Below are 72,089 nucleotides of genomic sequence, written 5' to 3'. Positions count from 1 at the left end.
TTTTTAAATATGTTTTTTTTATGGATTATAGACATAAGTAGAGAGTGTTGTCCATAAACAACGTCAACAAACAATAAAACAAACATAAACATGTTTTAATTGAGTAAATTAAATAATTAAGCATCATTATATTGCCATTTCATATTCGTAATCATCAAAGATTTAAACTTGTAATACAAGGACCTTGGGTAACTGTGGATGATTTGGAATGTGTATCCTTCGTAAGGGGAGACAACTCCTCATGGAAATTATTTTTTTTATTACAAAACAACTTGTATAAGAAATCTGAACATTTTGTCTCTCTCTTTTGTAAGTTGAATGATGTAACTGTTTATATCCCTATTAAAATCTTACTAAAATATTTCCATGGAAATCAAGTGATACAAAACAATGTAATTACAAATTGTGTTTATTTTTTTTATATCAAATTAATCAAATGACCAGTTAACAAAACAAATGAGGCAACATTTTTAAAAAGTGAAAACTATAGTAAAATTCATTAGACTAGCAAAAAAAGACTGAAATTTTCTTTCTAAAAAGCAACATATTTAATAATGATATATAAATTAAATATTTTGATGTCTTTCTATGGATCTGGTGCTAAAACTTTAAGAAACATCATCTGTACTTTTGAAAATAATTAATATGATATAATTAAAAAAAATCATTAGAAAATAAAATCAAATTCATAAAAAACCCAACTTATCTTTGATAAAAAACTATACTATCAACTCATTTAGATGATGTTAATATGTGCTTGAATTTAAACTCTATTCCAAAACTAAGTTGACCGAAGAAATTTAAGTACGAGTTTCCAAACAGCTAGTTTATCAAAATATATTATGATATGTTTTTGAAAAAGGAACCATTTTCACTAATGTTAAAACGAAGATAGTTTTCTTTTTAATGAGACATTTTTCATATATATAATACCTACATAAATATGTGTTTATCTTTGATCCAAAGACATGGCTACTCTCAGGAATGGTAAATCGCAAGTCAATTTGACTCAGCTGGTTGTTCAAACACATGTTTTTTTTTTTATAAAAATAATTTTCTGTCTAGTGATGGGTGATATTAACTCTGATAGTTCTAATTCTAAAGTATTTTCACAAGCATCATTTTGTATAATCCTAATAGTTCAACAATATTTAATTCACTTTTATCTGACCGACCAATGGTTTACCGTATCTTTTACAAAAATCTGGAACACAGCTTGAACATTTGCTCCTTCATATTTCTGAACATGATGAAAATATATAAATCATTTATACCATATAACAGGTTTCTTTCCACATGTAATTTTTGCTGAATTTGCTGGAAAGATATAATATTAGGCACAACTGTACACTGCACAGATTTTAAAGTATCACATCTCAGGCAATTGATTTCTAATGAGAAAAAAAACTTACAAGAAATCACCAGAGAAATGAGGACATTTGTAACCTTTTTAAATGGGTTTTTACATGTGGAGATAGACTCTGGTCCATATGTCACTATTAGGATACATTTTGGTTTCTTAAAGAAAAAAAACCAAAGGATTACTGAGTTACTCTCAGTATTATAGTAAAAGCTGAATGACTTCAGGACATTTCGTTATTATCATTACAAAAATGGCACATTAAAGGGTTTGTGAAAATCATATAGCTTTATAAGATCAAATCAAATTATTTAGGTGTCGCAAAAATAACCTGCTGTACGGTATAAATTCAAAATATTACTTTGTGAAGCAAAATGAAACATAGCAATGCATGAGAATATTTTAATAACACTTAACTATACCTAAGTGTCACATGCCTTGGTGAGGGTAGTTAGGATGCCACCAAGGAAATACTCGAACGTCCACTACAGGGTCAAGAATGACCACTTTTTCCAGGCTTTGTCTGTCCCTATCACTGGCCCCCATTCCTTGCTTGAGTGTAGTGTCAAACATAAGCCGTATAGTAAAATATCTCATGCTAGCTGACAGTCGAAGCAACACATTTGTCAGCACCAGGCCCATGACTGGAGGGATCGCTGTGAAGTTTTTACAAGTCACACGAAGAACGTATGAATCGTTCTCCAAATTATGATGTAGGTCTTTGTAACCTGAGTGAAGACTCTGAGGCTCACCATTGAGACGTAATAAACTATTAATTTCTCCCATACGCTCTTTTCTAAATTTAAAATTAAAGTTCCACATATTTTTGTTCGGTTCATGCCATGACACAAGACAGAGGTGTCCCTTGAGATTGTAGCATAAATGTTGCTCCTGGAATGGTGCTGCGGTCATGGTCCGACTAATGAACACGGGATACACAAAAAACAGGGCCCTGATGACTCGCTGCCGCAAGCCGTGGATCCGCTCTAGACAGACAGGCTGTAGGAAATCTGGAAGCTTGGATAGGTCTTTAACATGTCTATGAAAAAATACAAAAAGAACCATTCAAGATCTTCAGAAGCAATCAGATTTTGTTTAAATGGATTTTTCATACATATACACATAAATATACCCGATGTACACAATACAAAAATATTTTACTAAGTTGAAAAAGATATTTGATTGTTTATTTGTAGAGAGACAAAGACAAACTTTGGCAATTCAGTTCTTCTGTTACTTAGTACTTTTGATAAATACTTCTAAATTTTTTGTTACAATAAGCCTAAAAGGTCAACAAGTTATACATCACTCCAAATAAGGGGATTGGCTTATTACAGGACAAAGAGCAGTTCACTGCACTAAACTGAGATAGACATCGGTGGGCTTATTATCAGAGATGGGCTTATTGCTAGATAACATTAGTAAAAAAACACATAAAAATACATCTAACTGCAGTGATTAATCTTTCTGAACAAATGACTTATACCTTTCTAAACTGTCCCTCTAATATTAGGAAATTCAACATGCTATATATCTAGGGAATATCTCATGGTATGCTCTCTATGTTTTGTAGAAAATGTCATGATATTTTAAAATTTAAGTAAACCACTGACCTTTTGTAAATGCCTTTCCAGAACTGGATAGTGTTGGTCACAACGTAGGTACTGCGACACAGCCTGCAGAATACTGAAAGGTCCTCGGGATGAACATATTGACTTAAGACATACCACAAGTCCATTGGGTATGAGATACCTGTGTCCTGACTCTCACTTCCCTTCAGTCTCCTCTTTCTTTGATTTAGTTTCTTTTCTGTGAGCAAGATGGATGTTTTATACTTATCAAATCACAAACTGAACACTACATTCCAATAGGTAGAAAGACAAACCAATTTTTGTAACAATATGTAAACACTTTCATACCTAAATCTTTCATTTTTATTCATGAATACAAATTGAAGAATTCACAATTTGCCTTGAATGTTCAGTAGTATTCATAAAACAAGTTTATAAAATTAAAATGAGGTACATGTACTATGAAGGTTGTTATAAGTACCAGGCTATCACACAAAGACTGTTCATGGACACATTGGATAAACCTAGCAAACTAAATTGAAACAAACAAATAAAAAAAGGTACGCCTATTTTATACCTGGAACATCTGATTCTATTCCTTCCTCTGATGTTTGGTCTATAGTGTCTATGTCAATGTTAAATTCGTCCAAATCTTTGTCAAACCAATTTGAATCTGATCCATCTCCACCTACGGCACCGACCAGTTCCAGAACCTGTTTTGTATCCTTCATACTTTGCACTGTAAACAAGCACAACAAAATCTCCATTATAACAGTCTACAATAGTGTGGTAATTTTGTACATGCTGTAGAATTTTCCTGTCTGTTTTGTATATAGGGAATCTGTGTTTTGAAATTTGTGGTAGTATATAGTGATCACATAGTCACAAATATAATTTTACTGGCAATGTGTATCTTCAACAGATTTTCGACAGTATAATCGTGACATACTGCTACAAATTTCAAAACACAGAAGGATTATCCTCATTCTAACTCACAAATTTAAACAAGCAAAAACATGATAACTCCGTGATATGTAATTCTGGGTTTCCTTGCTCAGCACACAATTAACATTTAAAATCACGGTCTTGCTATTGTGGTTGACCTCAACTTCATGACATGTTTGGGTTAATTGGGGGCTTTGACATCATTCACAATAGTCATTCAGGCTAGATATGCAAATGAGAAATTTGCTGTTACTTTATCATTGCTATGCTTTAATTACCGGGGTATCTTGACCAATAACTTGTTATATCTCCATGGAAACAGAGATATATATAATAATGGGACTCTGACCAACACTGTTCTGTATAAAAGATTACGATCATTCTCACCACAATTGACATCAACATTTCACAAAAATATTTCTTACTTCATAACATTTAACTTTGATATGAAATTAATTGTCAGTGACTCTGACCTAAAGGTCACACCAGAAAAAGTTCGCAAAGATCAAACTTGTTTGTTTGTCAATCAGTTACTTTCCCCACAAACGGCTACAGCTGCTTCAATATTGTAAGTTTTATTTCAAGCATGATATATACCACTATCCAAACTAAAAGAGCAATTAAAAAAAGAAAATGGATATCTAATACTTAAGAAATGTTATGACATTGGAGTCCCATGAAAGAAATATCATGACACTGGAGTCCCACTAAAGAGATGTCATGACACTGTGGTCCCACCAAAGAGATGTCATGACACTGTGGTCCCACTAAAGAGATGTCATGACATTGGAGTCCTACTAGAATGAGGATATGACATTGGAGTCCCATGAAAGAAATATTATGACATTGGAGCCCCACTAAGGAGAGGTTATGACACTGGAGTCCCGCTAAGGAAATATCATGACATTGGAGTCCTTCTAAAGAGATGAGATATGACATTGGAGCCTCAATAAAGAAATATCATGACATTCGAGTCCAACTTAAGAGATGTCATGACATTTCGAATCACACTAAAGATATGTCATAATATTGAAATTCCACTAATGAGAAACAGAAATGTTATAACATACAAACTTTTTATTGCTAATAATGAAGATGTTCTGTATTAGTGTTCAATACATGTAATGTCAATATTTTCTCAAACCAGTTTCAGTTCTAGATAATTCTTATTTCACACAGTCATAAGATCAACTAGACATAGATCTAGATTCAGATAATCTCAAATTGATGGCTGACCCCCAGCAAAAGTATTTTATTCTTTTCACTACTTCCTTTATATCATCTTTCGATTCTTTGTTTTAGTGCAGAATCATGAAACAAAGCCATTACAAGCATTACCACCATTAACCATCTTATCTTCACCGTAACTTTAATCCAACAGTAAATAATCCTGCATATCAAGTCATAACAAAAATTGATCATACATACAATCGTTACTTTATAAAGTCCATTAAAAAATTAATACCTTCAGAAGTCATTGTTTTAGCTGCTGCTTTTTTCATCCGCCCTGGAGGTGCTTTCCCTTCAAATTCGGCATTTGCATAATGTTGTATAGTAAAATCTGTAAGGAATATGGATTTCAAAAGAGTCGCAGAATTAATAATGTGATATTTTTTATATGAACAGTTTTCCTCTGAAGCAGTGAAAATTGTAATAAGACAGTGTCTATAAAATGAAAAAAATATTTTAATTCTTTTCATACATTGGAAATTAAAGTGAGCTCTTTGCAGGACTTTTCTTTTGATTTAAACTTTATTTGTTATATATTGCAGTGGTACATACATATACAAAAGTGATAGGATTCAGAAACAAGTACTCATGCAATTCTGTCTCCTTATATTCCTGGCTCAGCAATGAAACAGTACTAACAATGTTAGTTATGGATTACTTGTGCAGAAAAAGGGAAGAGAGAAAATGCTGCAAAGGGTCAAAATTTTTCTAGACTTTGCTCTTAACTGAACTTCAAAAAACATGATCTTTGCTTGGATTTGGGTTACATTTCATATGGCAATATATGCTATTATCAAATCAAAAGTTAAAATTTTATGAAAAAATGCAAAAAAGATTAAAATAGTTTTTTTTATCTTAACACATCAACATATTCATCAGCAAGTCACAAATCTGAAGTGTCAAAACATATGTGAAAGAGACATTTCCTTTCAAAGCTAAGAGTTAAATCTTTTTTGGGTTTTTTAAGAGGTTATGAAGGGTGGTAGTAAAAACAAACAAACAAAAAACTTCTAATGGTATATTGAATGCCTGGAGCATAGTATGCTTTCATTCTATATCTTACATAAAGTATTGTTAGATGACTGATAACCATCACAGAATAAATCAGGCATTTAATATGTGAAATATATGTAATAATATTCAAATATGACGAATAAAATGCATAATAGCATAATAAAATTATAAATCTATAAATTTTACAACAGTGTATCTAATTTATATATGATGATTACTACCACCGATTATCACTGCTGCTCTCTTATTTTACATTTATATAAAGCGTCCTATTTGGATCATCATTCCTATGTCTGATCAAACGTCATATTTTACATATAATTACAACTACATAAATATCTATATGAAGTATTCTAAATCCGGAGAGGACCAGAGATCAGCGAATCCTTGAATAATGTATTCGTTCGAATGAACTGGTACTACCCAGTAGTTAGGTACAGAGGTTTTGGAAATGTTAGAAATGTAAAACATTATTTGAAAAGGGTTAAATTGGTGTAAAAAGAGTATATACATTGGTACCCTCGACTTCTTAAACATTTCATTTTTTTTCACATTCGAAATTGATCCTCTATTCCAGAGACCGGTAGTACACTTGATGAAATTAAGCTTGTTTACAAAAAAAGTAAAACATCGACAACAATTTACACTTATGTGAGTGAACGTAAACTCCATACATACCACTCTGTGTCGAAAATTGAACTACCGAACCTGCTGATTTCGTAATTCTATTGGGACGGTCTTTCCTTGGCTTTGGCATTTCACAATATTATTGTCAAGCGTAGAAATAACGTTGAGCGATACCGTCGACTAAAATGTTTGTTAAGTGCATAGTAAACACCGATAAGGAACCAGATCATTTTCATTTTCCGGATTGATGATTATCATTTGTTTCTGTAAATGCTGCAGTAATAAGTTATACTGATCAGAATCAATATTAACAAATGGTAGAGTAAGTTATCATAACGGTGCCGACGAATGATGAATTAATTTTTAGCTGCTATAGGATCAAAGATTTTTTTGTTTACGAATTTTGTCTTAACTGTCACACGTGTACAACAGTATCCTTTATAATGCAAAAAAAAATCTTTATATAACAAAATAAAGAACATGTCAACGAGTGGTCCAGGGTCTTTTTCCCTCTAATTATTTTAGTAACAATGACTGAAAAAGGCTGACTTGTGTTGGTTAATATGAAGCATCAGCAGTATGACATGTTAAATGTTAAGCTGAGCACTGTTAACATTCTCAACAGCTTAGTAACATTAAAATAATAAATTTTCGAACGATTCTTGTACATTTTTTTGAACTTACAAGATATTGCTCAATTGAAAAGGCGTTTAAAAGTTGGAGAAAGGAAATAATTAAGAAAAAAAAAACACACACACACACACCCTCACACACACACACACATTCGTGTGTGAAATTCTCACTCTTATTTCATGTCTTACTTCAAATAGAACAGAAATAGGTCAAGAAAATAGAAATATATGCAAAAGAGGTTAAAGAGTGACTAAAGTAGATAGAGAGAAGAAGAGAGAGATGACCCTTCATTACATAACCTTGTCGTTTTTTATAATCGTTCCACATAATGTCACTGTTTCCCAGTTATACATCCCTAAATGGAGAACATGTGCCAATGTTTTGTAACATTGAAGGCGTAAAATGGTGCCGTGACCAAGACAACGACTCGTGGATAGAGACATACTCACTTAAACTTGATTTGACTAAAAGGGACATTAAAATGATTTATGCCTCTAAGAAACAACAAATTAAGTCTTCAAGAATCAGCAAAAGAAAATAATCAAGAGGCACATAGGGCATGTATAGCTCACAAAATTGTTTCCCCTTCATCCAAGAATACTTCAGACCAAATTTGGTTATAATCCAATCATTAGGAGGAGGATTTTGGAAAATTTGCTCAATTTCTCCCGACGCCTCAAGGGGTCGGGAAAGTTTAAACAAAATTGATTCCCGTCACCTAATAATTCTTCAGACCAAATAAGGACAATATTTATTCATTCCTACAGGAGGAGTAATGTTTTAATGAATTAAGTCTATTTTCCCTATTGGGCCTCGCCCCTTCCTCTCCACCTAAGAATGCTTCAGATCATATTTTGGCAATATTAATTATTTAATACAGCAGGTGTAGGATTTTAAAGAACTTGCAAAATTTCACATTTCGGGTCATGGCCTTATGCCCCTGGGACTCGATAACCAATGCTTACACAAACTTAGTTATCCTGTCCCAAAGGATGCTTCAGACCAAATTTGGTAAAATTCTGTCTTTCAGAGCTACTACGTTACTAGGGAGTAATTCTCTAATATATATGTTTCAAACAGCGCTGGCATTTTGGTCAGCTCAGTATACAACTTCGTTTGAGGGCACCAATGGGAAAAAAGTTTTTAAAAAAGATAAAAGAAATTGATAGACATCCTTGGGGGAATCCACACTTTCATAGAGAACACTTGTCGTCTGTTGCAGAGGCAACAACTAAGAGCAGTAGCTGCTTTCATTAAGGAACAACTGAAATGTATTAGTGTACAGCTGTTTGGGTATATTCGGGGAAATAAATGACGAAGGGCATGCACTTTTCTTTTTACAACATATCAAAACAAAATTCACAAGAGAACGTAAAGATTCTTGGAGGAATGCTTAAGGAAATGGCACAAGAAGCGAATATTGATATTGAACGGTCTGGCATTATTGTAATTATCCATTTTATGGTGTATTTTACTCACGGATCGTGGACTTTGGAATAAAAATGACGAGAGAAAAACAGACACAACAATAGAAAGGACTATTGACATCCTGAGGGACGAACGAAATCTCAGGAAGGGGGTTGGTCATACGGAGACTGACATTTCCTAACCACTAACTTGTACCTTACGCATCAGTACTTTAAAATGATAAATTTCTCATGCTCCACGAATTCATATGTCGACTTACTGTTAAAATATACAATTTTACATTATGATCATTCTACTCGTGTACATTCTCAGAATGACCGAGATATGATTCCTGATATCACGGGTTATATGGATATAAGCATGGTGACCAGAAACTCTGACATGGTTAAAAAAATGCACAAATGCATATTGAAGAAGATGCTTATGGGAATATGTTACAGTCATCATAATAATCACAATGGGATACATTCTATTTTCTTGTGCAATAAGAGGTTGGACGTGTTTGTTTCAATAGTTCTGTTGCATAATGAATAATCTTTACTTTTTGAATTGATCATGGTTCCATATTTTGATGTTTTTGATATATTTTAAACTCACAAATGCATATTGAAAAAGATGCTTATGGGAATATGTTACAGTCATCATAATAATCACAATGGGATACATTCTATTTTCTTGTGCAATAAGAGGTTGGACGTGTTTGTTTCACGCTTGAGTGGCTGATATAGTTCTGTTGCAATTTACATGTACCTTGGTCTCATTTGGGAACGCGATATTACTTATTTGAATTGATCAAATTTATATGAACCGGAATAAATCGGAATGGAGCATAGATGAATAACACTGAAATTAAGAACGAGTCATTGACAACGGACAATGAAGATACTTAAGGATACGGACAATATTTCTAATTATCATGTGAGTCTGTCATTATGAAGTTGTTTTTTTCTTATTAGGTGATGGGCACTTTAATGAAGACTCAGGCCAGTGTTTCTGTTTGTAATTTTCTCCCGATAATAAGTTACACTTACGGATATATAGTGATAGGCACGATGAGTTCATTTTACCAGCGGTTAACACTTTTAAAAATATTTCATCTTTCACGAGATATTTTAATACAGTACTTATATTAATATGGATCGTTGAAACATATGCAACACTAAAATTGAAAATGCTTGTCTGTTGCTCAGTTTACGGACGTTGGGTCGTTTGAGGAAGATATTGTAGACAAGACTCCCAGGGATGTTGGCGATAAGTCCAGGTGAGCTACTGTTTAGACAAGACACCAGGGATGTTGAAGAAAAGTCCAGGTGAGCTACTATTCAGACAAGACCCCAGGGGTGTTGAAGACAAGTACAGGTGAGCTACTGTTCAGACAAGACTCCCAGGGATGTTGAAGACAAGTCCAGGTGAGCTACTATTCAGACAAGACTCCCAGGGATGTTGAAGACAAGTCCAGGTGAGCTACTGTTTAGACAAGACACCAAGGATGTTGGCGATAAGTCCAGGTGAGCTACTGTTTAGACAAGACTCCAGGGATGTTGAAGACAAGTCCAGGTGAGCTACTGTTTAGACAAGACTCCAGGGATGTTGAAGACAAGTCCAGGTGAGCTACTATTCAGACAAGACTCCCAGGGATGTTGAAGACAAGTCCAGGTGAGCTACTATTTAGACAAGACCCCAGGGATGTTGAAGACAAGTCCAGGTGAGCTACTATTTAGACAAGACCCCAGGGATGTTGAAGACAAGCCCAGGTGAGCTACTGTTTAGACAAGACTCCAGGGATGTTGAAGACAAGCCCAGGTGAGCTACTGTTTAGACAAGACCCCAGGGATGTTGAAGACAAGCCCAGGTGAGCTACTGTTTAGACAAGACTCCAGGGATGTTGAAGACAAGCCCAGGTGAGCTACTGTTTAGACAAGACCCCAGGGATGTTGAAGACAAGTCCAGGTGAGCTACTGTTTAGACAAGACCCCAGGGATGTTGAAGACAAGTCCAGGTGAGCTACTGTTTAGACAAGACCCCAGGGATGTTGAAGACAAGTCCAGGTGAGCTACTCCAGGTGAGCTACTGTTTAGACAAGACCCCAGGGATGTTGAAGACAAGTCCAGGTGAGCTACTGTTTAGACAAGACCCCAGGGATGTTGAAGACAAGCCCAGGTGAGCTACTATTTAGACAAGACTCCCAGGGATGTTGAAGACAAGTCCAGGTGAGCTACTATTTAGACAAGACCCCAGGGATGTTGAAGACAAGTCCAGGTGAGCTACTGTTTAGACAAGACCCCAAGGATGTTGAAGACAAGTCCAGGTGAGCTACTATTTAGACAAGACTCCCAGGGATGTTGAAGACAAGTCCAGGTGAGCTACTATTTAGACAAGACTCCCAGGGATGTTGAAGACAAGTCCAGGTGAGCTACTATTTAGACAAGACCCCAGGGATGTTGAAGACAAGTCCAGGTGAGCTACTATTTAGACAAGACTCCCAGGGATGTTGAAGACAAGTCCAGGTGAGCTACTATTTAGACAAGACTCCCAGGGATGTTAAAAAATCTAAGTATGACAAATAATTTCTGAATTTCCTTATTTGGACCCACCCCATGGTCAAACAGATGTCACATTTACTTTTCATAAAAAATGTTTCACACCAAACTTGGACAACATCCTTGTATGGAAGAAGAATTTTTCAGAACTTGCATTTCCCCAAACAGGCCCGTTTCATCCCACGGGCCTCAAAACCCACCGATTACACAAAATTATTTCTACAGGGGCTGTGAACCAATATTTATGAAAACTTTATAGTAGCAATTTTTAGTAAAAAGTTGATGGTTTCGGGATGCTAAAGATGACGGATTTTGCACAATGGCATAAGCTCACTGGTCCTTTGAAATGAATGAGTTAAAAATGACAATGTATATCACATGATTAAAAGCTTTTATTATATACATAGTGCTGCATAACATTGATCACAAATGTTCACCAACAAGTTAACATTAATTACAATGGTAGTTACAGTACCAGTTATACAATCGAACATGCATTCACATCACATCTCTGCTTCACACCATGTATTTACACACTCATACCCACACATACGCTCAGGTACTCCACTTTTGAAGTATACACTCGTACCCACACATAAGCTCAGGTACTCAACTTTTGAAGTACACACTCGTACCCACACATAAGCTCAGGTACTCCACTTTTGAAGAACACACTCATACCCACATATTAGCTCAGGTACTCCACTTTCGAAGTACACATTCATACCCACACAGCAGCACAGGTACTTCACTTTTGCAGTCAGCATACTAACAAATACAGCACACTTTCTCCCAAATAATGAACAAATATTCAAGACAAGAAAATTATTTTTGGGGAGGGAGAGAGGGTGGGGGCGATAAGAGCACTAGAATCCTCTAATTCAGAAACATGATTTCAAAAGAAAAAGCACAAATAGCCATCTTAATTCAAAGTAGAAAACCACATATATTTTCAGCTAGTGATAATAGAACGATGACCAGCAAATCATTGACAAATAATGTTATGTGACGTACGTAAAGCAGGGATAATTCTGCCTCATTAATGTTATAGAAGAATTTAATTGGTTTTGTGGATTGTCCTATTTTTGAAAAAAACAGGGGAAAAAAAGGTTAAAATTCCTAAATCATTCCCCAGACTAATCCCTGCAGACTCTTAAAAGGATCTATGTATGGTATGATTAACAGTCCCTGCCTCTCTATATGAAGCATTAAAATCTCATTTGGTCCTGTTAGAAATCTTAACAATAAATAAGAGAATATTATGATTGCTTTTAGACTGTGTATTTCAAAACAACAAATTTAGGAACATTTTTGAGTGTATCATGTTATAGCACTCTCAGATCTTCCTATAAAATCATAGAGATGATGTCCTAGCATTGTTATATACTATTGAAACAGAGGTAAAAAGGCAGATATTTAAAACTACAATTTGAAGAACACAGCTTTTAAGAGAATATTTGCAAAAAATTGGGAAATTTCACAAAAATTAACATTTCATAATATGCTCGTTATTTAGGATTTTCAATGTAGGCCTTCTTAAAATGAAACTTAATATGCTGGCCCCTATGCTGATGTCACAGAAGGTATGTCCAAAAGAACGAACCAATGCCATCTTTCCAAAATCTACATCATTTAATAAAACTTCTTTAGATTCTTAAATCTTCGCGGGGCTCAATTTTTGAATAGAAAATTCCTATTACGTTAACATAAAACCAAAGACAGAAATATGAAGATGAATGACCAGCAACATGTTAGTTAATACAGAAATCAATAGGAAGTGGTCCCATGTAGATCTCGGATCCATACAACATCCCCACTGTATATAATTTCAATACAACCAAAATTTTTCACATAACTTCAGACATACCACAATGAATTTTGATTGAACAATGAAAAAGAATTTTCCAAAAATTTGATCTAAGGTGTACATATTTTTTTTCTATCTTTCTGAAAGTATTAACTTAAACCACTTGACAAAAAAAAACCCTGATTGAATAATGGAAAAGGTACTTGTAGTCATCAAGCTGTTAGTAAAACATACTGATGTTTCAACAGGAGATAAATAGCCTTACAAATTGATTGTGGTAAAATGATGGAAAGACCTCTGAGGAAAACCTTCACATGTAATAACTGTCACAATTAGGCCATAGATGTATAATGACATAGAAACACTTTACAGAAATCCATATCACAAGTGACTCATTTAACATGGCAAGGTTAACAACACATAGACAAAATTGCAAAGATATGGAGATTAAATGCTCTGTACAATTTTTTTGGGGAAAATTTGTTCACTATGTACAAACATGATATAGAGATGCAGGCTGCTGTTTTTGTGTCACTGTCCTCAAAATTGTTGATTGCAGACCTTTTTACCAAAAAGAGTTTATGACTACCAACTTGGTTACCCTTACCTCAATGTTAAGTCAATGTCATCTGTAACTACTGTCCTTGAGTCAATGTCATCTGTAACTACTGTCCTTGAGTCAATGTCATCTGCAACTACCGTCCTTGAGTCAATGTCATCTGTAACTACCGTCCTTGAGTCAATGTCATCTGTAACTACTGTCCTTGAGTCAATGTCATCTGTAACTACTGTCCTTGAGTCAATGTCATCTGTAACTACTGTCCTTGAGTCAATGTCATCCCTAACTGTTGTCCTTGAGTCAATGTCATCCATGTTATTTTTCTCTCAAGATTACGTAATCTATGTTTATTGACCTTGAATCAATTTCATTCATAACTTGATCCTCAGTGCAATCAAATTTAATACATTAATATTTCATAGAAATACTGCCAAATATTAAGCTGTTGATTAAAAGCACTATCAACAATTTATTCTTCTTGTTTCAGAACTGTTGTTCTTCCATCAAACAGTAAATTAAATTGACTTTCTCTCACCATATTTTGTCTTTAAGATCATAGTCAACAAATTCCATAAGATTCAACCTGTATTTGAAATAATATTAGCTGAAGTCTGACACAATGCACCTGAGACCTTCACAGAAATGCCTCTAAGTTGAGATCCTCAAACATATTTTGAGTTCCAGGTCCTGAGGCTGGACCAGGTTGAGTCATTTGTGGCATCAAGGCTTGGCCCCCACTCATTGCACCTTGCTGACCCTGGGGCATGGGTGCCTGACCCCGGGGATGTTGCTGCATTATCATATTAGGCTGGCGAATCTGCTGTCCTTGTTGCTATGGAAACAAAGAGAGTTCAAACCAATAAGCAAATTGCCAACTGAAAACATACCAAAATAGATATGGAAAATGAAGCATTATCAACTGAAAACGCTTATACAATAATATAATTAATATAATATAACATATATATTAAAATATGAAGAATTACCATTGTCTCTGTATCAATAACCGTAGCGTGAGGAAATATGTTTATTTCTCAATAACTGGAGTTTACAACGTGACCCAGTTCACCTGCTCTGCATTCCCGGACTTAGGGCTCATCATTTCTCAAACGTCCAGTCATTAATATTTTTTACGAAAGAATTTTGTCCCAATCGCTCAATTTCATATAAGTATAGATTGATTCTTTACAACTATGAACATTTTGTAACAAGTAAAATATGGATATCTGATGCGACAAAAAAAAATTATTGAAATGCACAAACGGTTTTCTTTTGTTGTTATGGAGAAAATGGGAAGGTTTCGCTATCAGTCGACAGCTTATATAACTTAATGTTTTGCATGGATTAACCTGACGTCAAAATCATTCTGAATGTAAATTATACAAGGTAGATATTGTATCATATAATAACTTATAGTTATTTCTGGATATATATGGAGAAGGGTGTTAACACTGACAGTTTAACACTTATCAATTAGTCTGGAAAAGTTTGTACTTGTTTATAATGGTGGTATCTGTGTGTGAACGAATAGATAATTATGTTTGATATGTATAAGTGTCTCGATGTTAGTAACATTGTTCACTATGCATTGTATTAAATAAATGAAAAGTCACTGCATTTACACAATTATCTCGTGCTTAATTGGATTTATGATCTCATAAACTAAACAAAATAAAATATTAACCATTAAATAAATACAAAACAAATAAATAAATGGTCAATTGAAAGCACATAAAATAAAATGGACTTTTTTTCTAAAGATTTATATCTCAAGGATAAAAAGATAAAATGAGAATAATGAATTAAATTTCATAGAGCAGTTATCATCCTTCAGCAGGAATATTAGTGAGGCACAAAACCTTCTTGATAAAAGTATGTTAACCACAGATATTACATACTAAATAAAATGTTATTACACATGCAACCTAATATTTGTGTTAGCAGGGTATTTTGTCTAGAGATGATAACTAGCATCAACCACTTGTTTTGTATGTAATTTCTGTGATAATCCTTTTTTTTTTTTTAAATTTTAGATCAACACACTGCTTATCATAATTAGGGAAAACAGACAACATCGTAAAATTCATTATTCTAAATTTAATGATGTTGATAAAATTCGCAAAAATCTGATACCCCTAAAAAATAACTGAGAAGAAGTGATTGATTTGCATCCCATTTTGCCAAAGTCTTCTGAAGAAATTACCAACGACAAAAAAGGTCTACAAACAGCCTAAATAATGCATCACAAACAGTCTGCATCACAAACAGTCTGCATCACAGACAGTTTTTATCAGAACTCTAAAATAGAAGAACATCGGGGCCCTGCTCTATCTATCTACCATTATCGTAAATAAGAGGTCGTATATCTGATTTCACTGATCCAATCATTGGAACTGTTGACCTTGATCTTGAACCCAATGACATCTGTTTTTTTTTTTATAAGTACATAGACTTTTGCATTGTTCATCCTTTTTTGTCAAAATGTTTGGCAGATTTTTTTTAAAGGAAATTAAATTCCATTGAAATATGTGTTATATTTTTAATAATTCACTACTGAATTTCACAAGTATGTCCAATATTTGTTAATACTGTACTGTATATTGAAGATAACACATTTCATGCATGTATCATGTTGACTTTACTACAATACTGACTGAGGTCTGTACAGGCCTCACCATCTTCCTCACCGTATATCCCCATATCGTGAAGTGAACACATTGAAAAATCATGTGTACTTTGAGATATAACAACTAAGACCTTTCAACCTGTAGATTAACCTCTAGCTACCAAAGACTTTCAACCATTACCATGGCAACTAATTTCCTAGGGTATGTTTCTATCAAGTTTGCCACCTCTAAATCACCATGACTCATTTTTTGGAAAACAGGACAAATCAGACATTATGACCTGTCAAACCCATCCATTGTATTGCCATGGTAATGAATTAAAAATTAACTGTTCAAGAAATGAAAGGAAAAGATTCTTAAAAAATACGAGGGGAAAAAATTGATAAAGGGATGAAAAATTACAGCCATTTTCTTAAAACGTTTGCATAGTGACTGTTTACCATGGTGAAACAGCAAACTGAACAGTATATTTGTAGAAATTATGAAGATCTGCAAACAGTTTGTTAAAAAATCTGCAAAACTGAAAGTTCTGACTGGCAGAGACTGACTGATGGATGAGGTAATTGACAGGTCAAACTGTGATTACTGTGACTTACCCCTGCATTTGATGCCAGGCCCTCAAAATAAACTTACCCCCGATAAGGAAACTAATGTGTTAGTTTTTAGAAACTTCATTCCATGTTAGATAAATGACATTTTCTATCCCTCCACCCTAGAATTACAAGCTGTTAACCTGAGTTATTTGCCTTTGATCATGAAAAAGCGAGATGTTAACAGAATCATGCAAAACATCCATCTTAACAATACCATCTGAAAATATTCAAATAAATCCTGTTCATGGTGATCTCTTTCCATCTGCTATTTCTCACATGTGACTCAAATTCACAGCACAATTTCTTATATGTATTCAATTTAGTTTCAATTAGATACTTGAGAAATTGTAGATTAAATTTTGAAACATGGAACCGAATTGATCAAATTTGAGCTACAGGAAACCTTTTTATTTACCTATTCAAGAAAAGCATTTAGATGTAGATATATATATAAGCAGAATACATATGAGAGAAACCTCCTTTTTATATGCCCCCCTCCCTTCCTCATACATGCAATAATTTAGTCCTTCACCTAATAAGCACCCTGTAACCTTCTAAGAACACACTGGAGTTAAAGACTAATGAGATTTGCTTAGTGTTGTTAACATAATCGTGTTTTGTAAACTGCCATGAACAGGTATGAATCTTTCCACTGATACTGTCAGACATTGTAGGAATTCTACCTACCCCTTTGGCTATCTGTATCCCTTGGTTACCGACACGTATCCCTTGGTTACCCACCTGTTGGTTAAGCAGAAGCTGTTGTATCTGTTGGTTTGTCACCTGTTGTTGGTGATGGTGTTGCTGTTGTTGTTGTTGTGCCTGTTGTTGTTGCTGCTGTTGCTGTTGATGAAGCTGTAGTCTTTGTTGTTGTTGTTGCTGTTGCTGCTGCTGCTGTATACGTTGGGCTATAGCAGGAAGTTTTAAAATTATAAATAAATAAATATGAAAAATACATGAAATCAGATAATTTGAATTTTTTTATTTTCAAAGATGAATTTCCAAACTAATCTGATTCAAATTTCTTAAAGACTTATTGATGAATTATAAGCATTTTTTTTTGTGAATTTGCATTTTTGTAAAATTGAAAAAAAATCAGTGTAATGATAGTATAAAGGGGACAATAATAATGAACCCACTATCCCCATGTTCAACATGCATATACTTGTATATATATGTAACTTGAAGTACTGAAAATAAATTCCAGGTATTCCCCATACTGTTAAAAGCCCACAGGGAAAGGATATGTCAGTCCCATGCCAAACCGACATAGCCTCTGTACAAATATGTTATAAAAATATGGAAAGTAAAAAGATGAATCATCAAAATAATATTGAACAAGAAAATGCTTGTAACTACAAGCTGTGATGATGTTCATCATGGATCAAACATGTCTCTCAAAAAGTCAAAAGAATGTGAGATCAACTAACAAGGCTGAAAAAGACAGAGGCCACTGAACAAATTAATGGAATAAAAAATGTCTTTAAAAGAATCTCAGTTTCACTATATGATAATTCTGCCTACCATGGTCAAGGAGGCCAAAGAGAGACAGAGACAGAGACAGAGAGACAGAGAGAGAGAGAGAGAGAGAGAGAGAGAGAGAGAGAGAGAGAGAGAGAGAGAGAGAGAGAGAGAGAGACAGAGACAAAGACAGAGAGACAGAGAGAGAGAGAGAGAGAGAGAGAGAGAGAGAGAGAGAGAGAGAGAGAGAGAGAGAGAGATGAAGACAAATTATAACCAGCAAGAACCATGGCATTGAAATTCAGACCAGAAAGACTTGAAAATGATATCTGACCTACAAGATGGTTGAGAGTGACTGATATGAAAGACTCGGAGATGATATCTGACCCACCAGACAGAGGAGAGTGACTGACCCAAAAGGCTCAGTGGTGATATCTGATGTACAAGATAGTTATGAGTGATAGACCCAAACCTTATACAATACATACAACTACAATAGATTGAAGATACGAGATAAACACCCAGGTGTAACACCAGCTATATGTTAACAACCAGATATACCAGGGGACTTAGTGGCAGATAATGTCACATAATAATCATAAACCAATGTCTTGATATACTACATCTATTAGTAGTGCTGAAATACAAGTAATGCAGCAACTTCTCACACCAGCCCTGCTAAAAATCAAATAATTCAGTTACTTATTATCATATATGTCATATATTCTTTTATTTTTGTTCCCTTTTGTCTTTTTGGCCAGATCTACAGTAAAATAACCCATTTATATCTGAAGCTGTGAGTTTCACTATACATATTTCAAACACTCAATAAATTTATCTTATTTTTAGGTTAAGTAAGAATAAAAAACCAATATGTTTTTGTATAGGGCATCATGATAGTACATATCAGCTGAATGGCACAAATAGATATACAAAGTGATAACACCCCTTTTTGTATTTATATATTAATTACAACTGCTATTGCCAAAACCACTTTTTGTTTCTTATCCTTTTTTTTAGCATATATTAAGAGTGTGCTTCTCTATAATCCTTTTTAAAATACTAGAACAGCTTTTATCAAACAACAAACTGAAAAGTTAAAGTGTTACCAAGTTTGTAAAATTGAATAAGTTTCCAAAACAGATTCCATGAAAACTACTGATAGGAAAGCAAATGCAAATCGGTGAAAATTTGAAAAATGTCAGTCAATTTCATCCCAGTAAATAAAAGTCATTACAAATTGGTGAAAATTTGAAAAATGTCAGACAATTTCATCCCAGTAAATAAAAGTCATTTCAAATCAGTGAAAATTTGAAAAATGTCAGACAATTTCATCCCAGTAAATAAAAGTCATTACAAATCGGTGAAAATTTTTAAAAAAATGTCAGACAATTTCATCCCAGTAAATATAAGTCATTACAAAATATGTCTTAATGTTTAATTTTTACTCTTTATTTATTGTTTACAGGTGTTTATATCTTTCTTTCCTTGATATGAGTGGAATTTAAGACCTAACATTTTGAAAGTGAGTCTGTTTGCTGATTTTATCATCCTGTGAACAGCCAACTTAATACTGAGGCAGGGTCTCCTTGAAGTAGCTTGTGGCTACCTTACTGAACAACAGACCGCAGGCCCATATGTCATCCAGGGCAAATAGAATAAAGCATTTTACCAAAGGACCAGTGTATTTTTCAGTTTCCTGTAAACACAAACTGCCACTGTGTTGAACCACATGCTTCAGATCTTCATATGAGGCTACATGGCCCAATGGATCATAAACCAAGTTACATCGCTGCCCCACTTAATTTTAAAAAAATGACAGCAACCGAGATTTAAAAGAACATAAAGGATGATTAATACAGAGTGAGAAAATGTAAGAAAGATGATATTACAAGAGATTATGAATGAAAAATTACATGCATCAATTAATTTTGTTTTATTGAATAACAAAAAACTGTATTTATTTATACACTGTACAAATCAATAACTCTATTAAACTACAACACACTGAAAATTCATATCAATAAAGGGAAAAAAACCAAGATACAATAACAAAAACTTCATAAGTTATAACCAGTACAATTTAACTTACAACATCATTAAGAATAGTTACCATATTTCATTGATGATAAGCCCATATTGGGTGTAGGAGAGTTCTCTATCCAGCAATAAGCCCTTGTCTGCTAATAAGCCCACCCAAATATATAATCATTTGGTAGACTTACAAAACACCCCAGTACCATGTAATAAGCCCATCAAAGTTCTTAAAAAGATTAACTGTAAAAGCCCTAGGCATAGTTGAAAGATAAAACGTTGTATACACGGGTAAAACAAGTATATATAATAATAATAATATAATATATAATACTTCGATATACTCCCAGTTATTAACTTGACCCTCTAGGCTTATCACAGTCAAAGATGGTAGCAACAAACTTCAAAATACAAATATTGATTATTTAAAGATGGATTCCTGCCAAGTTATCACTTTTGACATTTTCTATTTTGAATTAGTCAACCCTACCAGGTTTTGTTAAATTGTTAAAGGGTTCATAAAAAATGCTAATTCTGTAGATCAGTATACAAGTCATTCTACACCGCCATTGTGTCATAGATGTGTTTGCTGGCTGGGTTTATAGTCTTATAGACAACCAGGGTCGATGAAGTAGCTGGCAACTACCTCACTGAACAACATATGGGGGGTCAATGGCATGGAGTATCTTGTCCATGAACACAATCGTGTCAAGATAATTCCATTTCTCATCTTCTTAAGAACCATAAACCACTATCACAGTAGAGAGCATTGCACCATGCATCTCCAATCTTCATCGGAGGTAAGGTATCCAGCCAACGCTCTACTGACAGAGATAGCTCTGAATTAGATCTGTTTTGTTAGTCTCCTTGTTTGGTATCTCAGATCTAAAGTCCAAGAAGTAAGCCAATGTATCATTGTTTGCTCATCAAGATGAACAAATGCCCCGAGTATGCAATCCAGTGACTCACTTAGTAATGTAAGAAGATTGGAGTTTGGACAAGTTAGCCAAAGGACAGACTGAATGACAGACAGACACAACAGAAAACTTACGATCCCCTTAATTTCCAGTGGGGAACTATCAGAAATAACCCTCATATACAACCAGCAGTATTCTTCAAGTGGTTAGTCCTTTCTGGTAGTACCAACGAATAACAAGGTATCAGTGAAACGGATGAAATATCACTTTTTTAAGCACAAAATTTTAACAAAGGGCAATAACTATGTAACTGAGGGACCACTGTCCCTGACTTCGCTACAATGCACCTTGCTTTTATATGACTTATGTATATACCAATTTTCATTATCCCAGCTCAAATGAGAGAAAAGATATGCTCTGGATACAAAATTTTAACAAAGGGCAATGATTCAGTAATTGTTGGGTTGAGAAATTGGTACATTGTCGATTGCTTTAGTATGAACAATGTGTACACCAAACTTCATGATCCTTGCTAAACTGTTAGTAAATTTATGTAATGGACATGACAGAACAGATAGAAGGACAAAGTGTTGACTATATGCTTCCCTGTAAATTTTCAGGGGTATAAAAATGTCTTATTTCCAATTTCAAAATTTCAAAATATCAAATAGCAAAATATTTGAAAACGTTGCAGGAACCCATCATGAAAGTATTGTCAATGAACAGATCACGAGAAACAAGTTTCATTGTAAACAAGATTGTGAACAAAATTTATGTACCAGCTGTTATTTTGAAATCAAGATATCGTAATTTCTTGACTTCAAATGTAATACTTTATATGAAGTGATTTTATGATTAGCAATATAAACATATAGTTATATTTCAGTCAGATACAGAATTGTAGAGCATGGTACATTAATACATACATGATACATAAATATATCATAAAACAGCATGGAATTTGCATAATGATAAACAAAATAGCAGCCCATATTGGAACTATTGTTTCTATGGCGACCAAGGGGTGCAAGCAGGCATGACAAAAGGGTAACTAACCACTAGTGACCAGAGCTATTTGAAGGAATTTCACTGACCACTGATTTTCAACTGACCAGCATGCTGCAAACAACACTAAAGACTGACAGTGGAAAGATACTGTTAGCCATGCACCCTGGGAAATATTCCGTCACCATAGCAACAATAAAATTTAAATACGACTACCTACCACTGTACATATTTGGAGGAGGACCAAAATACATGTCATCTACAAGAATATAGCATCAGAAGTTGGTTCTAAAACAGGCTTTATGGAAAACACAAATTTTGAAACCTGATATCAAGTTATCATTCAAACGAATGCGAAATTAAGAAGGAAAAAAAAAAATTCAAAAAAGAGAGAAAAGGAAACTTAACCTTTACTTATATTCAGGATTTTTCAGCAATATAGCATACATGTATAAACCAGTACCAAAGATACAGTCTTTTTAAAATGAAGCTGGACACCAAACCTATTAGCTTTATTTTAGATGAAGCTGAGCTAAAAATAGCCAGATTTACTTATTCATTAAATTGAAAAAAAAAAGTTAATAAAAGTTAATGTATGCTGTTATAAGAGAGTTCCCTAACTATAAGTAAACATTATTTCTATACTGTCATTTTTTCAAAATGGTCTTTTTGATTCATGGGTAGATGTTACCACAGGTATTATTTCTGTCCTTGTACATAAAGTTATCTCCCTTTAAAAAAAAAACAATAAAGCTCTTATTTATGCCACCAGACATAATTTTTGTTCTCAAATATAAGAATTATGTCACTTTTGAAAAGATAATAAGTTCCCTCCAATATATGTTACTCAGAACCTCTCTAGTGTTAGTGATTCATGTATTCCTGTTCGCAGTTGGACATCTGGACATTTTAATTAACACCTGCATGATACTAGGTACATATTTTACCTGGAAATAACAGTCATCTTCACACCTTAAAATTACATGTGAAAAAGGCTTCAAAATGTGCTTCCAAAATCCCAAGAATAGCAAAAACTAAGAGTGTCAAAAAAATCTACTTTTGATACTTTAGCCTACAACAGATTTGATAAAGCTTAATTTTGAAAGAGCAATGCTTTCCTGAAAGAGAATTTTTCAAAGACAAATTGTAAAGCAATAGAATTATAGCTGACAATAAAACAAAATATCATATGATGTATAAACATCAAAAATGTCTCAAAGCATTATCAGAGTTTAATTAAAATGGGAGGATTCAGGTGGGGAATGAAGAGGAAAGAGGGGAAGATTTCTTATTTTTCAATAATAGATAATTTCTGAACAACAAAATTGTTCCATTATTGAATAAACCACTTGTCCATTAAAAATTGTATTGTTTGGAATGGCTCTGCAAAAGAAACCATTGAATCACTGTCATGTCCAAGACTTTTCCATAACTGATCTCAATTAAATGCAAATGTTCCAGGTCGGGGATGTAAGTCAAGGGAGATAATTGAGAATCTTACCTAGCATCTGTTGTTGCTGCGGAGTGACTTGTTTAACCTGCTGGCCTCCTGGTGCACCCTGCATCTTTGGTTGCTGAAATGTAAATCCAAATATATTGCAATTAAACTAGAGTTTTAAAATCATCATTTATTTTCTAGATCGTAACTTATAAATACAAACACAAAGTAGTATTTTTCTGGTGATCTAAAAGATGTTTTGAAAAAAAAAATGTATGACAATGCATCTCTCTGCATTTCTGTACAATTTAAGCCTGGAATTTCTTTTATCTTCTCAGATATTACAACAGCCCATGCCTTCATAAAGTAGGATTTTCTGACAAATTGGGAAAATATTCTTGGATCTCGCTTCATTCGGGATATGGGGGTGTGGGAAAACAACATTTGATAGTGGAACTAGCCCCTACTGTAAAACAGAGCAAAAAATATTGCTGCCATTTATTAACAACACACCTAACCTTGCTTTTGCTCTTCATCAGTTTGTCATATCAGGAATGTAACAAATTTGACAATAGATTCATTTTTTTTTCATAACTAAACATGCATCATATGGAAAACATTTTATTCAATCAAAGGGTAATTTTGCTCGTAACTCTGTCATAAATGAACTCAAATCAACACCTAACATTTCAGTTTAGTTTCTCATGCTGATCAAGGACACAGATTATTTTGAAAATCTTCTGATCTTGAGAAGTCAGCTGATAACTAAAAAATTTTAAATAACCTTGACAATGAACAAGATTCACCTTGTATTGTTTCTTCATCCACAAAATATTTAACAGGAGACTTAAACAGTTAACTTATGAGTTGATAACATACACTGAACATGATACGTTATAACGATATATCTACTATGCTGCTGCTTTTCTTCTATATAAACCGAGCAGCCTTTCTATATCCCTCTGCCCTGTAGTGGCCCAACTGTCTCCTTTTACAGATTTTTGTGTCCTGTTGGCTATCCTACATATACGTATACTATGAAACATTAATTCAATGCCCTTCAATCCTGATTTTGCAAGTTTATCCTTTATTCTAGATTGGGCATTGTTCACAGACAAATGTAAACTGATGTCTTAATTCATATAATATCCAATTCAAATGTTTAGTACTAGCAAATATTATTTTTATATACAAGTAAGAAATATCTGAAAACATCCAATTTCAAATGAGTCTTATTCAATCAAACTTGTTGATGAAAAACTTGAAAAGTCCCATTAAAACCTTTTATTACAAAAAATTCTATTTTTAGAAAGTCTTATCAATAATTCCATTAACAAAGGGAAACCAACCTGGCTAATCATTGACATGTTGGGCTGTGTTGTCATAGCAACTTGCTGTTGTCCGGCCATTGTATTTGGGGTGGGCTGCTGCATCTGTAACAATGGATGTAATCATTGATTACTAACAGGAAATAATTCATATTTACAGAGTGGGAAAGAAAACATTTTCTGTCTGATCTTATAAATATAAAATGAGATTACTTTCTTAAAAGATTGTTTACAAGTACAAATCTGGAAAAAACATCATATACAATTTGGAAATTAAATACACATGTACTTTTAAAAAGCAATTATTGATGGGTAGAATATAACAGTTTTAATGAAAGCAGTCCTTTGGCATGAAGATACACCAACTGTAGTATACATAAGGTTAGTTTTAGTGCTGTTACAATGATTTGGAATTAAATTCATTGTGCTGTTACCATCACAGGTGTGAACAAGTGATTAGATATATAGGTGTGATAATGCTAATGTAACAGGTCGTCACAAGTGTGACAAGTCAATTACCACTACAATTGTGATAACGCTAAGGCTGTCACATAAGTGACTAGTTGATAACTACTACAGGTGTGTTAACATTAAGGTATGAGGCCGTCACAAGTGTGACAAGTCAATTACGTGACAAGTCAATTACTACTACAATTGTGATAACGCTAAGGCTGTCACGTAAGTGACTAGTTGATAACTACTACAGGTGTGATAAAGCTAAAGTATGAGGCCATCACAAGTGTGACAAGTTGACTTCCACTATAGGTGTGATAACATTAAGGTATGAGGCCGTCACAAGTGTGACTAGTCGATCATCACTACAGGTGTGACTAATCTTTCACCACTACAGTAGTGATTAATCTGTCACCATTAATGGTATTACTAATCTGTTATCATTATAGGTGTGACTTGCTTTTCACCAAATGTGTGATGGGGCTGACACCACTACATGTGTGACTAATTTGTCACATATACAGATGTGTCTAGTCTGTCACTACCACAGGTGTCACTAACCTGTTACCATTACAAGTGTGACTGACCCATCAACACTACAGGTGTGACTAACTTGTCACCACCACAGTGGTGACTAATCTATCACCCCTAAAGGGGTGACCAATCTGTCACACCACAGATGTGACTAATGTGTCACTATCACAAGTATAACATTTATTGTTCACCATTACTGCTGTGACTACACCTGAAGGTTGACATAATGATTTTTGATAATGACGGAGGTAGAATCAATATTAGTGATACCTATCTTTATTCACCTTATTTGAAAAGCAGATATTAAATCTTGTAAGAAATGTTCACAATTAAAATTTCTCATAATTCTCAAATTTGAAATCAACTTCTTAAAATTCCAATTCATACATATTACATGAAATCCCATAATTTTACTTCATAACAGGCCAAAATCTAAAATTTGGCGACATCAATTCTTTGTATTATCAATTCAAATTAATGTAAAGTATTGTCTTTTTTAATTAAAAGGAAAAATTATTACATATCTGGTATAAAGCAATTACAGAGCCTGAACATTCTTTTACAAACTTTTTAGACAGAATTTTTTTACAAATAATGAAAGCAAGATGATTTAACAATGCTTTTTCCTAAACATTTAAGTATGACAACATATCATGCAAATCTATGAAGTCCCAAGCATGCAAACTGAAAGAGGAGGAAAAAGAATCATCAAAACAAAGCAATACATCTACGTGTTTTCCTTAAAAAACAAAATAGTAAAATAGAAAAAGTTCTGGAAATTTAAATCTTCACCCAGACAATATTGAGAAATTTAGAAACAAAACAGCCTTGGAGTGTGAAATCAGTATATGTAAACAGCCTTGGAGTGTGAAATCAGTATATGTAAACAGCCTTGGAGTGTGACATCAGTATATGTAAACAGCCTTGGAGTGTGACATCAGTATATGTAAACAGCCTTGGAGTGTGAAATCAGTATATGTAAACAGCCTTGGAGTGTGAAATCAGTATATGTAAACAGCCTTGGAGTGTGAAATCAGTATATGTAAACAGCCTTGGAGTGTGAAATCATCAGTATATGTAAACAGACTTGGAGTGTGAAATCAGTTTATGTAAACAGCCTTGGAGTGTGAAATCAGTATATGTAAACAGCCTTGGAGTGTGAAATCAGTATATGTAAACAGCCTTGGAGTGTGAAATCAGTATATGTAAACAGCCTTGGAGTGTGAAATCAGTATATGTAAACAGCCTTGGAGTGTGACATCAGTATATGTAAACAGCCTTGGAGTGTGACATCAGTATATGTAAACAGCCTTGGAGTGTGAAATCAGTATATGTAAACAGCCTTGGAGTGTGACATCAGTATATGTAAACAGCCTTGGAGTGTGACATCAGTATATGTAAACAGCCTTGGAGTGTGAAATCAGTATATGTAAACAGCCTTGGAGTGTGAAATCAGCCTTGGAGTGTGAACAGCAGCCTTGGAGTGTGAAATCAGTATATGTAAACAGCCTTGGAGTGTGAAATCAGTATATGTAAACAGCCTTGGAGTGTGAAATCAGTATATGTAAACAGCCTTGGAGTGTGACATAGTGACATCAGTATATGTAAACAGCCTTGGAGTGTGACATCAGTATATGTAAACAGCCTTGGAGTGTGAAATCAGTATATGTAAACAGCCTTGGAGTGTGAAATCAGTATATGTAAACAGCCTTGGAGTGTGAAATCAGTATATGTAAACAGCCTTGGAGTGTGAAATCAGTATATGTAAACAGCCTTGGAGTGTGAAATCAGTATATGTAAACAGACTTGGAGTGTGAAATCAGTTTATGTAAACAGCCTTGGAGTGTGAAATCAGTTTATGTAAACAGCCTTGGAGTGTGAAATCAGTTTATGTAAACAGCCTTGGAGTGTGAAATCAGTTTATGTAAACAGCCTTGGAGTGTGAAATCAGTATATGTAAACAGCCTTGGAGTGTGAAGTCAGTATATGTAAACAGCCTTGGAGTGTGAAATCAGTATATGTAAACAGCCTTGGAGTGTGAAATCAGTATATGTAAACAGACTTGGAGTGTGAAATCAGTATATGTAAACAGACTTGGAGTGTGAAATCAGTATATGTAAACAGCCTTGGAGTGTGACATCAGTATATGTAAACAGCCTTGGAGTGTGAAATCAGTATATGTAAACAGCCTTGGAGTGTGAAATCAGTATATGTAAACAGCCTTGGAGTGTGAAACATCAGTATATGTAAACAGCCTTGGAGTGTGACATCAGTATATGTAAACAGCCTTGGAGTGTGACATCAGTATATGTAAACAGCCTTGGAGTGTGAAATCAGTATATGTAAACAGCCTTGGAGTGTGAAATCAGTATATGTAAACAGCCTTGGAGTGTGACATAGTGACATCAGTATATGTAAACAGCCTTGGAGTGTGACATAGTGACATTAGTATATGTAAACAGCCTTGGAGTGTGAAATCAGTATATGTAAACAGCCTTGGAGTGTAAAATCAGTATATGTAAACAGCCTTGGAGTGTGAAATCAGTATATGTAAACAGCCTTGGAGTTTGACATCAGCATATGTAAACAGCCTTGGAGTGTGACATCAGCATATGTTAACAGCCTTGGAGTGTGACATCAGTATATGTAAACAGCCTTGGAGTGTGAAATCAGTATATGTAAACAGCCTTGGAGTGTGAAATCAGTTTATGTAAACAGCCTTGGAGTGTGAAATCAGTATATGTAAACAGCCTTGGAGTGTGAAATCAGTATATGTAAACAGCCTTGGAGTGTGACATCAGCATATGGAAAGTGAGAAATGGTTAACCACATCCAAATCTAACATTGAGTTCAACATGTTAATAATGAGTGATTTTTTTTTAACATTTAAAAAACAGTACCTGTTGTGATTAAAATATTCACAATATCAAGGTTATTTTATCATATCTAAGAACAAGTGCAGCAATGCTGAATCTCCCTGAAGTAAGATTTTATCCCCATTTTGAAACAAATACTTTCAGTAAAGGGCAAAAATGAAATTGGGAATATTATGTGTGTGAAACATGATTATAAGAATAAAACCTAAGTTTGAGATACAACCCTTCATTATCACATAACATGTTCAGACCATGAATCCCGCAATTGCATAAGACAGTATATACAAGAAATTACCTAAACATTATGCTTCAAGATGAACAAAGGGCCACAACTCTGTATGTGATGGATCATATCACCCTTGCTCTGTGTGACATTTCATCAACCAAAGAGCTACCCCCATTCAAAACCTTCTTTCACATATGGCCTTGACCTTACCTTTCTTTTTAGATATCAACCTCGATACCCTAAGTGACCTTGATATTGTTGACCTATGAGGTGTTTGATTCTGATATTGTGACTGTGGGATTAAATATAACACAAGTGACCGGTATGATTTGTTCGGCCTTAACACAGTGATATGGTGAATGGAATGGGGCGGGGCTATACCTGCTGCATTGCCAAAGACACGCCCTGGGGGAATGGCCCACGTGATGGCTGAGGGCCTTGCTGTTGCTGCTGTTGTATCATCTTTGACTGTGATAAGAGACAAAACCTAATCTATCATAAGCACTTTAGATACATCTGATCACACTCTGGGTGGGCATCTGGTTCATGATTCTCCTCTTAAAACAATAACTCCATATAAGCATTTTTGGAATTTCATGACAGAAAAAGACTAAAAGACAGAAAAAATTCAGAGATCTTTAAGTGAAAGATCAGATACCAACATCTTACAAATGGATTGGTTAGATAGAGTACATATCAAAAACACTGAAACACAGGAGTACAAAACATATATAATGACTTTTGATTTCATTGGATGTTGCATAAATTTTGGCCTCAAAAGCCTTCTTCATGTCTTTTGGGATATTTTCAAAACAAAATAAGAGAGAGAAAGAAAAAATATTGTAACAAAAACAAATGAAGAAAAAATGACAAATTTTTGGGGGAATGAATTAGATATATGAAGGAATATAAAATATTTTTATTCCACAAATCAAACTTGTTTTTCTTATTCAAAAAGTAATTTTACTATAATTACTGTCTAAAACATATTTTTGATCCAGATACCTCCTTTTCAATACAATAAATAAGTTTTTACTAGACATCTAACAATGAAATCTCTTATACCCAAGAAACTTTAGGGGAAATTGATATCAAAAGTATGACTTTAAAGAAGAAATCAATAATAATGAATCACTCATATATAACTGGTTTTGAAAATCCCATAAACACTAGTATTAAAAGACAATATTTTGTATAATGGTATTATATGTAACAAGTATATTGTCTTCTAAGACTGACACCATGATTAAATACTGGGTATATGATTAGTAAAATATGAATTGTATTTCAGCATATCAACAGTTCAAAGACATGTTTTGGATATAAATTCTTTTCAACAAATTTATGTTAAAATATACATGAATACATGTATTTGAGATTAAATGAACGAAAAAATACATAAATAAAGAAAAGTAAATAAATAAATTAATGGATAATAAATAAATAGCATGCAAACACCATAAGCAGTCTACATCTACAACCTTAGCATATCACAAACTGAACAAGTCTTCAAAATTTAGAGGGAGATGCATTCTTTTCTGTCTATTTCCGAGTCTAAAATGTCCTTAATTATAAAATTATATCTATGATACAACATACTGTAGTAATTCCGAGTACATTTATGACATGGAATATTTCAAACTATGATGCATATCATGTCAAATAGAGGTTCAATTTAAAAACTATTTAAACAAATTTCTTAAAATTTAAGTTATATAATGATTTTTTGTATCTTCTTTTCCATGTACATAAACCTAGTGTAATAATAGCATCTTTATTTCTATCAAATCAAGAAAATAGAATCAAGAAGTGTCAACCTCATCCACTTCTCAAACAGTATTCAGATAAAGTGTGTTGATCTCTTCTTCAATTTTTTTATCCAATTTGTGATTTTTCTTTCTTTTTCTGTCCAAACTTTGCATTTTTTTTTTCAAATTTTGATTAATATAATCTGCTGTGCTGATTCTTAATTTGTAGAAAATTTTTAAAAATCTAACCTTGCATAAAGTACAAATATGTAAATCCTTTGTGAACAGGAAAGAGATACTTTTATCATGAAATAATTCCGCTTGAGAGTATCACCATGAACAGATACCAACTACAAGCAGATAGGTGATAAAACTTGCAGTAATCTAGGAAATTGAATTCTAGTTATTAATAAGCATTTTTGCCTAATTTGATTCATATTATTAATTCTAATCTACTGACAAATTATCAATTCCTGATGGCACATAACTGTATGGACTTTCTGCAATTATTGTTCCTCAACTGCATTCAATACATATGTATCAAACTGATAGACTTCATTTTTCTGTTAATATGAACGTTTACAGGACATATGAGAATTTATTTACATTCACGACAGAAATGTGTAAAGGCCGATCAACAGAAATTTCCCTAAGTAAATCAGAATTTGAATTAAGAGTGATTCTCATTAATTCTGTTTGTACTTTGTATTTCAATAACATCATAAATTACTTATATCTATAACTTGAAGCCCTTATAGAATCAGAAAATTGGTCAATAATTTCCATGGCTTTTGTTAAAGGGACAATTAAACAGTCAAATTGCAATATTTTACTATATCAGAACTCTTTGTAAAAACACAATTTGATATTCTTTTTAAACAATTCATTTTGAAATAATGACTGAGCCTGTTTTCTAGGTATTTATCAAGAAAGCCTTAACTGTATGGCTAGACGTAATAACTTTGTTTACAAACAGTAATAAACAGAAAGTTACGAAAGGGAATTGTTATATATAATTACCGAGGTAGATGATCTAAACAAATAGTATAAATCGACTATCTAGTTTCTTGCTAAATATTAAAACTCTCTAAGTGCCCTGTCATGTGTCTAAGCTGGATGTTGCTATTTCTGACCTAAATTATTTACACGTTTCCCTATGAATTTAAACCGACTATAGTTGACATCTTATAGTTAATTGGTTGATCAATGATGTCAATTATTGTTAAGAGTAATATTTTTACAGTACCAAGCGATTTTCGAATTATTCGCTTGACTAATTTAGACAAATTTAATAAAAAATAATAATAATGAAATTTTTAGTCAGATAAATACTTGTTAAGGGTGATATGAGACGTTCACATCACCAGAAGAAAATTTTAACATTTTGATCAGAATTCTTTCACAATAAATTTTTTATTAAAGTGAGCTACGCAAGGTTCATAAAATACAGAAGCGAGAGAGGCATCTAATATGCAGAAATTTATACATAGATACTAAACACAAATTTCAACTACTGTGATTTTGACAGGAGAAAAACTATTGATGAAGATAAAATGAGCTAATATCTAAGGTTGTATTTTCAATAATGTACTCATATACACCACTCACAGAATTATTGGACTCTGTCTGCTTAGTAATATAACCTGTATTTACAAACCAAAGTTCTATATTTTTACCATTTAAAGTTATCAGTAAAAGTCCTTTCATCAGATTTAAGATTTTTGATACTGCCACAACACTGACATTTATTGGTGACACAATGCCTGGCAAAACAGACAGAGTCATAGAGACGTAAAAAAAAAAAAAAATAACCAGCCTTACAAATTTAGCTGAAAAATTAATATTTCTGTGACAAATTGTGAAATAATGAAAATTCAGTGAACAAAATTCTAAGTTAAACTTTTAGATAAAACTGTATTTTCAGTGAGTAGAAAGAGAAGACCTTATGATTATAATGATATGCATAAGGTATGTGTACAATGGCAGGGCTACAAGTCAGCATGCATGCAGATACCTTCCATCACCCTACGCTAAGAGACAACATGGTATAGGTTGTTAAGGATACAGTCCAATGGTGGACCAACCTTGACCTTGTGAGTATAGATGACATTGCGGATTCCGTTGACAAAGGCTGTCTGATCATTGGGGATTAAACCAATGAAAGCCTTACGCTTGCTGCTGAAGAGGAGTAGGAGGACGCGTACTTCACACTGACTGCTTGACGGGAAATGCACACAACCAGCCTGAAAGTTAGACATATAGACCATGAAATTAATTGTGAAATTTTCATATCAAACTGGAAACATGAAAACAAATGTATCCTGTACTTCCACAACTACCATCAGAAAACACAAACAACAAAGTTTAGATTGATAAACAAACTTTATTGAAAGTAATTTAACACCAATAAAAAAAAGGGAAATAAAAAAAAAATCAAACAAATTCATAGCGTTATTTTTCATGTTTAAATATCATACAAAGATGTGTACATTTCAATTAAAAGTTTGTCAACAGGGACTGGCCTTGAAAAACCCAGATATCAAGTGTATGACAAGAAAGATACCTTTGTGTGGTCCTGTAATAAATGTTAACAATTTTGATAAAATTTGGTAATGACATAATCACAAGGAATGGAAGTAAACAGCGAAAACCCTCAGCTATTAGTTAATAGAATTCAAGATAGAATAACTAAAGGAAATGTAGGTGTGTATGAAGTTCTATATAACCCTAAGTTCATGATGACATTTATCACCTCATCAATTTAGAGGCAAGAATTCCTTTAAGTAATTTGTGTCTGTCTCATTGAACAACAAGCAGTAAGTACATTGCATATTATCTAGGGCAATTTGGGTGAAGTGTTTTGTCCGAGGACAACAGAATAGGACAGTCAGTGATTTCAACTTCCTGAGAAAACTGCCCCAGGTACAGATTAAACCACACATCTCTGATCTTCTCCCGAGGTTGTAAAATCTATCGCCATATGGACTGACCAATCAAGAACTTGACAAACATACCAAATAAGGAAATACAAGTAATCAAGTTATGGAAAGAAACTAGTCAGATTGAAAGGAACCTTGAATGACTCTGACCTTCAAATGGAATGTCCAAAAATAGAATGAATATCTTCCACATAAGCAGTACTTCATTCTGGTTTGATAATTGTACACTTATATTAGAAAGAAATTATTGGTACATTCGTATGTATGTGTAATGTGCTATCTTTTAAACAAGGATAATATTACACAGCTAGTATTGATATGTTAAATGGATGCCATGTTAAATAAATATATATCAAATCTCTTGATCCTTTGATACTTACAAAACCAGTCTGCATGACTTTGTACAGGTTGCGCAGGGCCTCCAAGTTGTGGTTGTTGAAATGGAACCCAACTTGTCTGGATTTTTTAAACAAGGGAGTTAACTGTGAAGAGTTTAGCAACGATTGGGGTATCAACTGCATTATTAGATCTGTCGGCCAGTTGGAGGCATTTCTGTCATGGAAAAGAAAAGAAATATCAGACGCTATGCAGCAACTATCTCCAGAGAAAATATTCTACACACTGGGCTATAGAATCATCTGATACATACTGTGTATATAGTTACAGCGTTGACCAGGGTTCAGCTCTGATATTTTCTAACAGAACTGTTTACAAAACTATTACAAACATGACTACAAAGACTCATTAACAGAATTCTACAGAAGTGTGGATGTGGCATCTGCTACAAATGAGATGATAATTTTGCAGCTTCATGAAACATTTGTAAAATTTCTGAGGAATGGAAAGTAGATACGTTTAATTGAAATTCGAAATCTACAGTCTGTTTAATTTTGTAAGAATTCAGCAAACATTCAAACGCAAAGCAAAAATTTAGGTGGAAATTCAAAAATTTATTTATCAAACATCTTACTGTAACTCAGTCCATTAATCATCCTTCAGTACAATCCATTGACTCCTCACTGGTCACTTTGATTGGATATTCGTGGCCACACGAATAAAAAGTTTAAAGGATAATCACTATATCCAGTTATCAAGTCTTATATCAAAGTCAAAACTTTGAAAACAAAAATCTACTGAAAGGTGTAAGGCCACCTGGACATGTTAGGTGGGGTACTTACATGACAGGGTCTGTCAGTCCACTGGACAACTGACACTGCAGTGACCTGGACACTTTAGGTGGGGTACTTACATGACAGGGTCTGTCAGTCCACTGGACAACTGACACTGCAGTGACTTGGACACTTTAGGTGGGCTACTTACATGACAGGGTCTGTGAGTCCACTGGACAACTGACACTGCAGTGACTTGGACACTTTAGGTGGGGTACTTACATGACAGGGTCTGTCAGTCCACTGGACAACTGACACTGCAGTGACCTGGACACTTTAGGTGGGGTACTTACATGACAGGGTCTGTCAGTCCACTGGACAACTGACACTGCAGTGACCTGGACACTTTAGGTGGGGTACTTACATGACAGGGTCTGTCAGTCCACTGGACAACTGACACTGCAGTGACCTGGACACTTTAGGTGGGGTACTTACATGACAGGGTCTGTCAGTCCACTGGACAACTGACACTGCAGTGACCTGGACACTTTAGGTGGGGTAGGTCCTGCAGACTTCATCTTTTCCTGCCATTCAAGGCGACCTGTTAAAGAGTATCAGTAAAACTGACAAATGCTCCCTAAAATGACTTCATTGGACTCAAAATTTTATCTAAATGCATTAATTCTGTAATAAAGGGGTTACAAGTGAAGAGTTTTTTATACTGCACATTCTCTTAGTATGAACAATGCATGCAACAAGTTTCATGATCAGCTTTAAGGAAAGCAAATTTATGCTCATCACACAAAAATTTTGACAAAAGGCAATAACTCTAGTTATTAAGGGTTGTGAGCCCTAACCTTGATATACTTCACATTGTCTATGTATGATCAGTGTTTATACAAAGTTTCATTATCCTAGTTTAAATGCAAGAAATTTAAAATTTGTACAAAGGGCAATAACTCTGTAATTATGGGGTTGCAGGCCCTTAATTTGGTACAGTGGACATCGCCTTAGAATTTTTACACCAAGTTTCATGATCCTTGCTTATAGCTGTGGGCAAAGTTATGCTCCAGACATGAAAGGATGGCCAAAAAGATTGACAGATTGTCAGGACGAACAAGGCTACTACAACATGCTCTGCCAAAAGTTTTTAGGGAGCATAACAATCAAATATCTTAAAACATATACTTATCTTATTTGTCATGTCCCACAGTTCATTCCATTTTTAAATAGCCATAGCAGTTGATAGCATGTTACTCAAAAAAACCCAAACCAACAGCATGCAAGATTTAACACAGCTTTATGCATTGAATATGATAAGAAAATAGCATTTACATGATACTATTGCTAATATATGTATATATCTACATCATTTATGGGCATGTATATAGGCACTGTACATCTGTAATCTTTTACTCTATTTCAGTGCTTGATACCAACAAGAAATCCCATCCAAGTCAATCCCATCATGTACCACTGGTCATAAAAGACAGTGCCGCAATTCTACATCATTATTAGCAAATTGGTTTTTCATGCATATCACATGACTATCTCTGATTCCTTCAGTCTCTTTCTATACTAACAAACAACAAATCTCATATATCAACACAAAATTTATCACTGGTTTACAAAAATATTTACAGAGTGATATTTTACATGATACTACACAATGTCTAACAAAGTTCTGAGTGGATTCTCTATATGAAATCGGACATGCTAAGCTATATGTTGCTCAAACAATATTTGTAAGTGAAAGAAAAAAAATGAGACAATACTTATAAAAAAATACTTCAAAAATGACAACAAAACTCTTAATTAGAAAAAGGATGAAGAAGATCGGCTATATGTCTTAAAAGATTGATGTAGGTGACATTATTTAAAGATGAATTTGATAAAAGTGACAAAATAAGAACAAAAGAAATATTCACACATGGATTACTGAAGAATAAGACCAAGTGTTCCTGTAGGTTAACCATCTTCAGTTTCACTGACAACACCTGGCATGTAAATCATTGACAATCCAAGTTAAGCTCACATATCAGAACAAGGTGAACAAAAAAGTCACTAGGCATACCAATAAGTATCAAGCACATCAAGCTTCATATTGCACAAGGAAATAAAATATGTCTCAATTCAGCCGGTACAGTGTTTCCTTTCATCAGTATGACTTAATGTATAATGGTATATGATTGTCCACAATCTTTCATTCTACTTACCTGCCCATATTATCTTTCTATCCCTCATCACATTCTGAGACTGGTTGGGGAGAGTCATACCCTGATGACCAGCGGGCAGTCCAATATTGGCTGTAGGGTCATGTGGCATTCCTCCTGAAGATGGTATACTGTTGGGCTGGACCATGGACTGGCTTCCGGGCTGCATACTCGACATCGTATTCGGGATGTCGCTGACGGATGTGATGGCCTGATTCGTAATCTGATCTGGGTTTATACTTGCAGATGGAATACTGACTTGTATGGGCATCTGTGGCTGTTGTTGTGACTGCTGCATTGGAGGTCCTTCAATTTATAATTATCAAATCAGCAAAAACGAAAAAAACAAAAGAAAAAAGAAATAAAACCAAACAAAAACCACAAAAAAGAAAGATAAAAGAAATAAAACAAAAAAAAAAACAACAAAAAAACAAAAAAACTCAAAGATTTTGCAATATGAACATAAGCAGGACCATTTAATGAAGATTTACGAAAAGCTCTGTTATGTTCTGTATGCTAAAATCATTTTGAAGACATCATTATCCTGTAAGAGACATTTATAATTATAGAGTGTTAGTAGGCATTAACTAAAACTAGAGCTGTAACCATTAACCATTAATTAAAAGAAAAATTATAAAATAAAAAAAAAAAAACAATTACAATGTCTGTTTAAAGTTTGATTGACATCAAACTGTTGAAAAAATTTTGAGAAACACATTTTTTTACTTTCCTTTTACAATGTAAATCTTACACTCTGGAAAATCAAACTGAGTGCAGTACAGAAATCACAACTTGTTTTCTAAGTATTAATTGTATTGCAGTCTTTTTTTTATCTCTTTCTCTTTGTATGCCAGCAGTTTATTTTATCTGATTAATATTGTTTTAAGAACTAGTGTTATTGTTTTTTTCTGTCAAAAAGCTTTCTATTAATAGTTCAAATTTTCTATCTATGAGTAAGAGTGACCTTGATCTGGAGTGTAAAATACAAATATGTAAGCTCCTTCATTCTTCCTTGCTACACTATCTCTTAATGAAATTCATTAAAATATGATCATAAAAGTACACCATAAATATTTGCCTGTTGTGTGCACTCATGTATAATGCACAGGTGGTTTGGGGGAAAAAATCTAAAAAAAAAATCCAAAAAACCATTTTGCCGCATAAAATAGATACTTGGCAGCACTACATGTCTCCTGATCAGAAAACAACATGGTTTTCTTGAGGTGTGTTTAATGAAGTGAATAGAACATGGTGTGATCGCTAAAAAATGATAACCAAGTAGAACAATACTGAACACTATGATCGGTCATGACAGTTGGAGCTGACATTATAAAATAATTATTGGGGATTGATGGAAAACAGAGGCCAAATCTGTGCCAGAAAACCTACTGGTACACATGTACTCAATTCCTTTCCTATCTTTGGACGATACATGATACATAAACAACACTCAGATTTTCATTTATACTCAACAAAATATCTTGCATCAAATTATGCTGGAATAAGAAATTGAGTTTTATTTTGTGTCTTATCCCAGACGAGTCTAAATACACCTACGTCAGGGGAAAAATATCAGAGCTGATTTACACTGGTCATTTGATATTAACCACGTTGATTAACACTATCCAACATCAGACAACAAGTAGGTGTTTGTCCTGCTTATCCCCTTTCATATCCACTAGACAACAAAACGGTGACATTACGTAAAACGACTAAACCTTTTTAAACGGAGGACAATTCAACAAACTTCTGCAACAGCGATATCACTACCATGGTTTCAAACAACCCAGCGACATTTCTCAACACTGTGACATCAACAATGTGTAATTCAAATGGTTTACGACTCAATATACATAATTTTGATCAAGCAATTATGCGACAAATTACTTCCATGTATGTTCTGTGTTTCCAAAAGTAGAACAGGCCATAGTAAACTGGGAGAACCTGGCTTCATTGGTAGATTTAGATCTCCAATATATTTTTAAGAACTTATTATGAATGGACATATATTTACTGACTTGTGATGCAGTGCTACAATTGTAAGAGGGAAATTCTACTTATGTTTACGTACATATCTGCATTGTTTTGGTTATTTCACAGTGACTGATTTACAACGTTTTACAAAATATTTGTAAAAGACATTTTTTTTAAAATTGAAATTTAAAATTTTGTTGTTATAGTACAAATATTGATTACAGAAAAACCAACTTACCATATCTGCTTTGCATGTCAACCTTAAACAAATAATGGACGATATCAGTAATATGTTATTATCAATTCAGTATTTTCACAATGACTGTGAACTCCTACTATATCTAATATAACGCTGTTGTAACTATATGATAAGCTGACAGTTTTAGGTACTAAATTCTACCTTGAACTGGAGCTTAAGCTTCAGCCATTTAGTGTTATAATAAGTTATTACGGGGTACATCAAAACAGGTTGCAAATAAGATATGTTCTACCTTACAATTATTTTTTACAAATGCTATCAAGACATTAATATTATATGTGAATATTAATTATTGACCAATCAGAACAGTGCTACCTATTTACTGCATTATCCTGCATATTCTTCAGTTCACTTTCAAATGACTTGCTAGAGTAAGTAGTATAATGTACAACTGTACAGTTCCTGTCTTTTTCGGGGTTTTCTGTGTTGCTTTCATTTTCTGTAACAATTTCACTACAATACAATATAAAGTTTATTACCCTTGACTGTTCACAGTTTTGTAAGGTACTTCTACCAACAGTCCTTGGGGTCAGCTGAGGTCAATATGTGCATCTCATTAAACTGTCATCTTAAACTAATAATTCTAATCAGGTTTGAACTATTTCCAATAGAAAATAAACAAGAGTCCAAATGGGCATGCAGTGCTCACCTGGTGTATATACATTTATATATACCATTAAAATTCTTCTAGGCCTTTTAGTTTAAGAGAAGTCACTGAAAGGTTTTAACAAATATGACCCTTGTGACCTTGAAAATAAGTCAAGGTCATTTATTTTTGCAACCTTTATCAGGCTTCATCCAGCCAAATATCAAAACATGTGGTCCATTGGTTATTGATGAGAGGTTTTTAAAGGAAAAAGTTGACGCCGGACGCTGGACAGACGCCAGACGCCACACCACAGCATAAGCTCACTTGGCCATTCTGGCAAGGTGGGCTAAAAACTGTATACTGAAGAAAACCATCACATGAATTACAAGTCCCCTTACTTGTATCTAAGAATAACAAAGATAATGGAAGATGGAAGAAATGATCTTTGAGAAAATATTTACCCATACTTCAATTTTAAGAAACAATGCAATTTTCGTATTTTTATAAGTCTCTTATAACGCTAATTTACTGGTGCAAGTGTCGTCAGAAAAGGTCAAGACAGCAGAATTTGCAAATCATACTCAATGTTATATGTAAATCCTGTCACTGATTTTAGTACTGATTCTAGCATTGCCTACCTGGGGTCTGACAGTTGGACCTTGCCTTTGCATGGCTTGTGATAAAGGTTGTTGTTGCTGTTGTTGTTGCTGCTGCTGTTGTTGTTGTTGCTGCTGCTGCATCAGTCTCTGTTGTTGTTGCTGCTGCTGCTGTTGTTGCTGCTGTTGTTGTTGCTGTTGCTGTTGCTGTTGTTGTTGTTGTTGTTGTTGCTGTTGCTATAACAAGATTACATTCTAATATCCAAGTAAGCAAAGATATAAAACCTGTGAAATTTAAGAACTTTCAAAACATATCTTCCATTGTAAAATGATAAATTTTAAGGAAGCCAAATTTTTGTGATTTTTCAAAAATGGGCACTTGACTTTGTGGATAATATGGCTCAATAAATCTACTTGTTCTTTGATATTTGGTGGACAAATAAATTCATAGATTAGAAGTACCCACAAAATCAGCGAAAATAAGTTCTCTGTGAGTTAATGGTTGTACAGTATTTCTATCAACAGTTCAGACTTTTCAAGAAGACAAGTTTAAACAAACATCTTTATAACATTATACTTATCCATGCAAGTAAAAGGACTTTTTTTCACAGTGTGTAAATCTGTATAACTGAACTCATCAATGCATTCATGTTTGTGATGGTGGTATGATAGCAATATCAGTTTCATGACAGGTTTGGATCATCACAATAGAAATCTTTTAAGTACACATATCTTGCTCATGGGGGCTTGTTATTTGATAATCTTTTAAAACATTTTAAGAAGCAAATACAAGTTTCTATGAAAAGCTCTCGGTATTTCATTTATTTCACAATTATCAATTAAGCTAGGAACCAAGTAAACGGACAATTATCTCCCAGTAGAAAAGTTGAACACACTTCCATTTTGTCAGTTTTTGTTTTGGGAAATGTTTTAATTCCGTGGAATATTGAAACAGTTCAGTTTACCTAGTAAATGCATGCACATGTTGTAAAATTATTTGATATATGAAAACACAAAATTAATTTAATTATGGGGCTAGCCCATCTCCCCATCTAGATTTTTACTTTCCGTTTTATAACTTTGATTTTCTTCAATGGCATCCTAGGCTTAAAAATTTAGGCCCCTAGCATCATAGACGAGTCCTAGAAGGATGAGACAGCTGTATGAAGCAGTTTAATTAATTACTTGGCTATACAGTATCAGAGTCTAAATTTGTAATAAAAGGTGTTATTCACTGGCTTTTGTACAATCTTCTCGACAATTCATGTTTTTAACAAATAGATATATGTTACCTGCAGGTGCTGTTGATCCAGCTGATTTGGAGGTACCATCCGCACTGACTGAGCGGGCTGGTTGTGCTGCAATTGCTGGGCCATTGATGGCTGCTGTTGCTGCTGTTGTATGGGGAGTGACTGACTGTGTGGGGAAGGTGGCAGCTGTGACATCACTGGACCTGGCCACAAGTTTCAGAAAATCTCTTATTATTATAGTTATTATTATAATATTCTTAGGTTTCAAGCAATGAAAATGCCAAATGCTGAAAATCATATTCATAGTTTCTCATAATGAGTTATCAGAATACCTAACTAGAGATTCTCACACTGAATTATCAGAAGACCTCATCTTTCTCACACTGAATTATCAGAAGACCTCATCTTTCTCACACTGAATTATCAAAAGACCTCATCTTTCTCACACTGAATTATCAGAAGACCTCATCTTTCTCACACTGAATTATCAGAAGACCTCATCTTTCTCACACTGAATTATCAAAAGACCTCATCTTTCTCACACTGAATTATCAAAAGACCTCACTAGAGATTCTCACACTGAATTATCAGAAGACCTCACTAGAGATTCTCACACTGAATTATCAGAAGACCTCATCTTTCTCACACTGAATTATCAAAAGACCTCACTAGAGATTCTCACACTGAATTATCAGAAGACCTCACTAGAGATTCTCACACTGAATTATCAGAAGACCTCATCTTTCTCACACTGAATTATCAAAAGACCTCATTTTTCTCACACTGAATTATCAAAAGACCTCATCTTTCTCACACTGAATTATCAGAAGACCTCATATTTCTCACACTGAATTATCAGAAGACCTCACCAGATATTCTCACACTGAATTATCAAAAGACCTCATCTTTCTCACACTGAATTATCAAAAGACCTCATCTTTCTCACACTGAATTATCAGAAGACCTCATCTTTCTCACACTGAATTATCAAAAGACCTCACTAGATATTCTCACACTGAATTATCAGAAGACCTCACTAGAGATTCTCACACTGAATTATCAGAAGACCTCATCTTTTTCACACTGAATTATTAGAAGACCTCAACAGAGATTTTCATGCAAGCTCCCTGATATAGTCACTTTTTTAATAAAAAGGTTTAATCATAAACCATTATTTCAAGGGTAAACCCTTTTTACATGACCAACCCTCATTCTAAGCAAACACCAATATATACATTATAAATCTGTTCCTTATAGTTTTGCATAATTTAACATTTTTGAGACTTTTTAAACTGACTCCTGCTACTTTGAGAAAAAGTGTGTATTTGTATGACTGCTTCTACTTTACTGAACAACATACGGGAGGTCCACCGCATGCTAGCTTTGCAGTTTTGGTAGTATCTTGTCCAAAGATAAAACCAGGACAGCCTGTGATCTCAGCTTACTGACAAACATCAAACTGCCCCAGGAAGGCATCTAATCACACAATGTCAATCTTTAGCTGTGCAAAGTTAGATGTGACTAGACTATTGCGTCTCCTTAGACCAGAAAAGACACGTCAACTCATTTTACATGCATAAAATGTTTCTGCTGAAACAACTGAACCATATGTAAATTACAGTAGCATTGATTGAAAACTGAAATACATATGTAGTACTGATCAGCTGGTTACACAAAACTCTAAAATTTATAAATCTCTGTCACATCAAAACTACAATCAACCGTCCACAATCCAAAGTCCCTCACCTGAAGAGTTCGCAGGAAGAGCAGTGGAAGGAACTTTGAAAGGTCCTGGATTCTGGTCCCCAAATGTTGGTATAGAAGGGGCTGGGGAGAGTTGTCGTGTTCCTGGACTCAGTGCTGATGCTGTTTACAAAACATTATTATACATTCATCACTCATGCTTTGTGTACATCTTCCTCTGACTAATTCATCTTTAAATAAAATTAATTTTTGACTCCTTTTAACATGGACATATTTCAGAAAAAAAATGTAAAAACACAATACAGTGAAGAATGAATGCCATCTCCCTTTGTTTTTTATAAATGTTGAATTTTTCACTTTTTTCAAAGAAATACTTCAATAGACTATGTTCTTGATTAGCAATCTTATTTTTAGAATAAAATATTTTTCATGATTAAATTCTATTCTTGAATATATCGAAAATTTGAACTCCTTGAAAATACTTGACTTTATAGTGTCTGTATTGACTTCCTTTAATACTGCTTAATGTGCTTCATTGTCTCCCTAAATATAACCTTAACAAATCACATCTCATATTTTCCTATAAAAAGAATCATAATTCAGGTCTTAGGACGTTAATTCAAAAATACCTTTTGGAACACAAACTAAGTGAGTTGCTAGAATGACATTGAGGTAAATTTGACCAACCTGTCTGATCTTGTTCTGGGGCTGGACTAGGTGACCTCTCTGTAACATACCAGCATTAAAATCCTTAAATATAAATTCACTTTTTTTTTTTCAAATGTGTATCATTCAAAAAAAGGCCTAAAAATACACACAAATTCCAGCTATCCTGACCCACATTAAATTTTCACACCCACCTTACCTAAAAAAGAATTTTTTTAAAGAAAATTTTCAATGAAAGTCTTTCGAATCAAGATTTTTTTCTAAATATTCTTCGTAAAAACAATAAATCTTTGGCCTTAGAAAGTAACCAGATTGTAGGAACACTTATCCAGTGTACACAACAGACGAACTTCTTCATTACTATCATGCTTCACAATGTCAATATGGGTTAATGTATCTAGTAATAAGCCCATATTTGATATTTCTGTGTATCGAACATATATAAACTAATGCTATTTCATTGTCATTGTTTGACAGGACTAATGCCCTACCTTCCAGCTGGTAGCCATGTAACAGGACAAGATGGCGTGGGTCAATGGTGTATTCCTTAGTAGAAATCATAGAGATCTCTGGCGTGGTGGACTGTCAACAACAACACAAGACAATGTCAACATCTCTGGGCAGTGAAACATATGCAAATATTCAACCACCTGGATTTCCTAATTTCAAATCTATTGATGAATTTTGCAAAGCAAACCTTGTTTATTGAAAACAAATAAGTTTTCTTAACATTACTTTGATAACAGCTCCAGAATATTCTGCAAATTTTGATTAAAGAAAATCTTTCGGGTGATTTTTTCACTTTGTACATATATATTAAATTGTTTACTTACTTCTTCATACAATCTCTGTAAAGCTGACAGCCTGCGAGGGGATATTATTGACAAGTTGATATTTCTCTGAAAATTCAAGTTAAAATAAAGTTACGATATTTACATAGAATATCAATTCTGTAATTATTAGATATCAAAAAGAATTGCGTTTTTTCTCTATATAGCTATAAAAACCGATCAAATTTAACGAGGACATAATCATCCAGGTCCTGTTGTTCAAAGCTCGGTCAGTGATAACCATGGTGACTGGTTATCAAATATAAGTCAAATACAATTGGGAAACATCTTAATTGTTTCAAAGCTGATGGTTTGTTAAAACCAAGGCATCCAGGAAACACCCTAGCCTGTTACTATTGACTTTCTTACTACAGGCACTTTTGGACATGATGATTGATATGTACAAAAAGATTCAATTTGTTTTTAACAGCTCTGGAGATATGTTCCAGAAATATCTAAATCACTAATTATCACTATTTGTGTCCATGATTACTGGAAAAATATGGCAAAGGAAGAATTTTAATCATAGCAAAGGTCACAGGGGCAGCACTAGATCTCAAGACTGGTGTATACCAGGAAGTTTTGTACAATTTTCTTGAGCTCTTTCAAATATTTCTTAGGAAACCAGTAAAGAAAAATATCAAAAGTGAATTAAGCAATAACATATGATTCTAGCATAAAATGAAAACAAGAAACAAAACTTCTATCATAACAAAGGACTTTACCAGAACTGAAGGAGGCCTTTCCGAGTTTTGATAACTTGTGCCTAATCGAGTTGAATTGAACAAATAAACATTCTTTTATATCCAATTGATGCAGAATAGTGATAAAAAAAAAGAATTTGCCCTGTGTTGTACCATACATCTAAGATCTATCTTACACACTGACAATCAAGAAAATCAGGCTCAAGCAATAATAAAAATAGTTTTGTAGGATTTTTCTGTTAAGTTCAGGACACAATTTCAAAAATTTTGATGAGTCCCATTTCCAAATTACTTGTCTACCAAAGGGCAAGTATTACAGGAAAAGCATGAGTCCAGGGCTAAAAAACTTATTTGAATCCCAAAACTCACTAATTATCAACATCAAATGAACTTACGGAAATGTCTGTAAATATTCACTCTGGAAAGAACTACTGGTTTTGTTGGATTCTCTATTAGACTAGATAGGTTTTGCTATAATCAAGATTTAAATACCTGGGCCATTTTGTGTGCCAGTTGTTCAGCCATATATCCCAGATAGCGGGTGCCCTCTTGGCTTGGCAGCTGATATGGCTGCGAGTTACATACCAGTATACAATGTTGTTTCACCGGTAACCTAATAAAACAAAATTCAGAAATATATTAGTAACTTATTTATCTATGTTTCATACGATCTTTTTGGGTCTTTTACATTTTAGTCCTGTTCGCTCCATTATCTAGCTGTTCAGCACTTATTTTTATCAATATCTGATGTCAAAATTTTTTCTTGTCCTCTTATGATAAACCCATTCTTTTATTTCGTATGTAGTGTTTACAATATGTATTTTCTTAACCACAGTGCATTTCTCTTTAATGGCAATAACAAAGATAAATTTCATTTTTGTCCGATATTTGAATGCATGAAAATGTAGACTGCAGACAATACAGATGCTATGTTTTTTCGTTTATAGAAACCAACTGTTACAGTTAGTAAGTGTCTCATACCCAGGATTACTCCTTTTTTCTGCAATGTCATCAAACACATGTAGAGCTGTACTCAACCCTTCGGCTATATGGCTATAGGTTTCTCCTCCACCACCAATAAAACTGTCAAAAAAAATTCATATCTGTCACCAAAAGAACATTTCAATGTAGGTTTACACTTCAAATACATATAACCCCTTGAAAATTCTAGTTGCAACATACTGCTTAGCTAGAGAGAATTTGTCTTTAGCTCGACTGGTTAATCGTCAGACAAGTAGTAGGTAAGGGGTTTCAGCTGTGAATCCTAGCTGAGGAATCGATATATATAACATCTTATACATTGATGCCGGTGTAGGGACTTTGGAATAATACTAAGTGTTACTTTCACAAACAACACTGTGACCCCTGGGAACTCAAGGTTGAATTATTTCCTGGAAAGGGAGTACGTAACCATGGGAAAATTCTATCCGCAATATACTACCAAGCTAGAAAACTTTTCTCTTTGGCTCAGTTACCTAGTTGAGCATCAGACTGAAAAAGTCAGGGGTCAAATTTTAATTTCTAGTGAAGGCATTCCGCAACACACCTCACATATATAACATTGTTGTATGAAAAAAAAAAAATTTTTGTATGCTAATATATTGACTTGTAAAGCACCAACTGCATAAAATTCAAATCAAAGACCCAATAGACATTGCACATCATATTTTATAAATGGGGCCCTTTCCCAATAAATTGGATTCTTATTGCATAGTTTGAATGGAATTCATGAAAATAATTAAGGAAATTTCTTAATTTCTATCCTTGAAGAGACGATACCCATAGCTTAAATACTAAATCAGCCAGCACTGAATTTCAAAAATATGAAATACGATGTATCAGAATCAAATACTGTATGTATTCACTGTCGTGTACCAGTTAAGGAATGGTCTTTTCAAGATGGCAGAGGAAGACAGACACAAGAGGTAGGTGCGCAATTATAGCTACAAAATCAATGGTTTATGAATACAATCTAACTAGGACACCGCACCAAGCTCAGAAATACTCAACATTTTCTTCACCGTTTGTTTGTTGCTGTTTAGTTCATAAGTAATTGTGAACCCTTTGTAAAGTTGAGAGAATTGCTAAATCCATCAACGAGGAGGAGATTGCTGCAAGTTTTTGTTCATATCAAAATATCTTAGCAGTTTAATGTTAATTCTTATTGCTAGGGAGACATTCAGATATCAAGAATTATTTCTGCAGAAGTAATCATGAGGGATTTGAATTTGTGATAGACTTTCCTTGTGTATTAATGCAAAAATAAATCCTACACAAATTGTAAGTGATTTACATTTTGTAGAGATATATCATTTTAAAATATCTCTGGTTTGTATCAGAATTATGAAATGTCTTTGTTTGGGAGATCAATGATATATTCCTTGTAGCAAGTTTATTGTTTCCTTTGACCAAGGGAAAAGACGTGATCTCATGAAACCAGAAAATTCCTAAATTCTTCAGTGTAATATCTATGAATGTTTGTCTACATCCAAGTCTTGTTTGTACGTACGGAATGTTATCAAGCCATGTCAGGAACTCATGGATGTTCGTGGTCAGATTTGAACAACGAGCTGCTGAGTCCGGCAGAATGTCCGCAGAGTAAAATGTGACCAAATTGTACAGGGTGCAACTATACTGTAATTTAAAGTAAAATTCTATCATTTATAATTTAATACATAAATGACATCTGCCAGCTTATCTTTAAACATATGCAGACAATTGGAAAAGTCATATTTGTACTGCCAAATGATATATTTTCATGGAGCTCAAATTTTCATGGTTTAAAATTTTATTTCCTAAAATGAAGAAAATATTATTCATATATCTTGAATTACTCAATTTTTCCAAATTAATGCAGGCATATGCTCCAGTCCTGTAAATATTTGGTAGAAAATACAAAAGTATTGTTGATAGCATTGACGCTTGTTAAACTATATGTGGAGCTACTTACATCATGTCCATAGTCTGTTGGATCAGGGGGACCTCCATTAAAAACTCTGTCAATAAAACACAACAAATCAATGAACTGCTCTATTTATTTTATATAAACTTAATTTACAACAATTACAAACAAGTTTTGTCAACTTATTACTGGCCCAGGAGGCAGCACAGGTAGTCTTACTGTGGAAGGAAACCAGATTACCAAGGGAAAGCTAACGTAGTTGGGCAGGTGAGTTGTGACCCCATACATTTCCTCATCAAATCTTGAAATTGAACCTGTGTCGCCTTGATGAAAGACTTGTGCATTACTTTTGCATTACCATACACACCTTTTTTCCACTGGTTCGGTATGGGACAATTTTACCTCATTTTGTGACGAAAAATGGTGAATTAGAAAATTTCAAGCGTAAAATGCAAATAATTTGAATTTGGCTTAAACATAAAATAGTTTCAATTGTGAATGGGACCCATTGTTTGTTCAAAAAAGCTCTTCCACCCAATAAATACTGGAATGTGTCCAAAAACTCTACATATATAGTTTTATATATATATATATCTGTTCACCATTTAATATATATATATGGATACTACATCAAGCAAGATACAAGAAAATTTTATTTCATGTTTTATGTATATAAAAATAAACATAATCGGACATGAACAATAATTAAACCTTTAAAGTGAAAAGTTGAGGATGACAGTCCCACCACTAGAAAAATAACACTGTAGTTTCACTTTATTTTGGACGAGACAAAAAACAATCAGTAAACTAAATTAAGTTTTGAACAGACTGGTGCCTCAATAGCAATGATAGCTAATGTGCAAATACTATGAGTGTAGTGATAAGTGAATTCAAGGGCAACTCCAAACCATTTTAATCTTAAGCAACACAGTTAGCAGGGTATAAAATCTTCTGGATTGCCTCCACATTGATGACACCATTGTTTTATTTTGTGAATTTCCTTCCAACATCCAAACTGATGCTAGTTGTTCCCTCGACAGCATCATAGTAGATATGTCAACATTGTTTTGGTGAACTTGTAAATGACAGTAACTAAAGCCCATTTAAAGCAATTATCTTGTCTGATCAAAGTTATTTTAAATTCTAATCACTTTCGAAATATCTAGAACATATGTAACACACATTGAAAAACTTAAAGTTTCTAAATATTGTTGCAGCACATGCTAGACAGCAGCCGATACTGAAGAAAAAATCTTAACGTAGAATATTTTTAGATAAACTGAAATTTCTGTTAGTCTGGAAAAAAAATGAATGAAGTAAGATGGAGTTCATTTCGATGCTTTATAAGGCCCTGCATCACATGGTAGGGGACTGGCCCTCCCCAGTAATAATACAAATACCAGGTCTCCTCCTACACTGGCGAGACAACGCAATATGATAAAATCGTTATGGTGCAGATGCCTGAACTGTATTGCACAGTGTAACAGGCTACACCTTCCCCTGTCATTCAAGAACAGAAACGAGACAGAATTCTTCTTATCAAATTAATAAAATGAATGCCAATAATACAGATGTAATATTACTGAGGACACGATTAAATAACATGATAAGTTGAGGCCTTACTCCAAGGTAGGGACGATGTAATGTTCTTTCAACGCGTCGATGTATCCACCAAGATTTGCAGTTCCCTCAACCACGAAAACGACATCAGCTGTCGGCCTGTCATCCGACCCAACAACCATGACGTTTCGATAGAATGTCTTTTTTACTTATCTGCTAATGAACTGAACGAATAAGTTCTCATGAACCGATTTTAGTTCATTTTTCCCCATATGTTGGGGTTCCCGTTCTGCCACAATACCTTACAGGAAGTTGGAACATTGCAAGGAGCAGATGTTATGTTAGTCCGCCTTGTACCGCGGCGTAATAATTTTATAAGAAATAGTTCGTAAAACTTGCCGTTCTCACAAGAGTTAATATCACTGATACGGTCGAATGAATATAAATTCAAAATAATTTGTCTTCATACTAATCATATGCAAATATTGGTTTTTATGGTTATAGAAAAAGTCTGTCGCAATTGAAAAGGGTTGTACTAAAATAGTGATCCAAGAAAGCCCTGACCGCTTTGTAGCGCTGGAAATCCCCATGTTTATTTTAAAGACTTATGAAACATATGACCGTTCGAAATACCCATCACATCATACGACAATGGCATACTATGTCAGGGGTCTAAATTTTCTCATAATGTTGTAAGATATCCATTCAAAGAGTTGACGTTGATGATATATATGGGCGCGTTCGCATTAGCGGTTGAAGCGATTGGGTCGGTTCAATCTGATAAAAACAACAAACAACGCCAGGAACAGATCAGGACCGAGCTGGACTGCGGTATATTTGGCACGTGCAGTTTGAAGGGGTTCAGTCGTGCCTGTCCGAAGCGATGCTCAATCGGAAATATCATTAGTTTTTAGAATTTCGGCTTGAAATGTAGGATCGAGCCACTCACATATTTCCGGGAGCACTGTGCTATAAAGTATGAGTGAAATGGATGGTATCTTAGTTTTAGTTAATTGGCCGATCAACAACGCAAAGATAACCACGCCTACCGAAAATAAAGGGAGGCTACTCTTACCATCTTCGACAAACAAAGTGTCGTCAGCATTGAACGTCATTCCCAATGATATCGGACTTAATTATACTTCTAACGTGTCGTTGAAGAAAAAACTAAAAGCAAACGGTTTCGTGTCTGGGTCATACTTTCAACGAGCGTCCTTCCAAACAAGAGACGATGATACAGTTGAAATTAGTGGCCATGTTTTCCCCAGTCAGCGGAAAAATTTGGGGATATACCCGTTTTCAGTCGAATATTTATGAGGTTTTCCTTTTCAAATAAGGTTAACATGGCAAATCACTGCATTTATTCAATATATATACCAATCAATAGGGAATTCAAAATACTAAATTTGTATCTATGAATTAAAGCCCTTTCCGTTATTGAAGGAGTAAAAACTGTCTTTTTCATTTGACGCATATTGCCAGGACCCAGTAAGTCGCCACATTACTACGATCCGTTTTTCAGACGAGTATTTCTGAGGCGGTTTTTTACTTTTTAAACTAATTTTATATGTGGTAGCAGTGCAATAATTAAATAAAGAAATATACCGGTCGTTAGGGAATTTAATAACCTATAATTATGTATATATATTTTTTAGCCCCTTTCCTCCTTGAATGACTTAAAACAGTCCATTTAAGTAGTCACGTACTTTCATTTCCCTATACTCGCCATGTTAAATCGAGTCGATTTCAGTCTCTTTTGGTATACTGTGACGTCACTGGTCACTTATTAGGTTTTCAGATTTTTACTCAACTGTTTCCGTGAAATCGATAATTTTGCCATTTTAACAGTCAATGTCGCTTTTATGGTTCATCTTTGAAAAATTTTATTTCTTGTAAAGTGGTCACAGTAACCTATATTTTCATATATAAAAAAAGATTTTTCGCTGAAGATACCCTTTAAACACCACACAATGTTGAATCTGTTTATGTTTTTTTCCTCTTTACATTTTTGCTAATAATTAAAAAGATAAAAGAAAAAACAAAACAAAGTTCAAGTGGTGTGATTGTTTTCTATGGAGCAGAATTAATGAAATAAAAATAAAAACAGTCGCCATGCAGGGTTAGCTCAGTTGGTAGAGCATAGGCTCCACGACCAGAAGGGTGCAGAGGGCTGGGTGGGTTTGAATCACGGCAGCAGCAATTTCTTTCACCTCTGTTTCAAGTGGGAAGGAAGTGGTAAACCCCAAAGAAACAAACAAAACAAGTTTGCTTTTACAGTCATATAAAGTCTTTATAAAATGGCCACCAAGATACATCACTGATATAATGGTTACTTTCTAAACTGGCATTAAATTCTTAAATTTTTGGGGTTTTTTTTATTTATATCATGTTAATGGGTTTTTTTTCATCAAGAATATTAATACCTTATTGGAAGACTTTAAGATTTTATTTCAACTGTTTAACCATAACAGTAAACATTCATTTTATCACAGACCATTCACAAAGTAAAACTTTGTAAAAGAGCAGAAACATGTCCAGATAATTTCATTTCCATTCAGTCAATAAATATCCGAAAATGGTCAATCCGAAATCAAGCTTGTTTATAAATACACACATTAACATGCGACTTATTAGCACATGAGAGAGGATTATAAAACTTATGCTAGCAAAATTTTGAGTGAAAAACAAATACTGATGTTCATTGCAATATTGTACACGTGAGTCTGTGAATATTTACGCACTTTTGAGTAGACATAAATAAAAAATGCTTTCCTTTAGAAGGACACCACAGGATCTCCTCGTTAAGTTGATACTTAGGCCGTCCGCACAATCGGAGCCAAGATTTGCACTTCTCATGCTTCATCTGAAATTTGGGAAACGGTATGAACACAACACCTCCCTATAATCGCTCGGGGTAGCGAAATCGGTGTTGCAAGTTCCCCAGCAGCAAAGTATCACCATTGTCGGAGAACGTCAGAGTAGCGAAATGTAAACAAAGAGGCGAATATTACCCGCGATCTGATTGGCTAAACCGCGCTGTCAATCAAAAGCTGTCGATCGGCCAATTGGTTTATACTTTACAGGATATTCCGAAACTGTGCATTTTGACCTTTACGTATCAGGTCGAACATCCGGTACAAGTGCGTTCGTGAATAGTGGAATGATTCCAGGCCATCTGAATCGTTTCAACCGGGTTACGCGATGCATCGTATGTCAATAGAGCCATTATTCAAACAGCAACACGGAAAAAAACAGAGTAAAGTATATGAACAAACAGGATAGATTTATACAGGTATACGGGGGCCATTATGAGTGGACCACAAGAATATTACATAAAAGTGGACCATGTGTTCCGGAAATGTAAGCGGTATTTTCATCAAAACATCTTATTAAATCCTAACGTGTGTGGAATATCCCTTAAAACATAAAACCTCATGTTGCATTTGTCGGTTCATAGCCCCATGAAATCGACAAAAGCAAGATTCAATACATATATTTCATGTCTGTAAAGACGCTTAAAAAAACCCCACATTTTTAACAAATTGATGTCTGCAGGGCTTGAACTTGTGTAAGTCTAATGGATTGCGTTCAAAGTTATAGTTCAACATTTTTTAAAATTAGAGGCTTATCAAATAGTATTACTCAGTCAAAGTACGATTATGCTACGCATTCAAAATCAAAACATAAATAAAATGTAACATTTGAATTTGTCTATATATTTTAGAAATTATGAAAAGGTGGGGTCAACATATATGGGAATTTAACATTAGCATCGGGCACCACTTGGAATTTCAAAATATGATAACCATAAACAGATATGGGTATCAGAAGCATAAATACGGAAAAGTTAGTCTCGGAATTTATTGCTTATAAAATGGGAGCTCCTTGACTAACACCTTGGTGGATGTTTAAGTAGTTGTTTTGTAATTCCTTCTAGTACATTGTTATAAGGCAAGTTCAATAAAATTATGTCATTAATGTGTGCACATTGTACCAACCAACATTTTGATACCACATATCACACTATTTGAGAAAAGTACTGTTTTGGACACTTCAATTTTCATACTTCCGAAACCATTCTATTTTTCATACTTGCTTGAAAGTTGGCCACAGACATCTTTGAAAGGGAGCATTCTTGGAAAAAAATGAAACCCGGTTAATTTGTCATTTTACACATTTTCTTATAAAAAAAACCAAGAAACACTGATTTTTTTCATTTTCGTTAAATAGTGATAGCTTAATAACCAAAAGTCTGTAGGTCTTGCTATTTGACAAGGTGGTTGTTCATGTCAATTTGTATCACTTTGGTTAACATTGCTGAACTTGACCTCTGTTCAAGGTCATACAAATGAAATTTGTTAAAATAAAGACATTTTTGTGCAAGTTTCACAATTTGAAGATTTAGTTAGCAGCTTTATACAAATCTTTTGGTGAAGGCCAATAAAGTGACCTTATTAGATAGATTATGTACAATAATATTGACGGGTTTTGCCTTTGTCAGTTCCGATCCATAATTTGTGGCACTTTGAGAAAATAAAACAGTTGCAGTTTGCAGCACATTACATTGCGTTTTAGTACAGAAGAACTGCTCAAGTGATTGCTTGTTTGAACGTGAGTGTTGCATGAACTGGGTTAGTTTGATCTTGATACTGAACATGGCTCAAGAAATACAAAATGCATGCAACATGTGCACACATTCCAATGGTCCGCTTGCCTGCTGGACAGACAGACACAGTAGTAATTTTTGACAGGGTCATCTTGATCATTTCAGTCAAACGCAATCCAAACATTTTATTTCGACTGTGATTTGTGCCTTGAATGGATTTGGCATCGGAGAAGATTTTCATCATGCTGATAGACCCAAACTTCAAAGTCTCCAGCAGGAGTCAGGTGCTCAGCAATATACCTGGGTGCTACTTTTAACTGGTATGATCCGCAAGTTACTGTTTCTAAATATTCCATTTCCAGTACTGGAAACTCTATTGAACAGACAAAAAGTTTCACCCAGCTGACCTTGTTGCGCCTAGAAAGGTCAGGTTCATCTGCAACACTTGAGGCCAAGGTGTTAGGCAGAGCCAAACGGAATTGCATTCGCTCAGCAAGGCAACGGTCCCTCAAGTCCCTCTCTGGCGCGGACACATAAATTGGTCCACGTACAGCATTCAAGGAAGCAGTAGCTACTTTAACCAGTTCTCCGGTCAACAATCACATTGTCATCTTCACTGAGCCACAAGGTCAGGTTCTCATCTGTTCCGAGAATTTTGTCGATATTTGCATAATTTTCATTGCCATAAAAAAGCCCAATGGTGTCTATTACATAACCATCTGGAAAGACAATGCTCATGAATTTAACATAGTTGTGCTTCTTTTGCCCACAGTATGAGGATCTTTGAAGGGGGTGATCAGCACTTTTTTGGACATAAATATAGGTACCATCAAGGATTACAGTTACTTTGTCCCCGTTGAAACATCTTGTAAAGGCAGTGTTGTGGCACTTAGCGTCCTCGCGGGTAATGTGTCTTGGACCAAGGAAACGGGGCACAATGATCTGGCTCAAGGCTTTTAAGACACTATGAAATGTGTGAGACACATACTGTTTTCTTTTCTTTTTTTTTGTCAGACCACACAAGACACCAAGTTGAGACCATGAAATATTTGGTCTTCAGTTTAACCCTGAAAAGAAACAAAGCATGGAATGTAGAGGAACATGATCCTCTATTGATGTGTGAGGAGCAAATTCTATGGATTTGCTACATTTGTTCAAGTGTGTAACCAGTCCATGCTTTGAATTGTTCATTTCTGAGATGGTCTACATCTATGCCTATGTTGGTTGGAGTACCAGCAGAAAGGAAATGGCTTAGTTCAAGAAGGTCATTGATAGCCTGATTAGCTCTTTCTTGAAGATGAAGAGCTAACGGTTCCCTTGTTTGCAGATCTAGTGGCAAAGAATGATTCAGAAAGTCACCAATTACATGGTTATTGCAAACACGAGCTTCAGGGGGACACCATAGAAAATGGAAAAATATCAAGTTTGTCCTGGCACGCTGGGGTATAGTGCATAGCCCAGTGCCCTCTTTTCCACATATGACACATCTTTTATGTGAATTGCCATCATAAAATAATTTCTCAGCAGAGATTAGTGGTAGTTTGGTACTACACAAAACTGGAAAATATAGCAGTATTTGGCACAAAAAAAACGAAAATTTAATCTTCATGATTATGGCAAATTATGCAATAAGCATGTTTAAACTGCTAAAAATGTATTTTACCGGTTTTGAAATCACTTAAAATTTATTCAATAGACAGGATATATACGTAAAAAGTTTTTAAAGAAGTATGAAATATAGACTGAGATTGCAACTATACAAAATGAACTTGACAAACTTTAATATTTTCCATATTTTGTGAAAATTTTGCATTTTTAAAATCAAAGTTATCAATATGCTTAATTTTTATGCCAATATGACATATGTGGTATCAAATTAACGGACATTTTATGTACTTTAGGCTGGTATAAATATTTTCATTTAAAATATTCTCATGTAGCAAGTATTTGTCATTATGTTAGGGTACATTTGTCACTCAACCTGGTATTATACAAGGAGGTCCAGTATGACTATAGTTATAATGACTTATCATTTCTGCGGTTGTAGGTTATTTTCATGTATCTACATATGGCGAAAAAATAATAGAAATCTATGTAGGGGCCAAATATTGACTCCATCTTTTCCAACACTAAAGCTACGCGGAGGAATAACGTCTCTACTGAGTTCTGCGGGCGTCTACCGGTTGGCTTCGAAATGGGTGAAAGCCATTTTTAAGTTATCATGAAATGTTTCTTATGAGCTTCAGTAACCATGGCATCAAGTACTTGGCCATGAAGCAGTTCTGTTCTCACAGTGGACACCCTCTTGTTGAGATGTTCATTGTCAGGCAGCGGAAGTTAAAAGAAAAAAAATGTTGCAGACGACAACATTTGCAAGGTATGCTATCACAGCTTGGAAAACAAAAATGTCCTGTTCAATCTTTAACACTTACATGTATTATCTATCTTTATCGATTTATATTCTGTAGAATCAGGGACTTCTTGTGATAAGTAAACACCATAGGTTGGGGATGCAGGAATGTTGATATCCAGAAAGCAAACTCGTGGACAAATGAAACAGGCTTAATTTTACAATACAACATGTGACTGTGTGACGTCATTTCATAATCTAATGCGTTGTGTTTGTTCTTCTCTGGAATCAGCAAGGCATGTTTTCACGAAAAAGTTATAATGTACGGTACATTGTCATGTGACATCATAGATGAAAATTATTACAGAACGTTGATTTCAAGACGTCAGCAATATATCACCGGCCTCGAGCAATATATAACAAATGGTCAAATAGCAGTACCGATGAAAATATGTTTACTTTTCCTTAAGAAGATATCAAATATCTGTATCGATATTGAATAATTGAAAAAAAAATGCAAAAAATGAAATTCCAATTCTATATCACGGAAAGCCACTATGATTCAATATCACGTGTCAAAAAACATTCATTCATTCATCTGAAGCAAAATCCATAGTTTTTAGAGTAATATAATTGCTATAGATTTCTGTCGGGTATTACTGGGAATATTTCCCACCTATTTCACGATGCTAATATTCCGTCCAGTGTTCCTCAACAATCTCCTCAATGGTTTTAGCTCCCTCGTGATAAGTAACAGTCTTCCGCCTCATCTTACTTTTGATCGGTGCCTCCGTCTGTGTAACAGCATCCACTAAAGTAATCCCATTTCTCTCAGTCGTGGTCATGTCGCCGCTTGTTTTAGCTATTTTTGCTTTAGTTGCTATAGGTAACGTCGAAGACGTCCGTTTCCTGCTAGTTGTATCATGACTGCTATTTATCGTTGAATCGAGCGCCTCTGATGTCGAGCAAGGCACCGCGCTATTACTGCTACCAATTATGTCCTCGTTCAAATCAACTTCTTCTTGACTGAATGTGACACTCCATTCCGGTTCTTGTTTCACAGACTGGGGGCTGAGAATGTAACCCTGGTCGTGTTCCTCCCAGTCTTCCTCACTGTCTGACGTTCCTTGAGGTTCACTATGTCCAGACCGTTTTTGATGTCTGTCTAAATCACACTTTTTCACGGCAGCATAATCACAGCCAGGGCACTCAAACTTCTTCAATATCATTTGTCTGTTGCCACAGTCTACAAGATGCTTCGACCAAACATCCTTATCTTCGAATCTCGCTGCACACATCGGACATCGATTGCCCACCTTCTTTGGTATTGTCCTGTTCTTTCCCATTTCACTGAAATTAACGATAAAACATCACGTTAATTTCCTCGCATAAATATTTAATAAAGTTTAAAGTATCGCCAAATGGACGGATGTAGCTGTGGCAAATGTATATACTTTATTATCTTTAAGGCATAATCCCCACCAATGTTCTATTATGTGTAAAAGGATTTAAAACACATATTCTTTTGTGGTTTTGAATTATAAACTTTATAATTATGTTAGTGGATGTAACGAGGAACTTTTAGGAGTTATAATTATTTTCATAGAAAAAATCAGCTGGAGCTTAACCTATACTGCATTGATGACGTCAATCTAAACCGACTAGGTACTAATAATTAATATTCCAAGACAGTGAACATCCTGTAAGATTTGTAACGTTATTGAAAACGAGTCTGTAAGATTTGTAATAAAACTGAAAACGAGTCTGTAAGATTTGTAATAAAACTGAAAACGAGTCTGTAGGATTTGTAATAAAACTGAAAACGAGTCTGTAAGATAAGTAATGTTATTGAAAACGAGGATGTAAGATTTTTCATTAAACTGAAAACGAGGATGTAAGATTTTTCATTAAACTGAAAACGAGGATGTAAGATTTTTCATTAAACTGAAAACGAGGATGTAAGATTTTTCATTAAACTGAAAACGAGGATGTAAGATTTTTCATTAAACTGAAAACGAGGATGTAAGATTTTTCATTAAACTGAAAACGAGGATGTAAGATTTTTCATTAAACTGAAAACGAGGATGTAAGATTTTTCATTAAACTGAAAACGAGGATGTAAGATTTTTCATTAAACTGAAAACGAGGATGTAAGATTTTTCATTAAACTGAAAACGAGGATGTAAGATTTTTCATTAAACTGAAAACGAGGATGTAAGATTTTTCATTAAACTGAAAACGAGGATGTAAGATTTTTCATTAAACTGAAAACGAGGATGTAAGATTTTTCATTAAACTGAAAACGAGGATGTAAGATTAGTTGTGCTATTGAAAACGAGTCTGTAAGATTTGTGATGTAACTGAAAACGAGTCAGTAAGATCTGTGATGTAACTGAAAACGAGTCAGTAAGATCTGTGATGTAACTGAAGACGAGTCTATAATATTTGTTATGTAAACGAATCTGTAAGATTAGTTATGTTATTAAAAACGAAATGCACATTATCAATGAATGTCTTTATGTGATAGTTTTAGAGAAATGTGTCTCCATCAAATGAATCTATAAACAGGCCAGAAGATGAAAATATTTTTTTATCATTTTGTCAACGAATCTGTCGATCTGTCCCAAAATGTACAGCTAGGAACCGACATGTAAAATATGAGAACGACCCATCCATTACGTTTCAAGAAATGGCGATAGCAAAAATTGTTTAAGGATGGACGGACAGCGGACCACGGACGTAGGACGATTTGGAATCGGAGGCTAAAATTCACCTTTCTTTAGAAAAAGCCAACCATTGTATTATTGTACACGATAGACAAAATCTGCTGTCAATATCGGGCTATAGTTGTGACTATATATAAAGAAGGTAGACAATATGCATGTCATCCCTTCCATACTGAATGTATATTCCAATGAATGACCCATAAACATAAAGATTAAGAGAAAAAACAGATACCAAATAGAAGGACCATCAAGAGTTGTTTGTCAAGATGAAAAAAAGGAACTCTCCTTCGCGAGAAGACAACACTAACGACAAGGGGCTATATACCTTAAGTTAATACGCTTTGGCAAGTGATTCAACAAATATACCAACACAGGCAAAATTTATGTTTTTTTTTTTAAATTTAGAGTCTTTTATTTATATACCAATTTTCACAAACGAACGAATGTTGTTGAGAAACTTACAAGAAGACGACTGCCGAATTATTGTTAGTTTTTATATACAATGTAGATAATTATTTATTGTTGTATATATATATACATATTCTGAATACAACTCACTAATCAACTCCACAGTCCCAAAAATAAATAAATTGTGACTGGTTTGAAAGATCGACTCTCTTCACCTTTGCCATCAGTAAGACTTAAGTACCCACACACATTCAGTGGACCAGTGACCTGAAAACTATTCAGTTCACACATGTGTAAAGTTCACACCGCGCCGCTACAACATCGCCGAGATATAGCTGTAGGCCTCTGCCACGGCAAGTCTATGTCCTGGCTACACTAACAGGCGTGCCGCAACTCCGTCAGACCTCTATATATCTCGTTACCCAGAAAGCTATCATAGTTGCTTTACTTAAACCATGTAAATATGTGCCAACTTTTCGTGTTAGCATCAAAACCATGAAAATTCGACTGTTACACAAATTGTACGTACCTGTTGTCTAGAGCTGTTCTGCGTACTGTCTGGATCCGCCCACTTTTGTGCCTGCTCGCCCTTGTGGTATATAACACGTGACTAGCGACTGTGTCTCTCCTGCACGGCTCGTTTTACGTACCTTTGATCGGTTTAGTGTCTCGAAGACGCGAATTACTTTTCATTTTCTGAGCAATTTTACTTATATTTCTCTCTCATTCTCAAACTCAAGTGATTTTGTGAAACCATTTGTCAGTTATGTTCGTGTATCGAGCGAACTCGAACAAACAACCACAGGGACATTAACCAAGATATCAAACGGTTTTTATGGCGATGAGACATTACTAGAAGATATATTCTCTGTTTATATACAATGTTAAGTATTGGTCAAGAATAAAACAAGACCATTCGGCGAATTACTGTCCTTTACAGAATGTGAAATTATTTTATCCCAAACATGAACAGGTGATGGATTCATGCAGGAACTATTTCTTATATACTGAACTGCTTTCAGATAGCATTCATGAACATATGAATGCCAACAGAATAAGGACCAAGAGGTTCAACCTAAATGTGACCAACGGTAAAATTGAAAAAAAAAAAAAAAAACTCCCCGAATTGATCGAAATAGAAAAGTCTTTGAAAGACTTTTCTATTTCGATCAATTCGGAAGACAATTTCAATTAATCAAATCCAAATACCAATTATGAGAAAATACTTCTTGGACATGTGACATGTGTTAATTTTACAAATAGTCAATGTTGTTACCTGACATAATATGTACTGAACATAGGGGCTTTCCCCAGTTTCTGATGTAATTTTGACACTCAGCGCACACATGTACTAACTTTTAGGCAACCGAACATAACTCCGTGTGATCAGATGTTACCTGAACACTATCCTCGAGAATTGGTACAAGCTTGCGATGATACCGTAATATTGAAAAAAAAATTGGACCAAGTGCTCTGCTCTCAACATTGAATTTACCAGTAAAATTTCGGATCGCCATGTAGTTAAACAATGGTTCTTTTTCTTCATGATTGGATATACAAGTTAGTATCGTGAAAGATCCGATATCACGTGTACACGTGTAGTCTAATTTACTTATTTGGTAATAAAAACCTTTTAACTTTGTAAAATAGAACTTAAAAAAACACGTGTGGGTACTGATAGGTACGTATAGTTTAATCAGAAATACGATGGCAATAGGGACATTCTATCCAGGGATCTTTGGAGTCGTGAGCGGAGAGCTTACCATTTTGCTACCGTTACATTATAATGTAAACATTTAAAAAATACTATCATATATGTACAATAGTTCTCTACAAATATTGAACATGATACATGTTTGTGTTTGTGAGGAATGTAAATAATATTTCCCAGAAAGCTAAAAATGACAATCATGTTCCCAGTATTTTAATGAGGGTTTTCAGATGTGCACTTCAGAATAAATAGGTTAACATTGTAAAAATCAAGGTATCTCCATACTATAAACCCTGCACCCCTCACCTTATACTAAAAGAACCCTCCAGACAGTATACATTACACAGGTCTGATCTTTTATAGGGGAAGCTAAGTAAGTCTTCGTTAGTGTTCCGCTGTACGTTAAATGTCATAAGACAGATAACCCGTATTACAGTGTTAGATGACGCCTTCAGTATGTGTTTTATATTTTCTATGAATTACGTATAATCGTTACAAAAGCTCACACTGGGATTAAGCAATGCTTACTGGCTAAATACATAGCACTGAATAAAAAACAATCCATTTTAACATTTTACTGTGTTGCGATGATAGAAACTGAAAAGTGACTACCTAAATCTGCATTTTTCGATGTTCCGATCACCTGCAGTCTAACCAATCCAGTCCGCGTTGAATAAATGTACTTTCATTTTTACAACAAAGACACGCCCATCTTCCAACCCTTGGTATTTTTCTCATATGGGTTTCATGAAATCGTTTCTGTGGTTTAAAGTCATTTGTGTGTATAATGTTGTTTCAATCAAAATTCATTGCAACACATAAAAGCAACCTATCGAGAGGTGTTCAGATTTGAATTAACAAACTACAGTGCAACATTTTCGCTTCAAAGCTGAAACATGGTGATATTTGTAGCAATCGGGTTCCGATGTAGGATATGTGATTTACATACGTTCAATATACGTTACCTATCCCTGATACATAATGGATGTAGATTTAATCAAATAAAATTAATTTAACTGAGTTAAAGATCGCAATTCAATTAAACAGTTTATGAAAAGCAATACTCTACAAAAACATAAAAAAAAAACACCACATAATGCATGAGGTGTCAGTATACACCAATGAATGAAAGAATCAGTAGTAATCCTCTCTGGCACAGTCTTCCTGGGTATGCTGTGAATACTACCCGTTGTTAATAGTGTTGTGTAAGTTTCTGATGTTTGGGAGTTGTCTCCCTTTGATCTTCCTGATTACCGTTAACATTTTATCTAAATAGTCGACCTTTCTTATAAATCCAACGGGCAGTCTATATATTAGTCTTTCATTTTCACGTGACGTTAAAACCTGGCTGATGGATGTATATTGGATTTTTATGTTTTGAATTCGGCAATGAGAGCTCCCTGGTCCGGAATCTATTGTAACATAGAACAATTCTAATCTCATCGCGTCTCTTCTGTTTTACAATGCGTACAGTCTGGTGAGATATCTTTAACCAACGTGCTGGTATCAATTTTTGATTTCGTGGTTCCTAATCTTAGCATCGTGATGATAAGATTCTTCAGTTAGAATGATACAAAGTCTGTTCTCTAATGAAATGCCCAGAAAACTGTGATTAGAGGGACGCGATAACCAAATTTGTATTAAACCACCTAGCATGTATACATACTGACAACAGTCACGGCAATGATAATCATGATAAAGGCGACTCTGTACACGGATATTTTACATAATTCTTTTGCTCTTTGTAGATGATAGACAGATATATCCAAGTATGAGAATGAAATATCTTACTCTACCCAAACTCAGTTATACGATAACGAAAGTTCGAGATAGTTTCAGACAAGGGTTGCTGAGTAACCTGAGCGATCCAAAGGTCACCACGAATAAAAATAAGCAGCAATAAGCAGGTCGCATAGGACAATGCAGTACGCATTCCAGCTTGGAGCCAGTTGATCTGTCAACTGGTTTGGGCGGTTACTGGTGGGCTGGGTTTTCTGTCTTTGTAGCTCTATCGTTATCACTAGGTGTTGTATAATCAACCACAGGGACTTGACACGAATTCCAGACCCATTGTCCTTATATATGTATTATAGTGATAAGAGGTGTTACTCTTGAGAAGGGAAAATTTTACACATTTTTAAACATATATATATCTTAGAGCCCAAAGATCTTAGTAACTATTACGTCACTTTTAAGAGTTCTATCTTTCAAATGAGTGTTTGGTGAACGAGATTGGCCAAGTATTGTTTAAGTTATGGCCTGAAGAATTCAGAAATTTATCTATAAATAGTTTGGTAGACATGTCCTTGTCCGGTAGAATAACACTCTCGTCTCTAATTGGCACCCCAATAAACATACTGATACAATACGTCTGTAATATGAAACCACAAAATTTCGCCGCCTCCTGTTGTATATTCTGGATATTCACCCGTCAATTCCAGCTCTACATAAGCATCCATGCTATACAAACTACTTCGCAATCAAACGAGAGAGGCCTTAGAATTTGTCATATAATTTCGATGTAAGGAATATAATATCTCCAATGAGATTACTAGACATAAAAAAGACAACCCGGCCAAATTTTTTCATAACATGGTTCCCAGTTGGAGCGCTTTACATTTTTCACTTTGTGCTGATTGAGTCAGTTGCACCAGGAATGTTTTTCGAATATGTAGTAAAACAATGCCATCTATTTATCATGATAGAGAGTAATCGGCGTTTTCAGGGAAAACTATTGTAAATTGAATCAGTATTTTGTAGAAAGAATTTATTAGTTATAATTTTTGGCATGATAAAACGTTGTCGTTAATAAAATTCCGTACCGCTATTTTATTTTCAAATATATACTTCTCATTATAAACAACTTTGCTCATTGAAATTTAATTTGTCGATATGATATGATTTTCCAGGCGGTAGAATTGTTTTAGCAACATGTATATCAGATGAGTTACGGAATGAAATTTCATTAAAACAGAAACCAATACAAAATAATGTCGTTATCGTGCACGAGTTGCGCACGCTCCACAAGATACTGCTGGTGGACGTTGTGGTTCCACAGGCTGAAGAAACCTTTTTTTTTCAGAATACCCGTACATTTGTTTTAAAATTATCTGATATGTGTATTTTACGAAATTCGTTGAACTACGCGGCGCTTTTATCTCCCAGTTCATATTTTGACTTCTCTTTCGGTGCATTCTGATATTTCTCAGTCACTTCGTTTGTTCCAAACTTCAGGCTCTTAGCATCACTGACGAGTCCTAGAAGAACGAAACAGCTGTATGATGTAGCATCACTGACAAGTCCTAGAAGAACGAAACAGCTGTATGATGTTACATCACTGACGAGTCCTAGAAGAACGAAACAGCTGTATGACGTAGCATCACTGACGAGTCCTAGAAGAACGAAACAGCTGTATGATGTTACATCACTGACGAGTCCTAGAAGAACGAAACAGCTGTATGATGTTACATCACTGACGAGTCCTAGAAGAACGAAACAGCTGTATGATGTTACATCACTGACGAGTCCTAGAAGAACGAAACAGCTGTATAAAGTAGTTGGATTAATTACGAGTATTTGACTGTAGTGTATCCGATTCTAAATTTATACTGACTCAACGAATGTTTATTTTATAGAAAAAGCAAGTGTGAAAATACAGTAGTAATAAAACGTTCCGGACTCGAAAAGGACGTGTTGGTTCCGCTATATTTTCTGTACTTTTGTACCTTGATACTATCATTTGTGTCATTTTCAGACCAGAGGTTTGGTTTTAGAAACCTGCGTTACACCTTGTGAAAAATGGCTCCTTTCAATTTATGCATATAATGGCTCATGGTTTTTTTGAAAAAAAAAACAACATGAAAAGATAATCATAATTCAAACTCAAATGCCATAAAACTAGGGCAAATATGAACAATGAAGTACAGGGAGAATAAGATCAGGTGTTCCGGAAGAGTAAGCGAAGACACCCGCCATGTATACCTTGGTCAATCTAAGTAAGTAATGTCACATTCTCAAATGAGAACAAGGTATGCAACAACGGAACCAACAAGCAAACTAACGGGTATCAAATACATCCAGCTTTATAAAGTGCTACAAAATCTACAATAAGCTGAAAAATAACAAAACACAATGATATTTGAGTTTAATCATAACTAACATGTTTATTTCTCTCCTTTGTGACTGATATACATTGTTGAAGTAAAACTACAACCATCTGAACCTAGAGCTGACATTTAATCTGAAGATATCAAATACTTTTAAGCTACCGATAATTATTGGGAATTTTATGTTTGAATTGGCACAAAATTAGGATTTCATGACTGGAAATCGGGCACGTAGTAGGACCCAAATCCTATCGAAAACAATTGTTATCATTCGTCATTGGAACCTTATCGATAAGCCGAGACTGATTCCGATGTAGACATAAGCGGCCCATTGATATAAAATTCTGAGGAGCCGAGACTGATTCCCATGTAGACATAAGCGGCCCATTGACGTAAAATTCTGACGAGCCGAGACTGATTCCGATGTAGACATAAGCGGCCCATTGATATAAACTTCTGAGGAGCCGAGACTGATTCCCATGTAGACATAAGCGGCCCATTGATATAAAATTCTGAGGAGCCGAGACTGATTCCCATGTAGACATAAGCGGCCCATTGATATAAAATTCTGAGGAGCCGAGACTGATTCCGATGTAGACAAAAGCGGCCCATTGATATAAAATTCTGGGGAGCCGAGACTGATTCCCATGTAGACATAAGCGGCCCATTGATATAAAATTCTGGGGAGCCGAGACTGATTCCGATGTAGACGTGATAGTGAAGCAGCTAAAGATGATTTTTTGGCATAATCGTTCAGTTGGTGATTCTTTGTAAGTCACTTTTTCAGAAAAAGGTGCTGGCCATCAAAAAATCCAATATGACGGCCATTTTTTCAAGTAATAAATTCTATTATGGGACAAAATAATGCCGTGAGAACCCACCCAGCGGTCCTTTTGTTTATTCGCTATAAACCAAGAATTGCAACATTCTAATACACAAATACTTTGTGTATAAATAAAACGCCTCCTGACCAATAAAAAGTTCATTGTTATCAGTTCGGCCCGGCCATCACATGTCACCTGATACACATGTATGCACATAGATATGCAGATGATGATTGGTAAACTTCCATAGGTCGTCACTTATCACGTGATGTACCTGTAAGAGATACTAAATGACGACACTTCCCGTTCAAGAGTAAAGTACATCACAATAAACAGTGGACATTATGGCGAGTTCCAGATCATTATGGCCGGCACAGGAACACGTTACTTACTCTTGTTCATTGTGTGACATTAAAGACAATGTAAACTGGTTCTGTAATGACTGTCAGGAGGCTTTCTGTGACCGATGTAATTAATTCCATACACGAGGGAAGAAAACTAAAAACGATGACGTCGTGTCGATAGGGAAGGCCAACCGTCAGAATGCCAAACCTGTCCTGGAGGTATGTAAAAACTACATCCCGGTAAACTATGTGACGTGTACTGTTGTGATTGTGACATGTTGTTTTGTTTGATGTGTCTTTCACAATCACATAAACACTACGATTGGAAGCATTTGGAAGACGAACTTATATTGAAAAAACAACAAATAAAAATAGCACATTTCAAGGACAAGACGTCAATGCTACATCGTGCTAAGAAAGATAAAGTTGTCAATATTAGAAGAACGCGACAAGAGGTGTACTTTAGGAGGATTAAACTTAAGGCCGAATTAGATGATATCGCAGATAAAATGCTGGCAGAGTTGTCGACCTTGGAGAAAGAACTGCTGGCCCAGTGTAATAAAATTTGTCAACATTTCGAGAAGAAGACTGAAGAACTGACGCGTCTTCTTGAAAAAAACGCAAGTTACGAATATATCAAGTGTATCCGTGTTTGAAACAGAAAGGTTACTGAGGTCAAATCTGCCTCTTTATGACTTAAAGGCGGGAAATGTTTCACAAAAAGAGTCAAGCTTTGCTGACGGAAGTATTGACCGCGATCTGTTGAAGGACATGTTTGGTGTATTACGCCTCCTGAATTATTATGAGAAGATCAAAATCGACAGTAACCACGTTCAACGACTCTCAAGGTTTACTGTTACTCAACAAAAGGCAGTATTCGGTATATGTCCAGTGGACGACAGCCATGCGTGGTTATCAATACACGAACACAAAGGTCTGGTCCTGGTCGACATGGATGGCGTGGTCACAGAGGAAGTGGAACTGAACTTCCGTCCGTACACAATCGCCATGATAGGGACAACAGACGTACTTATTACTAGCAATCCATGTAGTACATTCGTGTATAAATTATCACTACACAACAAACAAGTGACAACATTTGCCGACACCAGTCCACATCAAGCAAGGGACATCAGTAACAAGATAGGCGAGGTGTTAGTTTGTATCGCGACACTAGACATAGTGGTACTGAATCAGTCAGGTACGATTGTAAGGACGTTTTACTGTTGGAAGGATAGATCATTTAATATAACCAGTTTGTCATCAGGACGCCTGGGCGTGGTGGTAGGTGACTGGGGAAGTAGGGAAATAATCATAACAGACGAGTCATATAATACGGTAAAACAAAGATGGACCGGTGAACTGGACAACGGTCGAACAGCTCGCGATATCTTCCTACGTAAGATGTCGTGTGACGAGTACGACAGACTATTTATACCAGACTACAGAAACAACCAGGTGTACGTCCTACCGAGCGATGAGAAACAAGCCAAGTGCCTTCTGGATCAGAAACATGGAGTGGTTAAACCTACAGCTGTGAGTGTGGACAAGTTTGGGAACGTGTGGATCGGATGTATGGACGGTACTGTACACGTCATGCTACTGTAACGTTTGTAAACAGTTATAACACCAGTGACGTCAGACTGGTGTATACGGTGTAATGATGACATCAACATCAAATACTTAAAGTTATCAGTTACAAGTGGTAGAAACAATCACCTCGGTCAGTAGACTTATATTCTGAATCAGATGACTTACTTGGAGCTGAAATCAAGAACAAATAGGAGTATTAACAGTTACGGTCCTGGCCTGGGACTTTCTGTGATGTGTGTTTATTTTAATTCTTTATCCGGTCAAGAGTTTCCTATTTTTCTTGATCGATTTGTATTATATACCCACATGTGTTCTGGTCAATCTTAATTAAGAATCGTGACGTCAATACTATCATGACCTCATCACCATCGGGTCAAGTCACAGTTGCTAAATCAGTATAGAAATGGAGCCAAATAGTAAATGTTAAGTATAATATGCAATTTTATAAAGTGTTGCTCACCTGTTGTAATTTGTTGTTATCATGAAGCTGAGAAACGGACCAATCTGCGGACCTCTTTCATACTGTTCAATGAGGTAGATATTGCTTCCTAAAGTCTATATATCTTCTTGTTCCTATATATATGGTTGAAAATAAATAAATCTTTATCGCAAATATTTGTATGTGTATTTTTGTTGCACAATAAAATAATCATGGTTTGGCTGAAATTAATTTGTCTTTAAAATATATTTATGATTTTTTTGTTTGTTTGTAAATGTTGTTAATGTATAAACAATATCTTTATTACAGTGATAATCTTACAATGATGATGGACGGCGTTCAGTTATATTTTCTTGCACATATACAATGATTGAGAACAACAGTGTGATGACTAGACGGAAGGCATCAACGCCATTATTAAGCATATTTCCAAACATTAAGGATAACAGATAAAATCGCCAGGAAACGCAAGAAGGAAAATCCGGCTTTGATGATGTTCATATATGCAGACGTGTAGCGACAAACACAGAAACACAGATGGTGGACATAATTGGAGAAAGACGGACTGAGAGACAATACAAAAGACGCGATGACGAACGGACATAAATACACCAAAACACGCAAACGGAAAAATAAACAGACATACACACAGAGAGGGAGACGGATAGAAATGGACGTACCTACTTTGATACGGACGAATGGACAGATAGATAGAGACCAAGAAAGACAGAGATGTATAGAGAGACAAAGACGGAATAAATCTTGGCAAGAGTATGGTGTTGAGATCTACACATACTGAAAACACGGACTCACCGGCGGACAAATACAGTCAGAGACTGTTAGGGAGAGAAATGAGGAAAGGTGTTTTTCCTTTGAATAAATTACAAAAAGTTATTAATTTAGTTCTGACGGGACAGAAAACACTTACCGGATGTTGATTTAAAAAAGAAGAAACAAAAACAAACAAATAACCCCCAGAGTTTCGCGATTATCGTGGCCAAAGTTACTTACCTAGCATTTCATCAGAACGTAAGCATGTGGTGTAGAATATTATCAAGAGAGTGTATGTCGCTCACGACCAGGGCACGCTAGTGACAGACACTGCTGTGGAAATCAGCATGGGGTTCAATATCAGCTAAACTCCGGTTTAGTATCCCAAATGCTATCTAGTCAGCCCCTAGGATTGGATAGCCGCACCGGAATGGACAGGATGTGCCAGCATGGGAGAGCCGAGCGAAGGATAACAGGGGCTTTATTGTTATCCGGATGGTGTACAGATCGCACGGGATTTAAAAGATATTGGATGAACGATCGGGTTAGGTGTAGGGCAGCAGCATGAAGCTAACTGTACCCCATACATCAAAGTGAGCAAGGTGGTAAGGTGGTAAAAGGGTAAACCCTCGGACTACACCACTTCAACAACTCTTACTATGGATGCCAAAACAAGACAGCAAACTGACTGGAGTAAATGTTGTCAAGTGGACGAAAGGGATGAAACTCTAATTTCACCTCTTACCGCATTCCAGAGGAAACAGGACTATGATGGATATAATAAAATTGCAAAAAATGTGCCATTGTTTCATGCCCTTAATGATATGACAATACCATTTAACCTAACACGGCTAGATGAAGGAGAAAGCATAGAAGCCACACTGATACGAAATAAAGCAAAATATCACAATAGCTGCCGACTTTTGTTCAATAATACAAAACTGACAAGAGCACAGAAAAGGGCAGTTACCCCCAGTACATCAGGCACAGAAGAGAACCATGGGAAGAGACAAAGGACCTCAGACCCTCCAAAAGTACAGTGCTTCTTATGCGAAGAAGAGGATAAAATATAGAATTTAACACAGGCGATGACCAAGCAACTGAATGAAAGGCTTGATCAGCGTGCCCGGACCCTAAACAACGGAAAGCTCCTAGCAAAGTTAAGTGCTGGTGATGTTGTTGTCCAAGAGCTGAAGTATTACCCTCGATGCTTGGCAGACTTATACAACTCAGAGAGAGCACATCTTAATGCCATCAATCAAGAAGAGAATCACAGTGGTCAAGGGAAAGAGATATATCCCGTAGTGTTTTCCGAGCTTGTCATCTACATCATGGAGAGCATGGTTACCGGTACAGAAACAGTACCAGTGATATTTAGACTTGCTGATCTAGCCTCACTTTACAAGTGTCGGCTACAACAACTAGGTGTGGAATCCCCAGAGGTCAATTCTACCAGGTTAAAGGAGCAGTTACTATCTAGGATCCCTGAGCTTGAAGCCCATAAGAAAGGGCGAGATGTCCTTCTTGCATTTAGAAAAGACGTAAGCACAGTTCTGTCAGATGCTAGCAAGTACAGTGAAGCCATTCATCTGGCTAAAGCTGCTGGTATCATCCGGAAAGAGATGCTGGCTCACAAGACAAAATTTAGCCAGGCATTCCAAGAAAGGTTTCGAGAGGAAGCCGTTCCCCAGGCACTTCTGCAGTTTGTTTGGAGTATTGAGCATGGGGTGGACATAAGGTCACATTTGAACCATGAAGAGGACAAGTTTGTAATATTGTTTGGTGGACTACATATTGAGATGACAACCTTTAGATCAATAGGGTCAATGATGGAGAGCAGTGGACGGACTGGCGCACTCGTTGAAGCCGACATAGCATCTTCAGGCAATGCAGATTCATTTATATCAGGTACCATTGTCACAAAGACTCGCCATGCCCATTAGGTTACAGCATGCAGTTTAT

General features: G+C 35.0%; 4 protein-coding genes across 4 annotated transcripts; 1 reads left to right on the top strand and 3 right to left on the bottom strand.

Annotated features, from left to right (window-relative positions):
* Positions 1-373: 373 nt before the first annotated feature.
* On the bottom strand, positions 374-6,880 carry LOC132554191 (transmembrane protein 183-like). Its single transcript, XM_060218492.1, has 5 exons — positions 6,799-6,880; positions 5,342-5,437; positions 3,509-3,670; positions 2,974-3,169; positions 374-2,399 (listed from the first exon to the last, which is right to left on the bottom strand). The coding sequence occupies exons 1-5, from the start codon at positions 6,875-6,877 to the stop codon at positions 1,790-1,792; spliced, it is 1,143 nt and encodes a 380-aa protein (XP_060074475.1). The 5' UTR covers positions 6,878-6,880; the 3' UTR covers positions 374-1,789.
* Positions 6,881-11,722: 4,842 nt separating this feature from the next.
* On the bottom strand, positions 11,723-50,610 carry LOC132554186 (mediator of RNA polymerase II transcription subunit 25-like). The gene is made up of 22 exons (XM_060218486.1): positions 50,313-50,610; positions 48,738-48,783; positions 48,297-48,421; positions 46,769-46,870; positions 46,280-46,400; positions 45,087-45,152; positions 44,745-44,835; positions 44,275-44,313; positions 43,630-43,749; positions 41,926-42,086; positions 40,676-40,870; positions 39,428-39,449; positions 37,219-37,521; positions 35,498-35,603; positions 34,274-34,445; positions 33,039-33,197; positions 29,588-29,674; positions 25,139-25,222; positions 23,853-23,925; positions 22,572-22,610; positions 17,622-17,842; positions 11,723-14,546 (listed from the first exon to the last, which is right to left on the bottom strand). The coding sequence occupies exons 1-22, from the start codon at positions 50,429-50,431 to the stop codon at positions 14,349-14,351; spliced, it is 2,649 nt and encodes an 882-aa protein (XP_060074469.1). The 5' UTR covers positions 50,432-50,610; the 3' UTR covers positions 11,723-14,348.
* A 6,866-nt stretch (positions 50,611-57,476) lies between these two features.
* Positions 57,477-60,902, bottom strand: LOC132554207 (RE1-silencing transcription factor-like). Its single transcript, XM_060218514.1, has 2 exons — positions 60,869-60,902; positions 57,477-58,555 (listed from the first exon to the last, which is right to left on the bottom strand). Exon 2 carries the CDS (start codon positions 58,549-58,551, stop codon positions 57,895-57,897), a length of 657 nt encoding a protein of 218 aa, XP_060074497.1. The 5' UTR covers positions 58,552-58,555; positions 60,869-60,902; the 3' UTR covers positions 57,477-57,894.
* Positions 60,903-67,722: 6,820 nt separating this feature from the next.
* Positions 67,723-68,932, top strand: LOC132554153 (uncharacterized). The gene is made up of 2 exons (XM_060218455.1): positions 67,723-67,944; positions 68,027-68,932. Exons 1-2 carry the CDS (start codon positions 67,723-67,725, stop codon positions 68,930-68,932), a joined length of 1,128 nt encoding a protein of 375 aa, XP_060074438.1.
* Positions 68,933-72,089: the final 3,157 nt, after the last annotated feature.

The sequence above is a fragment of the Ylistrum balloti genome, unplaced genomic scaffold (genome assembly GCF_031769215.1).
Source record: "Ylistrum balloti isolate Yb309-2 unplaced genomic scaffold, AGI_CSIRO_Ybal_v1 Utg370386, whole genome shotgun sequence".
In the NCBI taxonomy this organism is placed as follows: domain Eukaryota; kingdom Metazoa; phylum Mollusca; class Bivalvia; order Pectinida; family Pectinidae; genus Ylistrum; species Ylistrum balloti.
This window is presented reverse-complemented; position numbering and strand designations above follow the sequence as displayed.

Excerpts from the sequence above, each read along its gene's own strand:
- LOC132554207 (XM_060218514.1), bottom strand. The coding sequence starts at position 58,551 with ATGGGAAAGAACAGGACAATACCAAAGAAGGTGGGCAATCGATGTCCG.
- LOC132554191 (XM_060218492.1), bottom strand. The coding sequence starts at position 6,877 with ATGCCAAAGCCAAGGAAAGACCGTCCCAATAGAATTACGAAATCAGCA. Across the intron at positions 5,438-6,798 it reads TCAATTTTCGACACAGAGTG|ATTTTACTATACAACATTAT; the intron begins GTATGTATGGAG and ends TATTCCTTACAG. Across the intron at positions 3,671-5,341 it reads TAAAACAATGACTTCTGAAG|TGCAAAGTATGAAGGATACA; the intron begins GTATTAATTTTT and ends GCTTGTTTACAG.
- LOC132554153 (XM_060218455.1), top strand. The coding sequence starts at position 67,723 with ATGCTACATCGTGCTAAGAAAGATAAAGTTGTCAATATTAGAAGAACG. Across the intron at positions 67,945-68,026 it reads CGCGTCTTCTTGAAAAAAAC|GCGGGAAATGTTTCACAAAA; the intron begins GCAAGTTACGAA and ends TATGACTTAAAG.
- LOC132554186 (XM_060218486.1), bottom strand. The coding sequence starts at position 50,431 with ATGGTTGTTGGGTCGGATGACAGGCCGACAGCTGATGTCGTTTTCGTG. Across the intron at positions 46,401-46,768 it reads GAAAAAAGGAGTAATCCTGG|GTTACCGGTGAAACAACATT; the intron begins GTATGAGACACT and ends TTGTTTTATTAG. Across the intron at positions 42,087-43,629 it reads TCTTCCTGCGAACTCTTCAG|GTCCAGTGATGTCACAGCTG; the intron begins GTGAGGGACTTT and ends ACTTGTGGCCAG.